At 41.8% G+C, this 70,063-nt stretch overlaps 5 protein-coding genes and 1 long non-coding RNA gene across 18 annotated transcripts; 2 read left to right on the forward strand and 4 right to left on the reverse strand.

Moving 5' to 3' along the window:
* The first annotated feature begins 2,505 nt into the window (after positions 1-2,505).
* Positions 2,506-7,521, forward strand: LOC137125304 (B- and T-lymphocyte attenuator-like). Its single transcript, XM_067500565.1, has 7 exons — positions 2,506-2,830; positions 3,089-3,133; positions 3,299-5,045; positions 5,676-6,002; positions 6,259-6,303; positions 6,525-6,635; positions 6,749-7,521. Exons 3-7 carry the CDS (start codon positions 4,982-4,984, stop codon positions 6,841-6,843), a joined length of 642 nt encoding a protein of 213 aa, XP_067356666.1. The 5' UTR covers positions 2,506-2,830; positions 3,089-3,133; positions 3,299-4,981; the 3' UTR covers positions 6,844-7,521.
* Positions 7,522-7,624: 103 nt separating this feature from the next.
* Positions 7,625-11,449, forward strand: LOC137125307 (uncharacterized). The gene is made up of 3 exons (XR_010914124.1): positions 7,625-9,280; positions 10,647-10,847; positions 11,009-11,449. It is a non-coding gene; the product is annotated as an uncharacterized lncRNA (long non-coding RNA).
* Positions 11,450-16,011: 4,562 nt separating this feature from the next.
* On the reverse strand, positions 16,012-28,531 carry LOC137125305 (OX-2 membrane glycoprotein-like). 5 transcript variants are annotated; one of them, XM_067500569.1, is made up of 9 exons: positions 28,373-28,530; positions 26,780-26,863; positions 26,525-26,640; positions 26,047-26,370; positions 25,734-25,802; positions 25,231-25,560; positions 23,402-23,680; positions 22,864-22,965; positions 16,012-17,467 (listed from the first exon to the last, which is right to left on the reverse strand). In XM_067500569.1, exons 3-9 carry the CDS (start codon positions 26,583-26,585, stop codon positions 17,463-17,465), a joined length of 1,170 nt encoding a protein of 389 aa, XP_067356670.1. In that variant the 5' UTR covers positions 26,586-26,640; positions 26,780-26,863; positions 28,373-28,530; the 3' UTR covers positions 16,012-17,462. The 5 variants fall into 5 exon arrangements, with proteins under 5 accessions (XP_067356670.1, XP_067356672.1, XP_067356667.1 ...); XM_067500566.1 differs by lacking the exon at positions 16,012-17,467 and adding an exon at positions 21,545-21,734 and having other exon boundaries at positions 28,373-28,531; XM_067500567.1 differs by lacking the exon at positions 16,012-17,467 and adding an exon at positions 21,545-21,734 and having other exon boundaries at positions 26,780-26,857; positions 28,373-28,487.
* Positions 28,532-36,688: 8,157 nt separating this feature from the next.
* Positions 36,689-47,312, reverse strand: LOC137125306 (OX-2 membrane glycoprotein-like). 5 transcript variants are annotated; one of them, XR_010914123.1, is made up of 7 exons: positions 47,177-47,312; positions 44,997-45,332; positions 44,561-44,869; positions 44,440-44,478; positions 44,267-44,344; positions 42,852-43,054; positions 36,689-37,892 (listed from the first exon to the last, which is right to left on the reverse strand). XR_010914123.1 is itself a non-coding variant. In XM_067500572.1 (6 exons), exons 1-6 carry the CDS (start codon positions 47,229-47,231, stop codon positions 42,948-42,950), a joined length of 924 nt encoding a protein of 307 aa, XP_067356673.1. In that variant the 5' UTR covers positions 47,232-47,312; the 3' UTR covers positions 36,696-42,947. The 5 variants fall into 5 exon arrangements, 1 of the variants encoding a protein (XP_067356673.1); XR_010914122.1 differs by having other exon boundaries at positions 36,695-37,892; positions 38,632-43,054; XR_010914120.1 differs by having other exon boundaries at positions 36,696-38,093; positions 38,632-43,054.
* Positions 47,313-51,361: 4,049 nt separating this feature from the next.
* LOC137126041 (OX-2 membrane glycoprotein-like) lies at positions 51,362-61,980 on the reverse strand. Of its 5 annotated transcripts, none has more exons than XR_010914260.1 (7): positions 61,844-61,980; positions 59,664-59,999; positions 59,228-59,536; positions 59,107-59,145; positions 58,934-59,011; positions 57,519-57,721; positions 51,362-52,559 (listed from the first exon to the last, which is right to left on the reverse strand). XR_010914260.1 is itself a non-coding variant. In XM_067502441.1 (6 exons), the coding sequence occupies exons 1-6, from the start codon at positions 61,896-61,898 to the stop codon at positions 57,615-57,617; spliced, it is 924 nt and encodes a 307-aa protein (XP_067358542.1). In that variant the 5' UTR covers positions 61,899-61,980; the 3' UTR covers positions 51,366-57,614. The 5 variants fall into 5 exon arrangements, 1 of the variants encoding a protein (XP_067358542.1); XR_010914259.1 differs by having other exon boundaries at positions 51,365-52,559; positions 53,299-57,721; XR_010914257.1 differs by having other exon boundaries at positions 51,366-52,760; positions 53,299-57,721.
* Positions 61,981-66,249: 4,269 nt separating this feature from the next.
* Positions 66,250-69,910, reverse strand: LOC137126125 (OX-2 membrane glycoprotein-like). Its single transcript, XM_067502586.1, has 6 exons — positions 69,810-69,910; positions 69,452-69,541; positions 68,980-69,231; positions 68,460-68,783; positions 67,399-67,492; positions 66,250-67,312 (listed from the first exon to the last, which is right to left on the reverse strand). The coding sequence occupies exons 1-6, from the start codon at positions 69,847-69,849 to the stop codon at positions 67,279-67,281; spliced, it is 834 nt and encodes a 277-aa protein (XP_067358687.1). The 5' UTR covers positions 69,850-69,910; the 3' UTR covers positions 66,250-67,278.
* Positions 69,911-70,063: the final 153 nt, after the last annotated feature.

Below are 70,063 nucleotides of genomic sequence, written 5' to 3' on the forward strand. Positions count from 1 at the left end.
GTGAGGAATGTTCTAGAGGTGAAAAGAGTATCAGACAGGTTGATGAGTCTGAAGCTGGAAGTTGAGGAGGTGATGTTCAATGTTCAGTGGTTATGCCCCACAGGTAGGATGTGAGTTAGAAGAGAAGGAGAAATTCTGGAGTGAGTTAGATGAAGTGATGCAGAGCATCCCCAGAGGTGAGAGAGTTGTCATTGGTGCAGATTTCAATGGGCATGTAGGTGAAGGGAACAGAGGTGATGAGACTGTTATGGGCAGGTTTGGTGTTCAGGACAGGAACGCAGAAGGTCAGATGGTGGTTGACTTTGCAAAGAGGATGGAAATGGCTGTAGTAAGCACTTTCTTTCAGAAGAGGGAGGAACATAGGGTGACGTACAAGAGCGGAGGTAGAAGCACTCAGGTAGACTACATCTTGTGTAGACGCTGTAATCTGAAAGAGATCAGTGACTGTAAAGTGTTGGTAGGGGAGAGTGTAGCCAGACAACACAGGATGGTGGTGTGTAAAATGATGCTGGTGGTGAGGAAGATGAAGAGGACTAAGGCAGAGCAGAGGACGAAGTGGTGGAAGTTGAAAAAGGAAGAATGTTGTGTAGCTTTCAGGGAGGAGCTGAGACAGAATCTGGGTGGTTTGGAGGTGCTTCCAGATGACTGGACTACTAAAGCTAATTTGATCAGGGAGACAGGTAGGAGGGTACTCGGTGTGTCATCTGGAAAGAGGAAAGTGGACAAGGAGACTTGGTGGTGGAACGAGGAAGTTCAGGAGTGTATACAGAGAAAGAGGTTAGCTAAGAAGAAGTGGGACACAGAGAGACTGAAGAGAGTAGACAAGAGTACAGGGAGATACAGCGTAAGGTGAAGATAGAGGTGGCAAAGGCCAAACAAAGAGCATATGAGGACTTGTATGTTAGGTTGGACACTAAAGAGGGAGAGGTGGATTTGTACAGGTTGGCCAGACAAAGAGATAGAGATGGAAAGGATATGCAGCAGGTTAGGGTGATTAAAGATAAGGATGGAAATGTATTGACAGGTGCCAGGAGTGTGATGGGAAGATGGAAGGAGAACTTTGAAGAGTTGATGAACGAGGAAAATGAAAGGGAACAAAGAGTAGATGAGGTGACTGGTGTGGAGCAGGAAGTAGCAAAGATTAGTAAGACTGAAGTGAGGAGGACGTTGAAGAGGATGAAGAGTGGAAAGGCAGTTTGTCCTGATGAGATACCTGTGGAGGTATGGAAGTGTCTAGGAGAGGTGGCAGTAGAGTTTCTGACTAGTTTGTTTAACAAGATCTTGGAGAGTGAGAGGATGCTGAGGACTGGAGGAGAAGTGTACTGGTACCAATTTTTAGGAACAAGGGAGATGTGCAGAGCTGTGGCAACTACAGAGGAATAAAGCTGATGAGCCAAACAATGAAGTTGTGGGAAAGAGTAGTGGAAGCTCAGCTAAGGGCAGAGGTGAACATTTGTGAGCAGCAATATGGTTTCATGACAGATGAGGTTAGACAAGAATCTCCATGGACTATGATGTTTGCAGATGACATTGTGATTTGTAGTGAGGGCAGGGAGCAGATACTCAAAAATTCCCAACGTGTAGGCTTGACCAAGGTTAAAAAGTGTGTGAGAGTGTGTGCTTGTGTATGTGTTTGTGAGGTCTGAATGTGATATGTTGAGTGTGTTTGCCTTTACAGGAAAATATGTTGCACAGACCACCTAAACAAAAGCAGGAAGTAACAATGACTGAGTGTCTTTTACATCTTCGATACCAATAGTTATACGGAAGTAGCTGCTTCCACCCTGAGATCTAACATGTGTCTGACCATCCTTCATGTGTCCATCCTGGTGGTACACATCCTAACTTTGGCTGCTGACAGTAAGTTACTGTTTATTCTTTCTAAACTTTTCAAACTGTCTCAGTCTGAGCAGGGCTCGGTTATTGTCTGTCTTTTACTTCCGCTGAATGCATTCACAAGAATTAATAAGATCAATAATATTTTACTGTCATACAAAGTATAAATACTAAAGTCTCAGAATTATGCATCACAGCCATGTTTAGATTAGATCCAAAGCAGGTTTAGAGGACACATATTGTCCTCGACAAACCCAGACTCAACAGTGTAACATTAAAGCTCATCAGAGACATGAAATACATTTGTGGTCTATTACTTCCTATTGTTCACAATAAAAAATGTCATTATTTCACATTTAAACAGTTTAAATAGGATTTGTCATGGCTAAAAAACTAAAACTCGGAAGTTGTAAATTTAGTCTGATGCAGGATGCAAATGTCATTTTCTCCTGCAGGTGACGATTTCTGAATTTCATATGTCTTTTTCAGCTGTTTTTTAAAAGAAAAATGTTCCATGCGATATAAAATATTGTGATCTAGATTTAAATAAACCTTTGTTCAAAATCGTACATAAACCACTGTACAAAATGAAAATCACCTTCAGATGTTACTATCAACGTGGATGAATCAGTTTCTTATTTGGGTTTTTTGTCATTATCTCCTGCAGGTCAAGAATATGACGAGTGTTTCCCAGAAATTAAAGTACGGCGCAACACATTGTATAATGTCTCACTCGGAGAAGACCTCAGGATTAGCTGCCCACTTACTCTCTGTAACAATTCACAACCAACAGTCACCTGGTATAAACTTGATAAAAGGGACGTACTAGTCAACGTCAGCAGTGGGAGTCACGTTAGACAAGAGTGGGAACCGTTACAACATTTAGAAGGGACATCATTTCTGTTCTTCAAAAACATCCTCATCAGTGACTCAGGACTGTATCGATGTCAAAGTGGAAACAGTGTGGGTTACATTATCACCATTTCTGTTAATGGTGAGTGTGATTTTTCAGTAATTTAATACATCAAAATTGGACAGAAACTTGTGTTTCAGCTGATTCACAGTAATAGACATTTGCTACTAAATATAACACGAACAGAGTCAGTGCTGCATTTTTGTTTCATTAGTAAATATATAACACTTCTAACATTATTTTCCCCTTTTCACCCCTTTTATGTGCATCTCATTGAGATGATAGTAATAAACAAAATAAATTTTCTGGAACAAAAACACTCTACACTGTATAATTCAGGTAGAACTGAGCCCACAACAGTCACATGGACGACTTTGGAATCAGGTAAGAAGTTAATTCACTCTCTCAGACTGGTGTTGCTGAGATACTGTTTTTTGTGTTAGACAGTTATCACATGTCTCCTTTAACATGCTTTGTAATTTGTATGTAGTTTGCACACAGTACATAACTGATTCATTGATGCATCAAATGTCCTCTGTTATCTTGCAGAGATAATGACTGCGGACACTTTTGGTCCCTATGTCCCTTGCATTGTTGGAATCATGGTGTTTGTCATCGTAGTTACAGCTATATATGTTACACCAAAGCGAGTGTGTGAAGGTGAGACTTTTATATTTGCATTCACAGTAGCTGAATGATTCCTCAGGGCCAGTTGGCACTGATGTGCGTGTGCGGTATATTATAAAACTGATGTAATGTGATGTCATTCCAAGCTGATCTCTGTGCGAGACAATCCAGGACCACAGCAGATTCAGAGTACAAGGTTGGCAGCTCAATCCCCGGGTCCACTGTTCCCATCTAAGGACCTTTGGCCAAGATGCTGAACCCCAAGTTCGTGCCTTGCATTGCAACTACAGCATCTGTGCTATTCATAACTGAATCTGTGCTTCAAAGTGCATTTTGCAAGATCAAAGCTATGATTACAAAACTTTTTGTATTCATTTCAGGACTGTAACCTATATCTGATTTATTACATTTTTATGGTTGTGTTTTGTGTCAGGATGCAATGATACTGATAATTTTTTTTTATTCCTGTACCATAGAGCTCTATTGGTCAAAGACGAATAAAAATACTCAAATGAGACAGAGTGTCACACTGTCTTCATTTTCTTAAACCTGGACACTGTAGTTTGAGTCAGTCAAACACACAAAGTCCACCTGCTGTAAATACTCACTTCATCCGCTACTGAAAATAATCCCACAACAAATTTACTCTTTGCAGCTTTTTGAGTAACTTTTGCTAAAATCCTAAAATTCACACTTGTTATGGTTAATTACATTTTATAGAAATGAGACAAAATTTTGTACATTTGTGCTTCACTGGATTCAATTTTGTCTTAGATGACTTTTCAAAAAAAGGGGAAAAATGGGACAATGTTTGAATGATTGCACTCTGTTTTAAAGACTAACATCTTCTGTAGGGTTAGGGCTTCATGGCCTTATTGGGTTTCATACAGTAGGAAAACTATTGAATTACTATGACCTTATCCTCGTGGATAGAAGTGCAGAAAAAGGGTTTTAACTAAAGGCTACTAACTAAAATTTGTATCTACAACTAATATGGGATTGTTTGTGGTCTTGGTTTGAATGTTTTGTGTAATGGACTCATCGTAATGGACCCACCACACATTAAAAGTTTAGCTTGAATTTGCTCTTCTGAGTAATATCACATGTGAAGACAGAAATGCTTTCATGAGTTTATATCTTATGTCATTTTTCATTGTCTGACTATATGAATGATCACAAGGCTTTGTTGTGATTGTGTGGGAAAGACAGAATGTAATAATGTAAATATAACCTGATTATTTTGTGCAATCTAATAACAATTTGTTTATGTAATGAATTGTTTGTATGTTTGATTTTCATTAAGATTATGATGTCATCACTGCTCACTGGCTTCTGTAGTGTTTTACTCTAAACTAGTGTACCACCATACTCAAACGTGTAGGCTTGACCAAGGTTAAAAAGTGTGTGAGAGTGTGTGCTTGTGTATGTGTTTGTGAGGTCTGAATGTGATATGTTGAGTGTGTTTGCCTTTACAGGAAAATATGTTGTACAGACCACCTAAACAAAAGCAGGAAGTAACAATGACTGAGTGTCTTTTACATCTTCGATACCAGTAGTTATACGGAAGTAGCTGGTTCTTCAAGTGTGTCCACCCTGAGATCTAACATGTGTCTGACCATCCTTCATGTGTCCATCCTGGTGGTACACATCCTAACTTTGGCTGCTGGCAGTAAGTTACTGTTTATTCTTTCTAAACTTTTCAAACTGTCTCAGTCTGAGCAGGGCTCGGTTATTGTCTGTCTTTTACTTCCGCTGAATGCATTCACAAGAATTAATAAGATCAATAATATTTTACTGTCATACAAAGTATAAATACTAAAAAGGTTTCAGATTTATGCATCATAGCCATGTTTAGATTAGATCCAACGCAGGTTTACAGGACACATATTGTCCTCGACAAACCCAGACTCAACAGTGTAACATTAAAGCTCATCAGAGACATGAAATACATTTGTGGTCTATTACTTCCTAGTGTTCACAATAAACAATCTCATTATTTCACATTTACACAGCTTAAATAGGATTTTTCATGGCTAAAATTTAGTCTGATGCAAGATGCAAATGTAATTTTCTCCTGCAGGTGACGATTTCTGAATTTCATATGTATTTAGTGTTTTTTAGCTGTTTTTTGAAAGAAAAATGTTCCATGCGATATAAAATATTTTGATCCAGGTTTAAATAAACCTTTGTTCAAAATCTTACATAAAATACTGTAAGTAATGAGAATCACCTTCAGATGTTACTATCAACCTGGATGAATCAGTTTCTTATTTGGGTTTTTTGTCATTATCTCCTGCAGGTCAAGATTCTGACCAGTGCAGCCCAGAAATAACCGTACGGCGCAACACATTGTATAATGTCTCACTCGGAGAAGACCTCAGGATTAGCTGCCCAATTACTCTCTGTAACAATTCACAACCAACAGTCACCTGGTATAAACTTGGTAAAAAGGACGTACTAGTCAACGTCAGCAGTGCCAGTCACATTAGACAAGAGTGGGAACTGTTACAACATTTAGAAGGGACATCATTTCTGTTCTTCGAAAACATCCTCAGCAATGACTCAGGACAGTATCGATGTCAAAGTGGAAACAGCGTGGGTCACTTTATCACCATTTCTGTTAATGGTGAGTGTGATTTTTCAGTAATTTAATACATCAAAACTGGACAGAAACTTGTGTTTCAGCTGATTCACTGTAATTGACATTTGCTGCTAAATATTACACGAACAGATTCAGTTTTGCATTCTTGTTTCATTAACTATAAAACAGTTCTAAAGAATGTTTCCCCCTTTTGCCCCTTTTTTTGTGCATCTCATTGAGATGATAGCAATAAAAAAATCTAATTTTGTGGTACAAAAACACTCTACACTGTATAATTCAGGTAGAACTGAGCCCACAACAGTCACATGGACGACTTTGGAATCAGGTAAGAAGTTAATTCACTCTGTCAGACTGGTGTTGCTGAGATACTGTTTTTTGTACATGAATAAACATTTCATTCTGTACAGCACACAAGCAAGCGAGAGTTTAATTCTTACGGCTTCTGTTAGACAGTTATCATATAACATGCTTTGTAATTTGTATGTAGTTTGCACACAGTACATAACTGATTCATTGATGCATCAAATGTCCTCTGTTATCTTGCAGAGATAATGACTGCGGACACTTTTGGTCCCTATGTCCACTGCATTGTTGGAATCATGGTGTTTGTCATCGTAGTTACAGCCATATATGTTACACCAAAGAGAGTGTGTGAAGGTGAGACTTTTATATTTGTATTCACAGTAGCTGAATGATTCCTCAGGGCCAGTTGGCACTGATGTGCGTGTGTGGTATATTATAAAACTGATGTAATGTGATGTCATTCCAAGCTGTCCTCTGTGCGAGACAATCCAGGACCACAGCAGATCCAGATTCAGAGAACAAGGTTGGCGGCTCAATCACCGGGTCCACTGTTCCCGTATAAGGACCTTTGGCCAAGATGCTGAACCCCAAGTTCGTGCCTTGCATTGCAACTACAGCATCTGTGCTATTCATAACTGAATCTGTGCTTCAAAATACATTTTTACTATGATTACAAAGCTTTTTGTGTTCATTTCAGGACTGTAACCTATATCTGAATAATTACATTTTTATGGTTGTACTTTGTGTCATGATGCAATGATACTGATAATTTTTTATTATTCCTGTACCATAGAGCTCTATTGGTCAAAAACGAATAAAAATACTCAAATGAGACAGAGTGTTGCACTGGGGGACATATGTCTTCATTTTAATAAACCTGGACACTGTAGTTTAGTTTGAGTCAGTCAAACACACACAGTCCATCTGCTGTAAATACTCACTTGCAAATGCGTATTCATCCGCTACTGAAAATAATCCCACAAAAAATTTACTCTTTGCAGCTGTTTGAGTAACTTTTGCTAAAATCCTAAAATTCACACTTGTTATGGTTAATTACATTTTATAGAAATTAGATTAAATTTTGTACATCTGTGCTGCACTGGATTCAATTTGCTAATAGCAGAAGTATTGACTCACATTGACATTATCCACTTAGGTACTAAGTCACCACCCCCTCTTGTAGTGCTGTGGTGTAGGATGAGTGTGTTTCCTTTTGCAGCATAACCTGTAATAGTGATATGCACACACACCAGAGACCACCATGATCGAAAACAGGAAGTGACAAGACATTTAGCGTGATAAAGAGCACACCAACAGTCTGAGTTGTTTTATAGAAGTGGTTTGCTGGTTCTTCAAGTGTCACCACCAGGAGATTTAACTGCCTGACCATCTTTCATGTGTCCATCTTGGTGGTACTTGTTATCACTTGAGACACTGATGGCAAATTGTGTCTCTGCTGCTTGACATAATGCATTCACAAATATCCGATAAGTTATGTTTTCCAGTGCAGAAGTTTATGAATAGCAAACTACACACGACTGATTCAATTTAAATTGTGTTAGGAAAAAGTGTGAAACGTGATTTACAATTGAAAACCTGTAATAAAATATGTGTTTGATGCTATAAAGCTGATTTAAGGTGAGCTCTTGCTCCTATAGATCAACTTTTGAAGATTGATGGAAATGTTTAGGTTCACGTCTTGTAAACCAACAGATTGAGGAAGTTACATGACATATTTCTATAAAATGATGAAACGTTTGTGCTGGTAAATCCCAGCCTACATACTGTCCTGCATAGCAGTACATGCAGTATATTGGAAAGGGGGATGTATTTGATCTGACTCAGGTCAAATGCAGGTCTACGAAGCTTTTGTTTAAAAATCTTATGTAAGAGAATCAAAGAGGATCATTTTCTCATTTCTTCTTTTCGTGTGTTTGTTGTCTCCTGCAGACTCTGCAGACGCTTAAAGCCACAGCATGGTTTACAAGGCCTTACTTGAACAAGAGCTCATGATTCACTGCACAGCTATTTTCTGCAACATTTCACCGCAAACGGTGTCCTGGTTTAAAACGGAGAAAAGTCCTGTCCCTCTTGCTGATGACAGCAGTAGCAGTCACATTAAAACGAAATAGGATTGTTTAAAAAAAATTTAGAAGAGGGAATTTTTCTGGTGACTCAGATCAGAATCAGTTTGATCAATGTCTTTGTCCAAGCTGAGTGCAGCCAGACTGTATCTACTATGAAGTGGGCTGATGCAAGAAAATACAAGAATTATTATACAGCGTATATTACATATTATATTTCACATTATTCTTCAAGCACTTACATTCAAGAAACGTCACTTAAATACTCAGTTACTATTACGCCAACCACAGTGACATGGACGACAGGTAAGACAGGTAAGACCCCAACTTCAGTGGCTTTCATTTTCTAAGACAGGTGTCAAATGCAAACTAAAAACATTTTTATATGAATTTATATGAATGAATGTATAATTCAATGAAAGACTAAATGTGTAATATGGAACATATACAATTTACAAATCTGACTGGCCACCCCTGGTGCCCGCACTGGGTGGGAAAATGGAAACTGTTGGCAGCTGGTTTTTGGGCTTTGTTGCATTTGCTATTAAGACTATAAGAAAACATCTGAACCACTTTAACCTTATCTTCTTAGACCGAAGTGGAAAAAAAGAGCTGAAATGATTGGAAAACAGTTTAGGTTTCAGATCTACTCTAAAAGATTTTCTGTGTTTGCTCGACATTTCTTAATGGTAAATTCTGTATTTCGGGTATTTGGACTCACCACATTATCAAGTGCAGGAAGTAAAGTCAGCCACAAGTCATGTACTGTGATAAAGAGCACACCTGCAGCATTAGTGCTTTCACTGAAGAGCTTCACTGGTTCTACGACTGTTGCCAACATGAGATCTAACTACAGTCTGACCATTGTTTGTGTGTCCATCCTGGTGGCTCACATCTACACTTTGGATGATGATAGTAAGTTTCTATTTGTTCTTTCTAAATCGCTCCAGCGGAGCAGTGTTTGGTTAATGTCTACTGATAGCCAACGTGTTTATGAATATGACTTAGATAAATGAAAAAAAAAAACACTGACAAGGTTTTAAACATTATACCTCAATCATAAATTAAGAGTATACATATAGTGCACATAGTTTAGTTGATCCATGAGTGCAGCAAGGAATTGAACTAAATTGGGTCAAATTGATTCATATGAGGTAAAAAAGTAAAAGACATGGTCAACAAAAGGAAACTAAAGTAGGTTTAAGGTGACTGGCTGGTAAACTGACAACATGTAAACTATAAAGCACATTTTAGTTGAGTGCTTATTTCTTTATTATAATATAATTTCAATGAAATTGATGATTACTTCACGTTGACTGTCCCAGTAAAAACTAAACTGTATAGTGCACGTTAGAACAGTGGTTTAATGACTCAGTGTTGTGTGTGTTCAAACAGAGTCACTATCAGAGTGAGTGGAGCATTTTTATACCCTAAACTCTCTCCTACATCTCACTGTTTTTTTTTTTTTTTTTTAGTTTTTTGTTTAATAAACCTTTGATTGATTTGATTTGTTTGATTTGAAGTACTGTGCTTCGAATTGCACACAACCAAATGGCAGCAAGGTACTTTGACAACAAGGACACACAGATGACACACTGACCTGAATCTTTGGTTTGAAAGTTACAGCTGCCGTTTGCCCCGTGACCCCAAACAGGATTAGTGGTTACAGGTTATAGATGGACTTTAGGATAATGTGCACAGTTGCTTCCTGCAGCAACATACCACCCACGTTATAAACTTTAGAAAACTTCTCGGTTTCTAAAAAGTGTCGGCTGTAGTAGTCACATATTAGCAGAGCAGACAAATATTTGGAAGGATTTTCATGTTTGACCTTTAAAGAATCCTTACAAGGGTATGTTTGTTTGTCATTTTCCTCTGGCAGAATTTTACATAGAAATTACAGTACACTGCAACACACAACACAAGGAATTACTTAGACAAGGCTGTGGAGTTATTGTCTGCAACAATGCGCTGCCAACAGTGTCCTGGCACAAACTTGGGAAAGCCCATGTCCCTAAAATCCAATGGATAACATTAAAGGACACAGAAGGGACATCAGTTTTGATCTTCACAAAATCGCGTGAAGCAGATTCAGGTCAGTGTTGGTGTCATCATCAGTCATGTCATCAACATCTCTGTTTATAGTGAGCGATTCCTCCTCCTTAGTAGGAATGTACCTGTACTTTACCTTAATGAAAAAAACTGCTATTGAATGATTCATTTATAAAGCTTCATAATTTCCAAAATAACCTGACTCACCAGTGATTTTCTGTTTTCTTAGATAACGTTGAACCTACCACAGTAACTCCAGAGACAGGCAAAAATGAATCTTCACATACATCAATGGAGCTTTGTTGCAGAGTCAAATGTCCACTTCATCTTGCAGACTGCCCCAAAATATTCTGGTTTTACGTCTTACGCGTTTTTGGAGTCATGGTGTTTATCATCATAGTGATAGCGATATGTGTGACATCGAAGCAAGGTGAGATCTTTTGATTATTACTTACAGTCATCACTGCACTTTGCTGAGCTCCTGCTGAAATTATCAGGCCCCACCTGACAAACAAAACATTTCATATAAAATAAGTACGTATAGAGACATGTATGAGAGCAGCAGCTGATCACAGTTTATGTCTCTCCAAGGACATTGTACCCGCTGTGCAAGAATATCCAGGAATACAACACATCAGAAACGTGAATTCTTGGACTGTGAATCACCTACCGCTCACATCTACGAGAACAATCACCGTTGACTCAATCAATGCCTAAAAGTCAATCCGGCACATTATATATAATAAGGTTATGATTAATAGCAAAACATGTCATATAACTAATTTAAAGACTTTAACCTATTTCTGATATATCACATTTTACTTATTTGTGTGTCAGGTGAGTTAGACTTCATTTATTGTAGTGTTTCTCATTGTTGTGCTTTTTATTTTATAAAATGCTTTGGAAACTCTTGACTTTTAAATTATTCATAATTACTTTTTGACTTCATTTTTTGCTTTTAAATTCCTGTAAATCATGCTGCAACAACAGAGAAGTGAAAATTCTTACATTAAAAACCACCACAAAAGCTGAGTGTGTGTTTTGTTTTCTGTGTGTGTGTGTGTGTGTGTGTGTGTGTTTGTGAGAGAGAACAATGTGACACATTCATAGGTAAATAGTTTTGTTTCCTGTACAGGTATCGATCTTGGTGCATACATCCGGCGCAAATGCTTCTTTTAAATGTGATTGTCTATATTGGTGTGTGTGTTTGCAGCTCTGCACTTCATGCTCTCTGTTGACGTTAGGTGAAGTTGCTTCTCCTTTTAGGTTTAGCATCCGAGGTGTGTTTGGGAGTCTTGAGTGATGAACAGGAAGCAGAATTAAACCACACGTCACGTAATATGTAAAAACAAAGGGGATGGAAGCTGTTTTAAGGTGGAAGATGTAATCACGAGCTCAAGCTCAGATGACTTATTTAAAAAAATGACAGGTCGACCTCTTAAAAAAAGTAGAAGTTCTACTGTGATTTAAGAAATATTAGCTATCTAATATTTCACAGTACCAAGTAAAACTTTGAGCTGCTAGTAGGTATAAATGAGGTGTCAGGGAATCCCCACTTTGGATTCACCGTTTGGGAACTATGGATGTGTCGCTACAAAAAAACTATACTTTATTTTTTAACGTAACAAAATGGGAGAATTCAAAAATTAAATGAATTATATTTAATGTTTGCTGGAGAATTTGGTGGTTATCTGTGCTGCAAAAATTAGGCTGCAAAAACAAGGTAAACGACTAAGTATATTGTAGTTTGCAACAGAGAATCAAGTAAATTCAGCAAAGCCAAATTTTGTTTAGCCTAAAACAAGAGTCAACAGTAGCTTGGTTAACATCATTAGCAAACCAAGAAGAGGGCTACAAGTCTCAACAAATATAAAAGTGGCACATTAAACATGTACTGGATTCTGTGTGTGTCCATAAAAATGCAAAACCTGGAAGTCAGGTGCAAAATATGGAAAACCCCAGTGTCACTGAACTGGAATACTTCTTCTTCTTTTCCTTTCGGCTGCTCCCTTTCAGGAGTCGCCACAGCGAATCATGTGCCTCCATCTAACTCTGTCCTCTGCATCCTCTTCACTCACACCAACTAACTTCATGTCCTCCCTCACTACATCCATAAATCTCCTCTTTGGTCTTCCTCTAGACCTCCTGCCTGGCAGCTCCAACCTCAGCATCTTTCTACCGATATATTCACAGTTTCTCCTCTGAACATGTCCAAACCACCTCAATCTGGCCTCTCTGACTTTATCTCCAAAACATCTAACATGAGCTGTCCCTCTGATGTACTCTTTCCTGATCCTGTCCATCCTCGTCACTCCCAAAGAGAACCTCAACATCTTAAGCTCTGCTACCTCCAGCTCTGCCTCCTGTCTTTTCTTCAGTGCAACAGTCTCTAAGCCGAACAACATTGCTGGTCTCACCACCGTCTTGAACACCTTTCCTTTCATTCTCGCTGATACTCTTTTATCACACAACACACCTGACACTTTTCTCCACCCGTTCCAACCTGCCTGCACTCGCCTCTTCACCTCTTTTCCACACTCACCGTTGCTCTGAACCGTTGACCCTAAATACTTAAAGTCCTGCACCTTCTTCACCTCTGCTCCCTGTAACCTCACCGTTCCACCTGGGTCCCTCTCATTCACACACATGTATTCTGTCTTGCTGCGGCTAAGCTTCATTCCTCTGTTTTCCAGAGCAGACCTCCACCTCTCTAGATTTTCCTCCACCTGCTCCCTGCTCTCACTACAAATAACAATGTCATCTGCAAACATCATAGTCCAGGGAGATTCTTGTCTAACCTCATCTGTCAGTCTGTCCATCACCAGAGCAAACAAGAAGGGGCTCAAAGCCGATCCTTGATGCAGACCCACCTCCACCTTGAACTCCTCTGTCACACCTACAGCACACCTCACCACTGTCTTACAGCTCTCATACATGTCCTGCACCACTCTAACATACTTCTCTGCCACTCCAGACGTCCTCATACAATACCACAGCTCCTCTCTCGGCACCCTGTCATACGCTTTTTCTAAATCTACGAAGACACAATGCAACTCCCTATGACCCTCTCTGTACTTCTCCATCAGCGTCCTCAAAGCAAATACTGCATCTGTTGTACTCTTTCTAGGCATGAAACCATATTGCTGCTCACAAATGTTCACCTCTTCCCTTAGCCGAGCTTCCACTACTCTTTCCCACAACTTCATTGTGTGACTCATCAGCTTTATTCCTCTGTAGTTGCCACAGCTCTGCGCATCTCCCTTGATCTTAAAAATTGGTACCAGTACACTTTTCCTCCAGTCCTCTGGCATCCTCTCACTCTCCAAGATCTTGTTAAACAAACTAGTCAAAAACTCTACTGCCACCTCTCCTAGACACTTCCATACCTCCACAGGTATGTCATCAGGACCAACTGCCTTTCCACTCTTCATCCTCTTCAATGTCCTCCTCACTTCACTCTTACTAATCTTTGCTACTTCCTGCTTCACAACAGTCACCTCTTCTACTCTTCGTTCCCTTTCATTTTCCTCGTTCCACTGAACTGGAATACAAACTTCACATTTACACTTTGCATTTTAATATTGGCAAATGCGGATTATTGTAATTTAGGTTATGTCTAGCTATGTGAAACCACAGTCCAAGCTGCTAACAAAGTGCTGTGAATCAAAAAATGATGTCATCCACATTTCAGTATGAGTCACCAACAACTCACAGGTGTGAAAGCACTTTGAAGTTTCGTTTGGGGAAAACCTTCACATTGATACATTTTGTCCTATAATAACATTTGCTCTCTTCCACCCCGAATTCAGGAAATGACACCTTTCTGTTCAGACTGAAACGTTAATTGTAAATGTCACATAGGTCTGCAAAAAGAAACCACTTCAAAAATCACTTCAGGAAAGCATTACTTGTCAGATATTAAATGTAATGGAATGGAAAGTTCAAAATAAAAACACGATGCAAAGAGTAGAGTTGGAAAGGAGCTAAATAAGCAGCTGTTTAGCACCTTGATTTTAGGACTTCAAACCTGCTGTGCTGGCAGCAGACCGGCAACCACGTCGATGGTACAATCAGCCGCAAACAAGCTGCAAAGTGCAGATTCTTTATAAAATTGAATTCGAATGGGTAAGACAGTCAGGGGGGCATCAGGATGTGGACATACGGTGCATGGCTGCATGACACACGGGGAGCAATGTGACCTATGGGATGCACAACGTCTGTGGTTTTGAAAGTGCTAAAAGCTACATACATCACTGCAGTGCGTGCACAATCTGGCACAGGCATTCACACACACACACACACACACACACTCTCTCTCTCTCTCACACCCACCCACCCCTCCTCCACACCCACACCCTCTCTCTCTCACACACACATAAAAACACTACTTCTAACTTTTGACTAACACCCCACCCCACAGGGCGTACGAACCAGACGCCCCGAAAAAAGGAAGTTGAAGACCTTAAAATGTCAGCATGTTTAAAGGTTCGACTATTATGCTTTGCGAGCACATTTAAAGTGGATAATTTTCCTTTTTTTTGTCCCGACAACAGCCAACAGCTGATCATTGTACGCATGTTGATTTGGCAGAGTTTTATTTATTTTATTTTTACGCCGGACGCCCTTCCTGACGCAACCCTCCCCAAAGTGGAAAATGTGGGCACAAAATTGGGATTAGGGCTGGACAGGACACAGGCAAAAGCTGAGAACTGGCCCTTTGAGGGAAGTCAAACAAGGCTGCCATCTAGTGTTGTCGAAGTAAAACTCTGCAGGTTCCTGTACCAACAGAGCAACTGGCCAGATAATGTATTATCTTGCTGCCACACGGCTGTAGACAGAGTTGAGTGGTTTTTAAAAAAAAAATACATTGTTATTTCCTGCTAGCATTACTCCCTAAATGTTGAAAAGCCACAGAGAATAAAACCATGAATCATACGGGATTTCATTGCAGTTTCTGCAATATAAAGTTTCCTGCGTATAAACCCCCGTTTCTTCCCAACATGACATCAGTGTAGCTGATAACAATGCAGACAAATCTGCTAATCTGAGCAACAAACATACTTTTCTTTTCCTTTCTTTGTGACGTGTGTAGAAAAAACACAGGTGTTTATGATCTTTACAGACTTTTAAAGGAAGATTGAACACCCCGTGCCCTTAGGGTTTAACCCTGCGTGGGCTCAAAGTTTGCCAGGAACTACTTTCCATAATAACTTGATTTACAACTGACTAATACCTGAAGTTATACTTGTGAAACTGGATGCAATTTAATTTGGGACTATTTGAAGCGGCAAATATTTGCATCGGTTAGTCATGGATATCAGTGTTTAGATACAAAGACGCGGTTATGCCACTCACATGAGAGTGAAATAGTAAAATCAACAGAGTGGGCTGTGGAGGAAATGAGTTTGTGTTAACTTGAGGTGAAGTTACTGTACCACCCACGGTCTCCAGGCATCATCACCCAACAATGTGGAAAGCATTCAGTTCAGAGAGCTCAGCTATCGATTAGAGGAATTATATCCAACAAAGCATGTGATAATTTTACTCGGCACGTCTAAAATACAGATTACAAAAAAATGAGCAGTGAAACGACAGCAGATGAATGTTTGTATTTGTTGCAGATAATCCACTCAGCAACAGTAACAGACACTATGGATGAAGTCTCATACACACACACACACACACACACACACAAACACTGTTTACTCTGAGGACAGGTATATTAAACAGAAAGGAAAAAGTGTGTTTGCTTAGTTTTGTAAGCTAAACAAAGCCATTTGTGTAGGATTAAAAAATTATTATTAACTCAATATACAGATAACTGAGTGCAGTGTGAAAGTAGCCTGTTGGCACAATTTAATACATATTAGAAAATATAAACCAAAACTAACTTATTCAGATTTCCACAAATCTACAAATAAAAGCCATAACAACACTGTACATCAAGTCACAACACACGCATGTAGACAAACTCCAAATTTCCTTCACTTTCAACACACACACACACGCGCACCCACAAACACACCCACACACACTGCCGGGCGACAGGTCGACCACCTTTCTGCCCTGCACATCACAGCAGCCATAAATAACTAACCTTTCACTCTTTCCCACTCTAACCATACTTTCAGTCTGAGTCACATTGGCCGCTTCACTAAAAAGTCTTATTTTAGCTTCAGTCAAACTGTTTTTTTGTTTTTTGTTTTTTGCTTTATTATAACTGGTTAAAAAGCGCCACAGCATCCATCTACTCTATTTGACAACCAAAAATAAAGGGTTTTAGGTAAAAAGGTGGCCGTGTGGCAGCAGCTAAGCGCAGCTGTTTTGTCTTTCAATGTGTGGCCATCTTACAGGCCCAGAAAACTGATATCTGGGGATCAGAGCAGTCTACGTTGTTTCTGGTTTGCGATTTTCATACTTTGTGTATTTGTCTCAGTAGTTCTTCTCAGGTTATTTTAGACTGTGTACTAAAAAAGAAAATTAATGAATTATACCTAAGGATACCTAAACAACTTTCATTTATTTTAGCATTAGAAACTAATCTCACCTCAAAAGATGTAAACATTGTTTTTGTGCTTTCAAATGGGACTTAACATCTCACAAGAGTTGATCATTTCTGTATATTTAGACTAAAGTTGTAAAGTTGTTATTTTTTTAAGTTCATTTTCTTCATAAGCTGCCCAACGTGAGCAAAGCCTTGTCAAGCTCCATACTGTGCTGTATATCAACCTAAAATTAAAACTTAAGCCTTCACATTAATATTTTAAAACTCCCTTCAACAACCAAAGTAACTTTCCTACTATAAGTGTGTTACCTAGCATTAAATAGTGTGGTTTTAGTTCTGTTTACGTTGTAGTACATGTGTGCCTGCACTTGATTTTCCAGGCTCATGGAAGCAAAACCAGCAGTGCTGGCTCGGTTCTGTGGAAGCTCTGTTCCCTTTTCTCTGCACACTGGGCTGGTGGGGTTACGGTGCTGAGCAGCTAGGTCAGGCTCTGAGCTCCACTGGACCCTCATCAAAGCAGCGATGACGCCAGGCTTCAAATCAGTCTGGACACAATGAAAGAAAACAACAGACCGTTAATTGTTCAGCCGGCCATTTTTGTTCACAGATATCCAGAAACTTTCCACAATATTGTTGCATTAATCACACAGATCCTTGTCAGCTGTCTGCATGTTGTCCCGACAAGCTGTGGCACCATTTTCCTGAAAGATGATTATTTGATAACTATAATTGTACCATGGCCCAATTACAGTATACACATCTTTATATCACAAATACATCTATCTGATAGAGGCTTAGAGTAAAAGGTACAATATATATGAGCAGTAACATACGTGTTTTTTGCAGCATCTTCTGTTTAAATGTGTTATAAAAGTATGTATTAGTTTTTCAATATACACAATGCAAATCACAGCTTGTTTCATGGTCTAATACTGTATCAATACTCAGCTATGACAAATGCAAGTATTAGACAATTTAAAGGGTTGATCAGCTTTGTGTCACATCTACATCCAGCGGCATTTTGTCAGCTGAACAAAAAAAACACACCTAATACTGTAGTGATAGACGCCACAAACCAAACACAAAAAAAGAAAAGGAAATGACAAGTCATGCTCACAATGCTGACAGTTAACACGTTTACAGTGGTTATCATCTGAATATGGTGGGGGCCAATCAGCTTTCAACACGAGAATGTCAGGCATTTGGTCATAAACCACAGGACAAATTCAAAAATAAAAGCACCGCTGGCACCAGATGAACGCAGAAATCTTCCGTTCAATACATCTTCAGTCTGCACCAAAGTGGGTGGACCAAACAATAAGAGTAGGATTGTTGGTCAGTGTTCAGAGGGAAAAATCAGTGTATTGTTGTTACAATATGTGGTTAAAGGCATGAGGGATGTAGTGCAACTGGATTTATCACCGCATAGAAAAAAAAAATGCTCCAAATTCTTTTCCTCGCATATGAAATGGGAAAAAAATACACACATAAATAAACCAACCTTCTCTCTCTGCAGGGGGTAACCAGTGAAGTTGGCACCAATGTCATGATGTCATGTGCTGAGCTTCACTGCAAATCCCACACGCCAAAATACACACGGCGAGCACGTACACGTCTATGCACACACTATACGAAGAGTCCCCAAAACGCCCACTCGGATCCAAAGAAACCACACGAACAAAATCCTGAAAACACTGCAGGGAATCGACAGCTATGATTAAGTGCCTGCTCCTCCTCCATGTGCATTTGGCAGCAACATGAGGGACTTAAAGGTGAATCTACACATGGCCTAAAAGCTAATGAAAACAGAAAAGTAACAATAATTTTCGGCTTAACGGTGGGGCTTTCGTACCACCAGCAGGTGTCACTTTTATCAAATTAACAGGCTGGTGTGCTTCTTCTTCCTCCTCGCTCTAATCTCAGTTCTGCCATCATGATTAACAGGCCGACTGTGTTTGTGTGCGGGACCGGATGTGGTCGCTCCCCATGTACTTCCTGTGGTGCAACAGATGTAAAGGCTCCATTGAAAAGATTTACTTTCATGAACGAATGGCTCTTATCTGCAGACTGCTTCCTGCCCCTGTAGACATGCCACCCCTGGCATGTCTACAGGGGCCAATGTAGTTTGTAGATCTCCTCCCCGGCCACGCCATACAATCACAGAAGCACAGACACAAATAAATCAGCAGCATTTTCCTGGAAGAACCACAGTACATGGCCCTGCTTCCCACAGGCCAAATTACACCCACTGATTCAGGTGGAACCATAAAAACCAGTTTGTGGCCTTGTGGCATTTTGGACTTCAGCCACAGACATGACACGGTTTCAAGCCATTCACAGTGGGCTTCTTTGCAGATGGACATCACAGACGCACTCCACTGTACAAATGCTGCTGGATAAAACGATTCAGCAAGAAATATAACGATAACTTCAACACCTGAATCCAGTAAACGAGTATTAAGCATGAGGAATCGTGAATGTCTGCAATTAGTGCAATCAGTCCAACTATGGTTTAAAGAATCAGCTCACCCAAAATCTTCAAACCACTAGTGTATATTACCATTCAGATTGTTGTGGTTTTACACTTTTTGCCTTGGTTTCGAGATGTTTGGCTGCAAAATACATCACACTGTATTGAGGCGGCGGCAGAAAACTCTCAAAAACGATGCAAATCAAACCAAAACTACATTTACAGACAAGGTTTTAGTTAGAAAAAGATGTTTTGTCATTTGTACTTAGGCCGAAACAATTCCGTAACTGGAACCAACCCTATTAATGTTGATGTTGATCTTTCTGGGCTGTGATATCTGTGGTGTGTAAAACCCTGTCCAGGCCCAAACATCCACTCTGATGCTATGCATAAAACTGTGTCAAAAACCAGGTCAGCTCCAAATAAGGACAGAAGTCTTCCTAGACGTACAATCTAGATCATGTCACAATAAAAGCCCTGTTTTCTTGGCACATCTCAGCTGGGCCATGACTGGGAAGTTCAGCATGTGGGGGTGTTGTTATCAACTGGGCAGGCTTTCAACTTTGGGCTCCACTTCCTCAGACTCCATTTTGTCTGTCTTCCCCCACAGTGCAAAGGATTAGGCTGAGAAAGAGGGTCTTTTCTTCTGGCTGCTAACTCAAGACAATCAGCACAACCACTTGTTATTCTGCTCAGGATCTGTGGAGTTGGAAAACAAGCAGACCAGCAAAGGGGAAAGTCTCGCGCAAACAGTAGCTTCGTTTACTGAGACACATCTATTTCTGCCCCGACTGCAAGTTCTGCTCCTAGACAACGCTATCAATCACATGCAAAGACAGTATTTGTGACTGTCAAGGCTGTCCCTGACCGTCTCATTGGTCAGGCATTAGAGACAGAGACAATCTCTCACAAATCAACAGTATGACTGAGGCTTTTGTTGTGTGCGATTCATGTGGGCAAACATTGGTTTTGGAACTTGATGTGATGAGGTGACAAGGAAAGAAGGAATGAAAACAATGTGTCATTGGCTCAATGTGTCATTGACTTTCCGTCTTCAAGTCATAAATTAAATATGATTGTGTTTCTTACTGTGAAGGATAACAAAGATAAGGAGGAGCTGGTGTAAAAAAACAAACTCCTCAATCTTTGCTCAACCTTCTGATTAGATAGCGATGGTTTTTGAGAAAAGGATGATGTGTGGACTTCTTTTACTTTTGTGGGTTTTTAAAACACTGTACTGTAAAAGTCAGACATAGACAAGGTCTGTGCCGATAGAACAAAAATATCCAATGTATTCCTCGGGATTTCTCCTGGCTCATGTAGCAAAACAACCTATTACGGCTAAATTTCGTGTTGCCAAATCAAGAATGGCCGTGGGACCATCCTGACCTTGACGACAACATGTCCCGATTTAGTTTTTCTTTGTTTGGCCAGCAGAACATCCACGCCAAGGCTCCTGTTGTTGCACTGATAAGTTTGGCCTTGCCTGCCTATCCTCTGTGGGCAGAGTATTTATGATAAAGGGGAAGTGGGCAACAGTCCACAAGTTGCATTACGTCCCAGTCACCAGTGTTTCCATGACGCCCACAGAGGATTAAAGAAAAGGTGTTAACAGGAGTTAAGGGAAAGGCGTATCCATCTGGACACATCTGTGTGGAAAATGTGAGTTGACCTTTTGAGTTTTGTGTTTTCCAAATATTTCAGGTTGACTTATACGCTGTACTTCCTATTTTAAATGTGTATATTTAATAAAGTAGTCAATAATCCTTTTTTTGACATGATCAAGGGAGTTTTGATTTTAGCTTTGATATTATTAATATTAAAGCCACACTGAGCTCACATTTGGCAGCTGTGCACCACTGGGTTTCCATTGAAAATCTTTTTCCAATTGCCTTCTAGTTTTTGTATGTTACCCATCCCTGGCTGCTGACAATGCCACGACAGATGAAGCAGCTTTATTAATAAATGTGATGGTTCATCCATAAAATGCAGTTGGCTGACAACTCCAGTGGAAAACGAAGAAAGGCAACACTGCAATAGTATTATGAGTATATATATAAAAAAAAAAGATTTATTATTCCACTTACAAATAAGACATGTAACTGAACCTGACACACCAAAAATATATAACAATACAAATTTATGCAAAATGCATAAAATAATCTGGGGGGGCTTGTGGCTCAGTGGTAAAGCATTTGGTTGGGATGCAGAAGGCTCTGGGTTTGAATCCAAGATAAAAGAGGAGGTTTGAGGCAGGAGGGGCATCTGGCATAATGCCAAATCAACGCGGGAACACATTCCACTGTAGAGACCCCTGAAGGTTCGAGCCGAAAGTCATCGACCTTTAAATATAAAGAAAATCTTTTTATTTTGTACAGACTATTTGCTGTATTTCTTCTTCTGCAGTGGCATTACGTGTTCATTCTTTGGCACTAGAAACAAGCTGTAAACACAATGTTGACATGACTTTAATAGGATCCCAATTTTTATTATAATTCATTTCCCTTTATCTAGTGCTAATATTGTTATCGCTCTCTCTGTTTATATGGTTTTAGCTAAAGTTTACTTATTTTACATATCTAGCAGATGCAAATCCGCATTGACTTAAAGCTGTGTTCATCTGATGAATGTCCAGCCTGATATTCATGCTCCTTTTATATGGGCATAAGTGTCTTGCTCAAGTACACTTCAACATGTGACTTTAGGAGCCAGTCACAACTGTGGGGTTGGTGGGTGACCACACTACCTCCTGTGCCACAGTCCCCATCAACACATGAGAGATATATATGATTGTTTGGGATCTTTGGCAATTGGCTTTGTTGTTACACAACATGAGAAAGGTGAGATTGAACCAAAACAATGAGCCAAAAGACACAAAAAAGCTGAGAGGTAGAGCAGAATCATGTGAGAGTTCTTTGTGAGTTTCTCACTTTGTGCAATGCCTTCCTACACACAGACACACACTTTGGTCACTTATTAATTTTGGCGGTGCTACTGTATTGGTTTTATTTGTCTGGGCCCATAAAAATCCCAGGATCTTTCATGTTTACATAACCAGAAGAAATGTGAACACTTCAAATACACTTCATCATAATCACTACAATAACAAAAGGGACTCAATACTTGGCCAGCACAACGGGCCACAAGCCACAAACAAGGGACTGAATGTCAGCGGAATGCTTTAGTCCCACGATAGAGATTCTGCAGTAAAGAAATACCCATGGAAAACTGTATCTTAAAATGCTCCGGCTTTTTTTCTGATGTTGCAAGTTGGCTCTTAAAACTGGCACATTCATATACTATTATAACAGGAGTTACAGCATTTTATAAGACATGCTATATTTTCTATGTTGCAAAAACTGCCCACACCGTCTACATGTTTTTAGAAAACCTCAGAGAACAGAAATTGCACGGGGACAGTGAATCTGTTGTTTCAAGAGAACGTGAAGCTGCGGAGATGATGTAACTCACCCTCGATGCAGACGAAGCACTTGCAGAGACACACACACAGGCACAGGAGAAGGACTGCAGCCACGCCACAAACAGAGAGCAGGATAACCATGGCTGGAGCCACTACAGCACACAAACAGACACACTTACATTTACATACGACATCTGGACTAAGCATGTTAGGTAATGTGCTACAGGAATAACTTTTCTTCTGTGTTCCCGTAAGCTGAGACCCCATCAAAGCAGCCACAATTGCATATGACTAAAATAGACATATGTGGCTTTGTTTGTCAGCACAACAGTATGGACAGTATAACTTTTCCTCCCTCACATTATACGGTGAGGACGGGTAGTTTGACAGGGTATAGTCACACTGCATTTTAAATTGGAATGATTTCCATGCATTGTTCATCCACAACACAGTCTTCTATATACGCATAAATTAACCTGATCTACTAATTACAGCTGATTGTAACATCTTTAGGATCCACTGATTAATCACGAAAGCCAAACACTATCCATGCTTATATGAATGAGATGTAATTATTGAGCTCCTCACTGTTTGGGTTGACGGACACTGACAGAGGCTTCTCCAAACCACTGTGGTTGACGATGCACTTGACTTGATTGAGCAGCACTGTCTGGAAGGACAGTGTGCTCGTCACGATTGTGGTGCCGTCGCCCTGATCGTATTCGGATACAATGGGCGGTCCAGAGGTACGGTTGTCGCCGTCAACGTTCCACGTGATCTCCGCTGCAGGGCGGGACTGGGCCGTGCAGTTGGCTTCCGTGATGCCTGTTGACATGGTCACGTGGGTCACCTCTGGATTCGGTAAAACTGCAGAAAAGATTTTGAGTTTAGTTTAGATTCTGAGTCTTAAACCAAAGATAAAAGGTTAGTTTGAAATTTTGAGCCATCTTAATCCTGTGTTTGCCCGCAAACCCCAAACAACAGAATGCAGAAAGCTGTTCCTCTGTTTTCCAAATGGAGATGCAGAGACAGAGCCTGTCAATCTCTCTGGCCCGAGGACACAATGACACAAGTCCTCCTTTAAACAAAACCCAGACAGAGAGCAGAGGCAGAGCAGCTTTTACTAACTCTGTGTTTGTGTGTCTGGTTCAGCTTAGACAAAAGCAAAGCTTGTTTAGCAGAGCAAGAAAGACATGAACACATCTACACACACCGACACACACACCGGGGGAACAGAGAGTCCCTCATCCCCCGGCTTTCTCTCAAATTAATCACCCTTTTTCCCTCCGTGACAACCCTCCTTCTGTCCACGTTATCACTCTGAAAACACTGACTGTCCTGGAAGGTTTGCGCCTGGCGATACAATCACGTCTGACATTTTTATTTCCACCTCTTTGGCACAGTTTTAAGAAAAACATGAGGAAAAAAAGGGACAGGGTTAAGTGTTGGCGAGGGCCATTAAGCTACTGTTCTGGCCAAGTGTCTGTCACTGGACAGAACAGTAGCTTAATGACCCTTTTCAGCAACTCTCACCTCAGGACTGTCTGTGGTTTGTTTATACACAGCATTTTCCTTTCCTGACCTACTCTGGGTCACACACACAATAGCACATATTTCCTCTCAGCCTACAGTATGGAAGCTGCTATAAATATGTGGGAGACTTCCAGAACTACCAGGAGAGGTTGGATGGGAAGGTTACTGCCAAAAACCATGCAAGGCAATTCCAGATGTTCTGCATGTAATAATGGTGATGACAGACAAGACAGTTTACTGTGACAGAGGCTCCTGTACAGTGCTCAAAATTAAATTAGCATGGTTAGGAGTAATGTAATAGTGTAGTACAAACCACACTGGAAAAAGTTTTTTTTTTAACATAGTGATAGATCATGGATGTTAACGCGTCCATCATCGGTTTATCAAAAACAACGGACGAACCAAACCTTTATGGTCCCATTTCATTTACATTTTTTGCCACCTATTTGTTTCCTTGGAAATGGCATCAACAATGGGCAAAAAGTGGCAGAACGGGTTGAAACACTGTGTAAACATTGCTCTTAGGAAGTCCCTTAATTATCTCACTGAACAATGATGCCTGGAAATGGTCGAACAGCTAAAATAATCCAGTAGCTTAGTCAAACAGGATTTGTAATTAATAATGAGGATTAAAGAGGCGCACAAATGATTTTGTCAACTGATGCCACTGGTGTGAATTTGTTCTACTCAGGCCAAACTGTGAGAACCGTTGTATGATGATTTCTTTAGCTCTCTATGAAAATGACTTTACAGAGTCTGTGTCAAGGTTCACTATCATGGCTTAAAACTGTGTAATTGGAAATAATTCATAAACCTACAAATAAAAGAACATAAAATATGAGATGACTACAGACTTCTAAAAATCCAGCTGCTACCAGACTCACCGTAGACCGAGAGGCAAGCGGTCCCACTTTTACTGCCATCTGGGTAGGTGTGGAACTCACAGGTGTAGCAGGCCTCGTCCTCCGTCTTGACCGACTGGATGGTCAGTTCCGAGTTGTCCAGAGTTCGGCTCAGGTTAACCCGATCCACAAACTGCTTTTCTAAGTTGTAGTGGCCGTTCATGGCGTAGGACACCACACGGGTGGTGTCCCCCTGCTCGGCCGTCTTCTTCCACAGCACCTGGACCACCTGTTTAGAAATACTGTACCAGCAGGACAGGGTGGCCGGTTTCCCACTTATGGCCGTCTTGTTGCCGTGCAGGTGCACTCGCCCTGGATAAAGAAAATGCCGCTGTTATTAATACTGTGTGGTGGATTCAGCTGACATTACTGTGACATTTCAAAACACTGGAGTTTAGAATAATAAAAGTGTGTGTGTTTCCCATTTGGTAACAACAGGAAACTCCAAGGCTGCTTCTCTGGGAATTGGAACCTTAACCTAATACCCTTTGTCTCAAGGACTTCTGGGATTTCGCGAGGAAAAATAAACCTTCTATGACCCCAATCAGGACATGCTGCTGGAGAGAGGAGCATAAATAAAACACTTGCGCAAGCCTTTGTCAAAGAATAATTCAGATGCATTAACACAAGCTAGGAACTAAAATGCCAAACAAAACATGAAAAGGGATTCATCATAACAAAACATATTATAGAGTGACAATGAACTATCTATAGAATGGATAGTTGTATGGCAAATAGTGGCTGGGAGTTGGAAATAGCTTTAGTTGAGACCCGAAGGCTCTGACAAGCCGGACTCACCAGAGACTTTGATGCACGTTTTGGCTTCTTGTGAGCCACTGGGAAAAACATCAAAATAACAAGTGTAGCAGCCCTCATCTTGAGGCTGCACATTCTTTATGGTGATGTAGCTGGCATCGTTGTGGTGCCTGGTGAGCTGTATGTTGGCTTGCTGATGGCTGATGCGCACCGGCACACTTTGTTCATACGCCAGGATGAGTTTGTTAAGGTTATTGGTCCAGCGCACTTGTCGGATAGTGTCGCCTGCTACTGTGGTGATGTTGCAGCCGAGAATGAAGGGGCGTCCTGCCTCTGCGGTCACACTGGCAAGAGCTGTAACTTTACCTGATGTAAGACACAACCAGCCATATGTGTCAGCAGGAAGCTTTTTTCATATTTGTTTATATTCACATTCAGTTGCTATACACATCCACAGGAAACAGTTAACCCCTCCTGCATTTGGGCCACTGTGCATTGTGAAGATAATCAGAAAACACACCTTCTGTCGTGGAGATGGCTGTCCAGAGGAGCAGACTCAGGGGGAGGGCAGATCCACACATTGCACACTGAGGCAGGCTTACGAGGTCACTCACTGACTCAGGATCAACATCCAGGCTGCAGAGAGTTTAAACAGCTTCAGCCACAACCTAACACTCACTCCTCATTAAGCGCTGCTGACAGCTTGTGGCTCCATAAAGAGGTGGAACAAGTAAAACAATAAAGCATGAATCAAGAGGTTGTGATACAGACGTACCTCTGCCAGCTGGTTGTGACTTGTTGAGCGGCTGTTGGTCAGCACAGCCGTAGCTGCATCTTACTGCTGAACACTCTGCTGTAACTGGAAACATGGCATCAAAATATTACACTTGGAATGACAGCGTTGCCTGAGCATCATAAAACTACACTGTTTTCTTAATATTTAAATACAAAAATGTATGTGAATGTACTTTTTAAAGAGCTAACATGGAGGTTAGTTCACTTTAAAAGTTGTTTCCATGGTACTGCAATTTATAAGCATCATCAACAGCAGCTGCTGATTCAAGAAACATCACCTGGGGTTTAATGGAGGATTTTAATGTGAATCCACAGCAGGCACCCTGCTCCTGTAATCCTGTAATCTTCCGGTGGCAAAGCAAGGTGCCACTTTGATGTCTAGACAGCGCCAAACCCTGACATTTCCCAATTGATAGCTGAAGTCTGACCTCAAGGGAATTACAGTGTCCAACATGGTGGTGTAGGGCAGGATGAGAAGGTATTTAGGTGATCACAACATGCAGGCGTTTATATGGAAGTCAGCAGAGTGTGTGTGTGTGTGTGTGTGTGTTGAGGCATTCACCAGCTCAGCACAGAAGTTGCTTGGTTGGGTGTAAACACCCTATTATGCTAAAGCTCCCCGCTTGTTGGTTATTGGAAACAGTAGAAAGATGCCACTGTAAAGCTACTCAACAGCTGTACTGGGAACAGATCACTGGCCTATTTTCAGGACCAAATGGTGGAAACAGCAGGGATCAGGCAATAAAAGGCATTTGATCAGGCTCTACAAGTGACCTGCCTGGGAAAGAAAAACCCACACAAACCACAGGTTGGACCTGGTCCAGACACCAGAGTTTTATGGCTCTTTTACACTCTCAAACATCTGGCTTCAAACATGCAGCCTGCTCCTGTTGGGCAACACTTGAGCCGCTTTTCCATCACAAACACGCTTCTTATGTCAAATCTGATTCAGTCAATCAACTGTAGCCTTTTAATGTGAACCTCCAACAGATGCACAATAACATGCAACTTTCTAAATATATTCATGGAAGGTTGGTGGTTGGACAAGCGCGTGATTGTTCTATTGAGGTCAATGCAATTCCTTCAAAAGTGAATTTAACTTAACCGGGACAGGGGGACTAAAAGTAGGCTGGCAACAAAAATCTTCAAGTCACCTCTGCATGCAGATGTGCAATAAACATTGGAGAGCCAGGAGACACATGTTAGGTTATTTAAGGTTTCTCAAACTGAATGCTGAAAATCCTTAAATCTGAAATTTCCACATTTTGAGTCACAAATGTTAACTGTGTTCCCATGTAAGTGATGTTACACCAATACTTTCACAAAAAAAGATGCATCTGAAAATGTCGCCACCAAATAACATGTCTCCAACTCTCTTCAGAAAAGCTGAAGCAACAGGTGAAACAAGTTAAATGGAAGAAGGATTAAAAGGAGAAAAACAGATACACTGACTGTAGGGTTTGAATGTAGGTGATGTAGGTTGATGTTTCTGGACTCAAAACTACAAACATTATTTCAAACTGACTCTGGCTGGAACTAAATTTGTTAAGGAAAAAAACAACATCAAACTTACACTCTGACAGATCACAGTCCTCTGCTCTCAGTAGTGGAGATGCTCCCTGTGATACAGTTCTTGAAAACAGAGCAGAATAACTTGTGGCTTATCAAACTCCGACTGAGCAGTGCTGAGCTCCTGCTGCCTCCTTTCACTCCCTGCTCTCTCAAACACACTCCACTCCTCCTGAAAGGTGAAGTGTGAATGAACAGAGACCTCTGGTGGCCGTGTTGCGCAATTCTTGCTGCATTTTTATGCACAATATTCACAAGTATATCATCAAAAGGCCATCAAGATTTCATAACTTGATAAACTAACAAATGCACAGACAAACACAAGGTACATTAACAAATATTATACATTTCAGTTGTCCTACGTTAATCACTGAAAATTTTGCTGCATCAGATTTGACATCATGACTAAAAAAGAATAACTTCAACATAAATCATTACCCTGGTTCAAGACCCCTGCTGCTTGCTCAGGCTTGCAAGTTAACACATATAAAAATAAAACCCAGACGAGGAAGATACAGTAATGTCTTACTTTTGTGGCGTGTGCAGAACATTTAGCAGCCATGAATTATTCCCCCACAGATCCCAACACAGTCTGCTGTGTTTGTGTAACAGATTTTACACCTGCATAGAGGAAATGATATGTAAAGGACTTAAATTTGTATGTATCTGTCAGCAGTGATCTGACAATCTACACCGATAAACTATTACAGACTGAGCACAAATAAGTTTAAAACCAACCAAAAAAGTGATCAATCATAGCTTCTGGAAGGAGAACTGAATTGTTGTTTTGTATCTGATAAATAATTGAATCTTTACCCACTAAAATAAGGAGGTTTTCTTTGGAGTCACTTGGTGTCAAATTCAACAAAACATCACACATTTTATTCCTCCCAGTTTATTTTTCTTTTAAAAAACATCATGTATCAAAAGGTATAAAAAATATATATAAAATGGTTCAGTAAAAAAATAAATAAATAGGAGAAACATGAAAATAAATAAAAACATGAAAATAAATGTTACTCATGAATTCCCTGATCTGATTGTTCTCCTGGTTGATTACGAGAGTTTCAGTCTTTCCTTGAATCCGGGGGAAATAAGAGAAAAACAAAACATAGCATTTTTTTAAATTAAGGTTTATACTGATTCATTTCAAAGTTAAAGACTGAAGGATTTAAAAAGTTAAAGCTGAACAAACATCGTCACACAGCAACAAAGAGAAGAGGGTTAAAGACATAACTGTACCTGCATTTAGCGATGACTGCAGCAACACAAGCACAGGTCAATGCCAATACAAAAAGAGTACATCCTTTGAAAAAACAAAACAAAAAAACCCCCAACTGTTAATCTGATACACTCAACATTAATATGAATACTGACTTTAGGTCACCAGAAGATTAACTTACTGAAATCTCTCTTTTTAGAACCAGATTCTTTATCAAATCCTGCAAAAACAAACGTCACGTGATCAGATTTATGAAGTAATTATTGATCTATAAATCTGTATCTCTGGATGTTTTTCCTCACCATCAGTAAATGTCTGATTGAGCTCAGGAATCACCATAAACACTTCTTTCTGAGGACCTGAGAGGACTCTCGCTACACATCCAACCTGGATGCTGCTGTCATGGAACCCAGACAGCAGAGCTGTGGTGCAGACAGAGACCGTAGCGTTGGTGTTATTGACACTGACAGTGCTGTAGTGGGAGAAGTTGAGGCCTTGTTGTGTGACGCTCAGCATCACAGTGGGAGCAGGTCGACCTGTAGCTGAGCAGGACACAACTGACTCTTCAGTACCGTTTGACTGTGTGACATGAAGGACGGGCTGATGCAGCTCTGCAAAGACAGATATCACATGAAGGACATTGTTATAGACATTTGCTTCTGACATGACACATTTGGTCCTGAATTTACTTTGCATGGAGGATTAGAACAATCTGTTGTTCTACCATCAGATTCTTACCATAAACTTGGAGGCACGTTTTGCCAATGAAAGCACCAAAATTGTAAGTGTTAAACAAACACAGATAGCAGCCTTCGTCCTGGTCCACAACGTTTCTAATAATTATGGAGCTGTTCTTCAGTTCAGCAACTTTAAATCGCACTTTATCTCCAAAGCCAGAATTCACTAGTTGTCCAAAGTCAGTGTGGTAGGTGGCCATGTTCTGGTCCTGATCAGGTAAAACCTTCTGCCATGTGACTTGAACCACATCTTCAGGTTCCATGAACTTACAACCTAAAAGAGCCTCTTCTCCCACAGCTGCCAGTTCAGTCTCCCGTGTTTCAATCAGAGCTGCACCTGTAATTATACATCATTATATTAATACACATACAATATACAGTATTGAAAGAACTTGAGGTCATTATACAAAGGATGGGACCCTCAACGTGCACCTTGGACCCTCTCCGCACTCCCTTGGTAAAAGCTAATGTCTCAGACATAAGCTCCCTCATCACCAGCATCATTATTACTCCCTCCAGAGCTGCAAAGTCCCATCATAATTGAAAACTGCAAGAATTACACCACATCTAAAAAAAAAAAAAAACCCTCCCTGGATCCTGATGTTATGGTAAACTATCGTCCAATCTCCAACCTTCCATTCCTGTCAAAGGTCCTGGAAAAAGCTCTTAGCCCAGCTTCAGGATCACCTCAAAAGATACATCCCCCCCTCCCACAGCACAGAGACAGCCCTGGTCAGGGTCACCAATGACCTCCTAAAGGTTGGTGACCAGCGCTTCCCATCACTTGTCATTCTTCTGGATCTCACTGCCGCAGTTGATACAGTTGACCACAAAATTCTCCTTCATCATCTACAGTATATCGCTGGAATTTCTGGCACTGCTCGGGGGGTGGTTTGGGTCCTATCTCACAAATAGAGCTGAGTATGTGGCCCTGGGGGATGCAAAATCTCTGCCACATTCGGTCATTAATGGGGTACAAAGGGGTCGGTTCTTGGGCCAACCCTTTTCAACATCTATATGCTCCCACTGGGCCACGTCATTAGCAAGCATGGAGTCTCCTTCCACTGCAATGCTGATGATACTCAGCTCTGTGTGAGGTTGAGCCCGACCTCCCCGACACTTCCGTCGACTCTCACCTGCTGCCTGGAAGAGACTGAGGCGTGGATTTCAGAGAACTTCCTTCAGCTGAACAGCACTAAAACTGAAGCCCTTCTAATTGGTACCACCCAGCAGCTTCATTCCTCCCCCATTAACTGCATTTCCTTTTCTGGCCACAGCATTACACTCTCCTACTCTGTTAACAACTTGGGGGTCAAGTTCGACCCCCACCTGTCATCCAAAACACATGTCCAACACCTCTTTAAAATTGCATTTTTTCCATCTCAGAAACATAGCCAAACTCCATCCCTCCCTCCCGCTCGCTCGCCCAAGCTGAAAGGCTGATCCAAGCCTTTGTCTGCTCCAGGCTGGACTACTGCAATGCCCTCCTCCTTGGGATCTTTGGCAGATGCCTTGAAAAGCTCCAATACATTCAAAACAGTACAGCCAGGATCCTTGAGGGTGCGGAAATATGAGCACTAGTGATGGGCGATACCAGGGATTTCAGATTCGATCCGATACCAAGTAATACCTTGGTTAGTATCGCGATATCGATCTGATCCGATATCCAGAGTGTTATGTTAATTCTGTCATCTGATCACGATGAAACACAATCACGTGAGCTCTTACAGGGAATAATTAAAAACATTAAAATGACAGCAAAATCATTGTTCAACCTATTGGCATTTTTAACATTTTCATTATTTCTAGTTCTGACTAGTTCTAGTCCATGACACTTTCTTTATCAGGTGAACAGTTTATGTCACTTGATATCCATGACTCACCCTCAACTACATGTATGTCTTATATACCAATCTGTATTTCCTTCCCTTTGTTTAAAACCAATTATGAATTAGACACACTTTGCCTATTTCTACAATTCTCTTGAAACAAAACATTCGTAGCGAAATAGTACGTGAATAAAAATGATACATTTCGGTCCGAAATGCTGCCTGTGCTTAGGAGGCGGAGCCGCCAGCCGGCCGAGCACGTGTTGAAGTTTAGTTGAAGCTTAAGCTTAAAATATTGCGTTATACCGCAACGAAACATGCAACGTAAGTATTTGTAATTTCTGTCTCACCTTTCAGAAAGAGTGCCAAAAAAACTAGGGAAAATAAAACCACACAATCTGCCATCTCAGCTACAGGCTTCACTTTCCCGCTTGATTTTAAAATTTACTTCCGCCTTCTTCTTCTTCTTCTCTTTTCTTCTTCTTCTTCGCGGCTTCAGGGCAGCCTGCATGCCATCAGTTGCATTGCTGCCATCTTCTGGCTTTAACATCTCCCTACATATACTATACTCTTACATTCTTGACATCAGGCCTTTGAACACTGCACCTCTACACTGATTATTTGGCTCCAGTTTGTCCTCTAACCCCACATTTAACACTCATGTTTTCTCCACTCACCCATCATGTGCTCTCTCTCAACTATGTGCTTCCTACAGTTTAACATGACATGTTCCACCCTTAATAACTCCTGACATTCTTCACACAGCCCAGTCTGATGTTTCCCTATGAAGTGAAGAGTACAATTTAAATGACCATGTCCTATTTGTAGCCTGGTCATTAACCACCTCCTCATTTCTATTCCCTCCCCTGCTCCTTGTGACCTAACACTAGCCTTCTTTTCCTGATCCAAGTACTGCTGCTTAATTTCTCCCCATACTATGTTCAATCGAAGGGAAATGTGAAATCGAAGGAAAGGTGTTCAAGACGGTGGTGAGACCAGCGATGTTGTTCGGCTTAGAGACAGTGGCACTGAAGAAAAGAGAGGAGGCAGAGCTGGAGGTAGCAGTGCTTAAGATGTTGAGGTTCTCTTTGGGAGTGATGAGGATGGACAGGATCAGGAATGAGGACATCAGAGGGACAGCTCATGTTAGATGTTTTGGAGATAAAGTCAGAGAGGCCAGATTGAGGTTGTTTGGACATGTTCAGAGAAGACATTGTTAATATATCGGCTGATTTACAATGCGCAATACTGTGTTTACAATTTGCATCTGGTGTCGTGTTTTTTTTTTTTTATAATTTATTAACTGTACTTCCCAGCTTCCTGCAACAATATCTAAAACTGTGTAGTGACGTCACCTATCTCACACTGGTTCCTACTTCCTGGTTGAGTAAACAATGGACCACTCGCATATCGGGGATTTAGGCATCAATGACTAGGCAGCTCTCAGTTATAATGTCTGTGGAGTGTGGTTCCTTATAAAGTGGAAATAAAGAAATGTCATCCGTGTTCAGCGTTAGTGAGCTATGCGTTGCGTCAAAATCCGGGATGCTCATTATGCACTTGTTTATGCGGAATGGATGTGACGGATGTATGACTTGAATTGACTTCCAGTCAACGAGCGTAAATAACAGAGCTATACATCGACGGGAAAGTTCTACCGAGTGGATTTCGCAATAGTCAGGAACAAGTCTGACACCAGGAATTCCTAAGAAGCACTTGATATCCATGACTCGCCCTCATCTACATGGATGTCTTATATACCCATCTGTATTTCCCTCCCTTTGTTTAAAACCAATTATGGATTAGACACACTTTGCCTATTTCTACAATTCTCTTGAAACAGAACGTTCGTAGCGAAATAGTCAGTGAATAAAAATGATACATTTCGGTCCGAAATGCTGCCTGTGCTTGGAGGCGGAGCCGCCAGCCGGCCGAGCACGTGTCGAAGAAGTTTGGTTGAAGATTGTGGATCATGGGGCTGATCGGCGGAAGGAAAAGTAGTTCCTATGCGGTGCATCACAAATAATATACAAATTGATGTAGAAGGAGCAGAAAACATTCGGATATGACTGCAGAGAAAATATGAATAAATAAACAGAAAATATCGATATTTTAACTTGAGAATCGATACTTAAAAATTGGCCGTCAAAATCGAAATATAGATTTTCTGGTATCGATCCGCCCATCATTAATGAGCACATCACTTCTGTTCTCCGGACACTTCACTGGGTCCCCATCCACTTTTGCATTTAATACGAAGTCTGTCTAATTACCCACCAGTGCATCCTTGGAAATGCCCCACAATAGCTTAAAGAACCCCTCACATCGCAAACTACAACAAGACATCTTCGTTCCACCAACACTTATCGCCTCTACCCCTCCAGAACCAAACTCCACACAACGGGGGATCGAGCCCTCTTAACAGCTGCTCCACGGCTCTGGACACTCTGCCTGAGAACGTGAGGGCACCACAGCCTGTGGACTATTTCAAAAAACGGTTAAAGACGTTTCTGTTCGGTAAAGCAGTGATTATTACTTTTTAATGTTATATTATGTTTTATACGAACTTTCCATTGTAAACTGACACCGCGTAAAATATTGCGTAATAACGCAACGAAACATGCAACGTAAGTATTTGTAATTTCTGTCTCATCTTTCAGAAAGAGTGACAAAAAAACTAGGGAAAATAAAACCACACAATCTGCCATCTCAGGTACAGGGTTCACTTTCCCGCTTGATCTTCGCGGCTTCAGGGCAGCCTCCATCCCATCAGTTGCATTGCTGCCATCTTCTGGTTTTAACATCTCCCTACATATACTATACTCTTACATTCTTGACATCAGGCCTTTGAACACTGCACCTCTACACTGATTATTTGGCTCCAGTTTGTCCCAGATTTAACACTCATGTTTTCTCCACTCACCCATCATGTGCTCTCTCTCGACTATGTGCTTCCTACAGTTTAACATGACATGTTCCACCGTTAATAACCCCTGACATTCTTCACACAGCCCAGTCTGATGTTTCCCTATGAAGTGAAGAGTACAATTTAAATGACCATGTCCTATTCGTAGCCTGGTCATTAACCACCTCCTCATTTCTATTCCCTCCCCTGCTCCTTGTGACCTAACACTAGCCTTCTTTTCCTGATCCAAGTACTGCTGCTTAATTTCTCCCCATACTATGTTCTTTCCTTCCACCTTTGAAAGTTTAATATCAACATCTATATTTAACTGTTTAATAGCTTGCTTTGCCAACCTGTCCACTCTCTCATTCCCTACAATGCAGTAACGGGCAGGGACCCAGATTAATTGTACATCTGTTCCCTGTCTTACTACTGCAGAGGGAATCATCAGTGCTTCCATCAACAAGTCTTGCTGACACCTTGATGTACGTGGTCTATTACTGCACAGAGCAGAGTCACTGCATGTCATAACCAAGTTGGGTCTGGTTTGCTGCACCCAGTCAAGGGCTACCACAGTGTAATAAAGCTCAACTGCACACACACTCAGAGAGTTTGATATTCTTGTGGCGATACCTGCTCCTTGGGATGGGACTGTAACTGCAGCACTAGTTACTGTAAAGCTACTCAACAGCTGTACTGGGAACAGATCACTGGCCTATTTTCAGGACCAAATGGTGGAAACAGCAGGGATCAGGCAATAAAAGGCATTTGATCAGGCTCTACAAGTGACCTGCCTGGGAAAGAAAAACCCACACAAACCACAGGTTGGACCTGGTCCAGACACCAGAGTTTTATGGCTCTTTTACACCCTCAAACATCTGGCTTCAAACATGCAGCCTGCTCCTGTTGGGCAACACTTGAGCCGCTTTTCCATCACAAACACGCTTCTTATGTCAAATCTGATTCAGTCAATCAACTGTAGCCTTTTAATGTGAACCTCCAACAGATGCACAATAACATGCAACTTTCTAAATATATTCATGGAAGGTTGGTGGTTGGACAAGCGTGTGATTGTTCCATTGAGGTCAATTCAATTCTTTTAAAAGTGAATTTAACTTAACCGGGACAGGGGGAATAAAAGTAGGCTGGCAACCAAAATCTTCAAGTCACCTCTGCATGCAGATGTGCAATAAACATTGTTGTCACAGCTGGTTCATTGCCAGGAGACAAGTTAAATGGAAGACAGATTAAAAGGAGAAAAACAGATACACTGACTGTAGGGTTTGAATGTAGGTGATGTAGGTTGATGTTTCTGGACTCAAAACTACAAACATTATTTCAAACTGACTCTGGCTGGAACTAAATTTGTTAAGGAAAAAAACAACATCAAACTTACACTCTGACAGATCACAGTCCTCTGCTCTCAGTAGTGGAGATGCTCCCTGTGATACAGTTCTTGAAAACAGAGCAGAATAACTTGTGGCTTATCAAACTCCGACTGAGCAGTGCTGAGCTCCTGCTGCCTCCTTTCACTCCCTGCTCTCTCAAACACACTCCACTCCTCCTGAAAGGTGAAGTGTGAATGAACAGAGACCTCTGGTGGCCGTGTTCTTGCTGCATTTTTATGCACAATATTCACAAGTATATCATCAAAAGGCCATCAAGATTTCATAACTTGATAAACTAACAAATGCACAGACAAACACAAGGTACATTAACAAATATTATACATTTCAGTTGTCCTACGTTAATCACTGAAAATTTTGCTGCATCAGATTTGACATCATGACTAAAAAAGAATAACTTCAACATAAATCATTAGCCTGGTTCAAGACCCCTGCTGCTTGCTCAGGCTTGCAAGTTAACACATATAAAAATAAAACCCAGACGAGGAAGATACAGTAATGTCTTACTATTGTGGCGTGTGCAGAACATTTAGCAGCCATGAATTATTCCCCCACAGATGCCAACACAGTCTGCTGTGTTTGTGTAACAGATTTTACACGTGCATAGAGGAAATGATATGTAAAGGACTTAAATTTGTATTTATCTGTCAGCAGTGATCTGCCAATCTACACCGATAAACTATTACAGACTGAGCACAAATAAGTTTAAAACCAACCAAAAAAGTGATCAATCATAGCTTCTGGAAGGAGAACTGAATTGTTGTTTTGTATCTGATAAATAACTGAATCTTTACCCACTAAAATAAGGAGGTTTTCTTTGGAGTCACTTAGTGTTAAATTCGACAAAACATCACATTTTTTTCCTCCCAGTTTATTTTTCTTAAAAAAAGTGTTTATCAAAAAGCATAAAACAATATGTTAAACAAAACATAACTTTTTTAAATGAAGGTTTAATTGCTAAATTAACGAATCAATTAAATTATCCTAAAAATAAAATTACCTTTATAAAAGCACAAAGGAATGACTCAATGCAACTGATTTTCAAAACGTTTCATCATCATAAACAACAACAAAGGACTGAATACTGATGTCATCATTCTCATGAAATGGAAGTTCCCAGTTAGAGATGTAAAAGGATGAAGGCTTTCCATCTGCCAAACACAATTTCAAATCAGCCCCAGGTGTTTGTGTCATCATAGCCAGAACGTCTTTTCAGGTCATGTCACAGTGACCTCAGTCCCTCCTTCAACCGGGATGGGTGTAGTTCTAGGTGTAGTTCCCCCTCCGGATCCAGTGTGGCGATCCTCCTGTAATGGCTGGCGCAGACCCACGTGATGAGTCCCTCTGCCTTCAATGCTGGTTTGAGATCATGCAGGTTAGTGGCTGCAGGGGTAGACAGGGCTCCTTTCACCTGGGGACAAACAGCTGAGAGAGCATTGCACAAAACGGAGTGAGTGGGGTGAGTGGAAAGTGTAGAAAAAAAAGAAAAGAGCAACAAAAAGCAACAACAAAACATCGGGCAGGTTGGTAGGACCAGTAGCTGCAGGCCGGAAGACACGCAGCTTCAAAGCCGGGGACACCTGCAGAAAGGGACAGAGAGAGGGAGACAGAGAAGGACAAAGACAACTACGGGAGAGAACAGAGTTAATGACATACAGTGGTGACAATTGTGGGGTGAGAGGTGAGGAGAGAGGGTCAAAAGGAGGAAAGGAGCTCAGTTCATCGGCGGATGGGTCCCCAAGCAGTCTAACTATAGTAGCATAACTATAACTAACTATATGCTTTATTAAAGAGGAAGGTTTTAAGCCTAGACTTACAAGTAGAGAGGGTGTCTGCTTCCCGACTAAGAACTGGGAGCTGGTTCCACAGGAGAGGAGCTTGATAGCTAAAGGCTCTACCTCCCATTCTACCTTTGGAAATTCAGGGAACCACAAGTAGGCCTGCATTCTGAGATCGAAGTGGTCTACTGGGATGATATGGTGCTATGAGCTCTTCTATATATGGTGGAGTCTGACCGTTAAGAGCTTTATATGTAAGAAGCAGGGTTTTAAATTCTATTCTAGATCTATTCTTATGGCTACCTGGTGCTCAATATTTTACAGTGAGTTCTATTTACAATTTTTACAGAAAATTCCAAATTACAAAAACAAAGTGCGGAGCTCACTGTAAGTCCAGTAGTCGCGTACAGAATGCTGGGTTGGTTGGGAGTGGCAGAGGTCGGGCCGCTGGGCTGCTGTCATCTTTTATAAATGGAGAAGGACGCTCCATCCTGTCCAATCAGGTGGCGACATTGAGTTTGAATGGACCAATGGACCACCTGTGGCCCCACCCCCTCAGACACACCCACATAAAAACACACCCACACAAAAACACAGGAGGAGGAGGAAAAAGACAACATAACAATAACACACGTAAGGACTTGGGTCATAACACGGGTGTGTCGCTGAGTAGGTAAAATTGATTAGAAATGTGAACAACTGGTGGTGAACCTCGGGCGTCTGTTTAGATAGCAGGCTAATATAGGTGAAATGTCGGATTTGTAAACATTAGCTGGTTATGTTTTACAAGAGCAGGTGCTTGTGTAATACAAGCATATGTTACAACTCAAGTATTAATTCTTGTGTGAAGAAATTAATTTATTTAATTATTTGTTTTTTAATTATTTATTTAAGTAAAATAAGAGGTGAAATTAATCAGTAAACAGTTTTGACATGGTCTGTACTCTGATTTTGGATGGACTATCAGAGGCCCTGTATCTTTCATAAGACCCATGTCATATTTATGAGCTGCCCAAAGATTTTGGAATTTGCTCGAGCTTTGGTGGTAAACTGCTCTCTATGATGGTAAAGGCTGAAGCATGTGCGGTGTCATGGCCATCAATGAGCTGATCTGATGCTGGTGGTACATGCGCCCAGTTCTTGCCAGCTCCAGTCAGAAGGTTTAGCCAATGGGAAATGTTGAGTGTCGTCTTTAAATAGTAATTCCTGTTTAGAGGAGAGTGAGACAGAGGCAACTGCAGCAGTCATGGTCCAATACACATTTGTCAAGCATATCACTTCAGATTCCCCATTTTCAACATACCACTGACTTTCATATTCACCTTCTGGTCCTACATTTATGTGTGCTGTGCAGTGTAGTGACTTATGATGTTGGAATATTTCTGTTTTTGTGTGTGTGAATGTGTGGGTGACCTGATCTGATTTCTGCTACTGTATGGATGTTACCTGATCCAATGAAACCGCAAGGGGGCACAAGCCAGTGTCTTCTTGTGCCAGTCCCAAGTCTGGATAAATGCAGAGGGTTGTGGCAGGAAGGGCATCCGACGTAAAACACATGCCAAATCAAACATGCGAATCGTGACAAAGACTTCCATACCGGATCGGTCGGGGCCCGGGTTAACAACGACCGCCACCTGTGCTGTTGACCTACAGGGTACCGGTGGAAATTGGACTACTGTTGGTCGAAGACGAAGAAGAAGAGGAGGAAGGTGTGTTCGTAGGCAGAGAGAGAAGAGGAAAGCTAAGAATGTAGGACTGACAGTAGGGACTTTGAATGTTGGTACTATGACAGGGAAGGCTAGGGAGTTGATCGACATGATGCAGAGAAGGAAGGTGGACATACTGTGTGTCCAGGAGACCAGGTGGAAAGGTAGCAAGGCTAAAAGCTTAGGAGCAGGGTTCAAGTTGTTTTACCATGGGTCAGATAGGAAGAGAAATGGAGTAGGAGTTATATTGAAAGAGGATTTTGTGAGGAATGTTCTAGAGGTGAAAAGAGTGTCAGACAGGTTGATGAGTCTGAAGCTGGAAGTTGAAGGGGTGATGTTCAATGTTGTGAGTGGTTATGCCCCACAGGTAGGATGTGAGTTAGAAGAGAAGGAGAAATTCTGGAGTGAGTTAGATGAAGTGATGCAGATCATCCCCAGAGGGGAGAGAGTTGTCATTGGTGCAGATTTCAATGGGCATGTAGGTGAAGGGAACAGAGCTGATGAGACTGTTATGGGCAGGTTTGGTCTTCAGGACAGGAACGCAGAAGGTCAGATGGTGGTTGACTTTGCAAAGAGGATGGAAATGGCTGTAGTAAACACTTTCTTTCAGAAGAGGCAGGAACATAGGGTGACGTACAAGAGCGGAGGGAGAAGCACTCAGGTAGACTACATCTTGTGTAGACGTTGTAATCTGAAAGAGATCAGTGACTGTAAAGCATTGGTAGGGGAGAGTGTAGCCAGACAACACAGGATGGTGGTGTGTAAAATGATGCTGGTGGTGAGGAAGATGAAGAGGACTAAGGCAGAGCAGAGGAGGAAGTGGTGGAAGTTGAAAAAGGAAGAATGTCGTTTAGTTTTCAGGGAGGAGCTGAGACAGAATCTGGGTGGTTTGGAGGTGCTTCCAGATGACTGGACTACTACAGCTAATTTGATCAGGGAGACAGGTAGGAGGGTACTCGGTGTGTCATCTGGAAAGAGGAAAGCGGACAAGGAGACTTGGTGGTGGAACGAGGAAGTTCAGGAGTGTATACAGAGAAAGAGGTTAGCTAAGAAGAAGTGGGACACTGAGAGGACTGAAGAGAGTGGACAGGAGTACAGGGAGATACAGCGTAAGGTGAAGATAGAGGTGGCAAAGGCCAAACAAAGAGCATATGAGGACTTGTATGCTAGGTTGGACACTAAAGAGGGAGAGGTGGATTTGTACAGGTTGGCCAGACAAAGAGATAGAGATGGAAAGGATATGCAGCAGGTTAGTGTGATTAAAGATAAGGATGGAAATGTATTGACAGGTGCCAGGAGTGTGATGGGAAGATGGAAGGAGTACTTTGAAGAGTTGATGAACGAGGAAAATGAAAGGGAACGAAGAGTAGAAGAGGTGACTGGTGTGGAGCAGGTAGTAGCAAAGATTAGTAAGAGTGAAGTGAGGAGGACGTTGAAGAGGATGAAGAGTGGAAAGGCAGTTGGTCCTGATGACAAACCTGTGGAGGTATGGAAGTGTCTAGGAGAGGTGGCAGTAGAGTTTTTGACTAGTTTGTTTAACAAGATCTTGGAGAGTGAGAGGATGCCAGAGGACTGGAGGAGAAGTGTACTGGTACCAATTATTAAGAACAAGGGAGATGTGCAGAGCTGTGGCAACTACAGAGGAATAAAGCTGATGAGTCACACAATGAAGTTGTGGGAAAGTGTAGTGGAAGCTCGGCTAAGGGCAGAGGTGAGTATTTGTGAACAGCAATATGGTTTCATGCCTAGAAAGAGTACAACAGATGCAGTATTTGCTTTGAGGACGTTGATGGAGAAGTACAGAGAAGGTCATAGGGAGTTGCATTGTGTCTTCGTAGATTTAGAAAAAGCGTATGACAGGGTGCCGAGAGAGGAGCTGTGGTATTGTATGAGGACGTCTGGAGTGGCAGAGAAGTATGTTAGAGTGGTGCAGGACATGTATGAGAGCTGTAAGACAGTGGTGAGGTGTGCTGTAGGTGTGACAGAGGAGTTCAAGGTGGAGGTGGGTCTGCATCAAGGATCGGCTTTGAGCCCCTTCTTGTTTGCTCTGGTGATGGACAGACTGACAGATGAGGTTAGACAAGAATCTCCCTGGACTATGATGTTTGCAGATGACATTGTTATTTGTAGTGAGAGCAGGGAGCAGGTGGAGGAAAATCTAGAGAGGTGGAGGTCTGCTCTGGAAAACAGAGGAATGAAGCTTAGCCGCAGCAAGACAGAATACATGTGTGTCAATGAGAGGGACCCAGGTGGAACGGTGAGGTTACAGGGAGCAGAGGTGAAGAAGGTGCAGGACTTTAAGTACTTAGGGTCAACGGTTCAGAGCAACGGTGAGTGTGGAAAAGAGGTGAAGAGGCGAGTGCAGGCAGGTTGGAACGGGTGGAGAAAAGTGTCAGGTGTGTTGTGTGATAAAAGAGTATCAGCGAGAATGAAAGGAAAGGTGTTCAAGATGGTGGTGAGACCAGCAATGTTGTTCGGCTTAGAGACAATGGCACTGAAGAAAAGACAGGAGGCAGAGCTGGAGGTAGCAGAGCTTAAGATGTTGAGGTTCTCTTTGGGAGTGACGAGGATGGACAGGATCAGGAATGAGGACATCAGAGGGACAGCTCATGTTAGATGTTTTGGAGATAAAGTCAGAGAGGCCAGATTGAGGTGGTTTGGACATGTTCAGAGGAGAAACTGTGAATATATCGGTAGAAGGATGCTGAGGTTGGAGCTGCCAGGCAGGAGGTCTAGAGGAAGACCAAAGAGGAGATTTATGGATGTAGTGAGGGAGGACATGAAGTTAGTTGGTGTGAGTGAAGAGGATGCAGAGGATAGAGTTAGATGGAGGCACATGATTCGCTGTGGCGACTCCTGAAAGGGAGCAGCCGAAAGGAAAAGAAGAAGATGGATGTCACCTGATCCAGCGTCTGCACCCCCTGCTCTCCCACTCAGTCAGCCTGTTGCTTATTCACAGAGCAGTCCCTCATGACCCTGGACATGGTGTTGTGTAGTTAAGCTTCTGTTGATGGAGGAGTGCTGGCTCCATTCACTGTTGGCCCGGGCATGGTAGAGGAGGCAGTGGAGGAGCAGTGTCCAGAGCTGGACCCACCTTGTGAAACTTAGACGATACAGGATACAGAGGTTCAGTGTTCATTTTTTGATCTATATACTGTATGTTCTGGTTCTATCTGTGTTCTATCTGCGTTTCATGTTCGTTTGTGTTCTGTCTTCTAAACATTCTACTCTCCCTCACATGACATTCATCGTTCCACATCCTGAATGCCTTCCAGTCAGCTTGGAACACCTTGTGTTTTGTTTTATTTTTATGCTCTGCACTCTCCCTTTCTTTCTTTTCCAGTTCGTCTTTTAATTAGGTTAGCTGTAAAACCGCCAATTTCATTTATTTAGGAAACCACAATTAACACTATTCAGTCAATTGATTAAAACTGTTTAAACATTTTTCCACACAATGGTAACAATTCAGTTGGTAAACTGTGCCCAGGCCAGGCACTCACTTCTTAGTACCCAGTACCATTTCTCTTGTAGCCTGTTCTTTAGCGCCATCAGTCCTCGTGCGGTTCAGATATCACTGTGCTGTATACAACAGTCAATAATCAATAACACAACGGTTAAACTACAATGACAACGTCTTGTCACCTTGTCAGCTCACAGTCTTGGTTATGGTGAGTTTAATCAGCAAAACAGGGAAACATGGAGAGCAGACCAGAACTACACTCATGAGTGGGTCAATCACATTGACAAGGTTTTACAGGTTATGGTTTCTTTTAACCACTCAGCTCAGCAGCTGAATTTATATAAAAAGCACAAAGGAATGACTCAATGCAAATCAACCTTGCAGAACATACACACAGTGGTCTAATTCAAATCTAATTAGCAAGTATCTGAAACCCATCATCTCCTATGTGTTACTCACTGGGACAGCTTCCTGATGAAGCTCTGGTCTAAAGACAGTGCCGACAGAAGGTCTGCTGAGGTGCGAATGTAGCATTTGGTCACCATAAACAGGCATTTTGCATTTGAAGGAAATGTTTTTCTCTCACAAATAGCAAACTAACCAGGAGAGTAGAGGAATATTAGGTAAGAATTTAGCCAAGTTGAAAGATATAAAATATGTCAATGATATGCAGTACAACAGAGCAAAGACAGATAATTTTGCAAATGTTCAAGTGAAGAAGGACAGTATAAAAAGGGTCTGACTGTCTGTGGCATCTGATTCATTTCAAAGTTACAGACTGAAGGATTTAAAAAGTTAAACCTGAACAAACAACACACAGCAACAAAGAGACAAGGGTTAAAGACATAACTGTACCTGTGTTTTTTTGGTTGCCGATGACTGCAGCAACACAACCAAAGGTCAATGCCAAGGCTAATACAACAAAAGTACATCCTTTGAAAAAATGAACAAACAAAAAACAACTGTTAATCTGATACACTCAACATTAATATGAATACTGACTTTAGGTCACCGGAAGATTAACTTACTGAAATCTCTATTTTTACAACCAGATTCTTTATCAAATCCTGCAAAAACAAACGTCACGTGATCAGATTTATGAAGTAATTATTGATCTATAAATCTGTATCTCTGGATGTTTTTCCTCACCATCAGTAAATGTCTGATTGAGCTCAGGAATCACCATAAACACTTCTTTCTGAGGACCTGAGAGGACTCTCGCTACACATCCAACCTGGATGCTGCTGTCATGGAACCCAGACAGCAGAGCTGTGGTGCAGACAGAGACCGTAGCGTTGGTGTTATTGACACTGACAGTGCTGTAGTGGGAGAAGTTGAGGCCTTGTTGTGTGACGCTCAGCATCACAGTGGGAGCAGGTCGACCTGTAGCTGAGCAGGACACAACTGACTCTTCAGTACCGTTTGACTGTGTGACATGAAGGACGGGCTGATGCAGCTCTGCAAAGACAGATATCACATGAAGGACATTGTTATAGACATTTGCTTCTGACATGACACATTTGGTCCTGAATTTACTTTGCATGGAGGATTAGAACAATCTGTTGTTCTACCATCAGATTCTTACCATAAACTTGGAGGCACGTTTTGCCAATGAAAGCACCAAAATTGTAAGTGTTAAACAAACACAGATAGCAGCCTTCGTCCTGGTCCACAACGTTTCTAATAATTATGGAGCTGTTCTTCAGTTCAGCAACTTTAAATCGCACTTTATCTCCAAAGCCAGAATTCACTAGTTGTCCAAAGTCAGTGTGGTAGGTGGCCATGTTCTGGTCCTGATCAGGTAAAACATTCTGCCATGTGACTTGAACCACATCTTCAGGTTCCATGAACTTACAACCTAAAAGAGCCTCTTCTCCCACAGCTGCCAGTTCAGTCTCCCGTGTTTCAATCAGAGCTGCACCTGTAATTATACATCATTATATTAATACACATACAATATACAGTATTGAAAGAACTTGAGGTCATTATACAAAGGATGGGACCCTCAACGTGCACCTTGGACCCTCTCCGCACTCCCTTGGTAAAAGCTAATGTCTCAGACATAAGCTCCCTCATCACCAGCATCATTATTACTCCCTCCAGAGCTGCTAAGTCCCATCATAATTGAAAACTGCAAGAATTACACCACATCTAAAAAAAAAAAAAAAAACCCTCCCTGGATCCTGATGTTATGGTAAACTATCGTCCAATCTCCAACCTTCCATTCCTGTCAAAGGTCCTGGAAAAAGCTCTTAGCCCAGCTTCAGGATCACCTCAAAAGATACATCCCCCCCTCCCACAGCACAGAGACAGCCCTGGTCAGGGTCACCAATGACCTCCTAAAGGTTGGTGACCAGCGCTTCCCATCACTTGTCATTCTTCTGGATCTCACTGCCGCAGTTGATACAGTTGACCACAAAATTCTCCTTCATCATCTACAGTATATCGCTGGAATTTCTGGCACTGCTCGGGGGGTGGTTTGGGTCCTATCTCACAAATAGAGCTGAGTATGTGGCCCTGGGGGATGCAAAATCTCTGCCACATTCGGTCATTAATGGGGTACAAAGGGGTCGGTTCTTGGGCCAACCCTTTTCAACATCTATATGCTCCCACTGGGCCACGTCATTAGCAAGCATGGAGTCTCCTTCCACTGCAATGCTGATGATACTCAGCTCTGTGTGAGGTTGAGCCCGACCTCCCCGACACTTCCGTCGACTCTCACCTGCTGCCCTGAAGACACTGAGGTGTGGATTTCAGAGAACTTCCTTCAGCTGAACAGCACTAAAACTGAAGCCCTTCTAATTGGTACCACCCAGCAGCTTCATTCCTCCCCCATTAACTGCATGTCCTTTTCTGGCCACAGCATTACACTCTCCTACTCTGTTAACAACTTGGGGGTCAAGTTCGACCCCCACCTGTCATCCAAAACACATGTCCAACACCTCTTTAAAATTGCATTTTTTCCATCTCAGAAACATAGCCAAACTCCATCCCTCCCTCCCGCTCGCTCGCCCAAGCTGAAAGGCTGATCCAAGCCTTTGTCTGCTCCAGGCTGGACTACTGCAATGCCCTCCTCCTTGGGATCTTTGGCAGATGCCTTGAAAAGCTCCAATACATTCAAAACAGTACAGCCAGGATCCTTGAGGGTGCGGAAATATGAGCACTAGTGATGGGCGATACCAGGGATTTCAGATTCGATCCGATACCAAGTAATACCTTGGTTAGTATCGCGATATCGATCTGATCCGATATCCAGAGTGTTATGTTAATTCTGTCATCTGATCACGATGAAACACAATCACGTGAGCTCTTACAGGGAATAATTAAAAACATTAAAATGACAGCAAAATCATTGTTCAACCTATTGGCATTTTTAACATTTTCATTATTTCTAGTTCTGACTAGTTCTAGTCCATGACACTTTCTTTATCAGGTGAACAGTTTATGTCACTTGATATCCATGACTCACCCTCAACTACATGTATGTCTTATATACCAATCTGTATTTCCTTCCCTTTGTTTAAAACCAATTATGAATTAGACACACTTTGCCTATTTCTACAATTCTCTTGAAACAAAACATTCGTAGCGAAATAGTACGTGAATAAAAATGATACATTTCGGTCCGAAATGCTGCCTGTGCTTAGGAGGCGGAGCCGCCAGCCGGCCGAGCACGTGTTGAAGTTTAGTTGAAGCTTAAGCTTAAAATATTGCGTTATACCGCAACGAAACATGCAACGTAAGTATTTGTAATTTCTGTCTCACCTTTCAGAAAGAGTGACAAAAAAACTAGGGAAAATAAAACCACACAATCTGCCATCTCAGCTACAGGCTTCACTTTCCCGCTTGATTTTAAAATTTACTTCCGCCTTCTTCTTCTTCTCTTTTCTTCTTCTTCTTCGCGGCTTCAGGGCAGCCTGCATGCCATCAGTTGCATTGCTGCCATCTTCTGGCTTTAACATCTCCCTACATATACTATACTCTTACATTCTTGACATCAGGCCTTTGAACACTGCACCTCTACACTGATTATTTGGCTCCAGTTTGTCCTCTAACCCCACATTTAACACTCATGTTTTCTCCACTCACCCATCATGTGCTCTCTCTCAACTATGTGCTTCCTACAGTTTAACATGACATGTTCCACCCTTAATAACTCCTGACATTCTTCACACAGCCCAGTCTGATGTTTCCCTATGAAGTGAAGAGTACAATTTAAATGACCATGTCCTATTTGTAGCCTGGTCATTAACCACCTCCTCATTTCTATTCCCTCCCCTGCTCCTTGTGACCTAACACTAGCCTTCTTTTCCTGATCCAAGTACTGCTGCTTAATTTCTCCCCATACTATGTTCAATCGAAGGGAAATGTGAAATCGAAGGAAAGGTGTTCAAGACGGTGGTGAGACCAGCGATGTTGTTCGGCTTAGAGACAGTGGCACTGAAGAAAAGAGAGGAGGCAGAGCTGGAGGTAGCAGTGCTTAAGATGTTGAGGTTCTCTTTGGGAGTGATGAGGATGGACAAGATCAGGAATGAGGACATCAGAGGGACAGCTCATGTTAGATGTTTTGGAGATAAAGTCAGAGAGGCCAGATTGAGGTTGTTTGGACATGTTCAGAGAAGACATTGTTAATATATCGGCTGATTTACAATGCGCAATACTGTGTTTACAATTTGCATCTGGTGTCGTGTTTTTTTTTTTTTATAATTTATTAACTGTACTTCCCAGCTTCCTGCAACAATATCTAAAACTATGTAGTGACGTCACCTATCTCACACTGGTTCCTACTTCCTGGTTGAGTAAACAATGGACCACTCGCATATCGGGGATTTAGGCATCAATGACTAGGCAGCTCTCAGTTATAATGTCTGTGGAGTGTGGTTCCTTATAAAGTGGAAATAAAGAAATGTCATCCGTGTTCAGCGTTAGTGAGCTATGCGTTGCGTCAAAATCCGGGATGCTCATTATGCACTTGTTTATGCGGAATGGATGTGACGGATGTATGACTTGAATTGACTTCCAGTCAACGAGCGTAAATAACAGAGCTATACATCGACGGGAAAGTTCTACCGAGTGGATTTCGCAATAGTCAGGAACAAGTCTGACACCAGGAATTCCTAAGAAGCACTTGATATCCATGACTCGCCCTCATCTACATGGATGTCTTATATACCCATCTGTATTTCCCTCCCTTTGTTTAAAACCAATTATGGATTAGACACACTTTGCCTATTTCTACAATTCTCTTGAAACAGAACGTTCGTAGCGAAATAGTCAGTGAATAAAAATGATACATTTCGGTCCGAAATGCTGCCTGTGCTTGGAGGCGGAGCCGCCAGCCGGCCGAGCACGTGTCGAAGAAGTTTGGTTGAAGATTGTGGATCATGGGGCTGATCGGCGGAAGGAAAAGTAGTTCCTATGCGGTGCATCACAAATAATATACAAATTGATGTAGAAGGAGCAGAAAACATTCGGATATGACTGCAGAGAAAATATGAATAAATAAACAGAAAATATCGATATTTTAACTTGAGAATCGATACTTAAAAATTGGCCGTCAAAATCGAAATATAGATTTTCTGGTATCGATCCGCCCATCATTAATGAGCACATCACTTCTGTTCTCCGGACACTTCACTGGGTCCCCATCCACTTTTGCATTTAATACGAAGTCTGTCTAATTACCCACCAGTGCATCCTTGGAAATGCCCCACAATAGCTTAAAGAACCCCTCACATCGCAAACTACAACAAGACATCTTCGTTCCACCAACACTTATCGCCTCTACCCCTCCAGAACCAAACTCCACACAACGGGGGATCGAGCCCTCTTAACAGCTGCTCCACGGCTCTGGACACTCTGCCTGAGAACGTGAGGGCACCACAGCCTGTGGACTATTTCAAAAAACGGTTAAAGACGTTTCTGTTCGGTAAAGCAGTGATTATTACTTTTTAATGTTATATTATGTTTTATACGAACTTTCCATTGTAAACTGACACCGCGTAAAATATTGCGTAATAACGCAACGAAACATGCAACGTAAGTATTTGTAATTTCTGTCTCATCTTTCAGAAAGAGTGACAAAAAAACTAGGGAAAATAAAACCACACAATCTGCCATCTCAGGTACAGGGTTCACTTTCCCGCTTGATCTTCGCGGCTTCAGGGCAGCCTCCATCCCATCAGTTGCATTGCTGCCATCTTCTGGTTTTAACATCTCCCTACATATACTATACTCTTACATTCTTGACATCAGGCCTTTGAACACTGCACCTCTACACTGATTATTTGGCTCCAGTTTGTCCCAGATTTAACACTCATGTTTTCTCCACTCACCCATCATGTGCTCTCTCTCGACTATGTGCTTCCTACAGTTTAACATGACATGTTCCACCGTTAATAACCCCTGACATTCTTCACACAGCCCAGTCTGATGTTTCCCTATGAAGTGAAGAGTACAATTTAAATGACCATGTCCTATTCGTAGCCTGGTCATTAACCACCTCCTCATTTCTATTCCCTCCCCTGCTCCTTGTGACCTAACACTAGCCTTCTTTTCCTGATCCAAGTACTGCTGCTTAATTTCTCCCCATACTATGTTCTTTCCTTCCACCTTTGAAAGTTTAATATCAACATCTATATTTAACTGTTTAATAGCTTGCTTTGCCAACCTGTCCACTCTCTCATTCCCTACAATGCAGTAACGGGCAGGGACCCAGATTAATTGTACATCTGTTCCCTGTCTTACTACTGCAGAGGGAATCATCAGTGCTTCCATCAACAAGTCTTGCTGACACCTTGATGTACGTGGTCTATTACTGCACAGAGCAGAGTCACTGCATGTCATAACCAAGTTGGGTCTGGTTTGCTGCACCCAGTCAAGGGCTACCACAGTGTAATAAAGCTCAACTGCACACACACTCAGAGAGTTTGATATTCTTGTGGCGATACCTGCTCCTTGGGATGGGACTGTAACTGCAGCACTAGTTACTGTAAAGCTACTCAACAGCTGTACTGGGAACAGATCACTGGCCTATTTTCAGGACCAAATGGTGGAAACAGCAGGGATCAGGCAATAAAAGGCATTTGATCAGGCTCTACAAGTGACCTGCCTGGGAAAGAAAAACCCACACAAACCACAGGTTGGACCTGGTCCAGACACCAGAGTTTTATGGCTCTTTTACACCCTCAAACATCTGGCTTCAAACATGCAGCCTGCTCCTGTTGGGCAACACTTGAGCCGCTTTTCCATCACAAACACGCTTCTTATGTCAAATCTGATTCAGTCAATCAACTGTAGCCTTTTAATGTGAACCTCCAACAGATGCACAATAACATGCAACTTTCTAAATATATTCATGGAAGGTTGGTGGTTGGACAAGCGTGTGATTGTTCCATTGAGGTCAATTCAATTCTTTTAAAAGTGAATTTAACTTAACCGGGACAGGGGGAATAAAAGTAGGCTGGCAACCAAAATCTTCAAGTCACCTCTGCATGCAGATGTGCAATAAACATTGTTGTCACAGCTGGTTCATTGCCAGGAGACAAGTTAAATGGAAGACAGATTAAAAGGAGAAAAACAGATACACTGACTGTAGGGTTTGAATGTAGGTGATGTAGGTTGATGTTTCTGGACTCAAAACTACAAACATTATTTCAAACTGACTCTGGCTGGAACTAAATTTGTTAAGGAAAAAAACAACATCAAACTTACACTCTGACAGATCACAGTCCTCTGCTCTCAGTAGTGGAGATGCTCCCTGTGATACAGTTCTTGAAAACAGAGCAGAATAACTTGTGGCTTATCAAACTCCGACTGAGCAGTGCTGAGCTCCTGCTGCCTCCTTTCACTCCCTGCTCTCTCAAACACACTCCACTCCTCCTGAAAGGTGAAGTGTGAATGAACAGAGACCTCTGGTGGCCGTGTTCTTGCTGCATTTTTATGCACAATATTCACAAGTATATCATCAAAAGGCCATCAAGATTTCATAACTTGATAAACTAACAAATGCACAGACAAACACAAGGTACATTAACAAATATTATACATTTCAGTTGTCCTACGTTAATCACTGAAAATTTTGCTGCATCAGATTTGACATCATGACTAAAAAAGAATAACTTCAACATAAATCATTAGCCTGGTTCAAGACCCCTGCTGCTTGCTCAGGCTTGCAAGTTAACACATATAAAAATAAAACCCAGACGAGGAAGATACAGTAATGTCTTACTATTGTGGCGTGTGCAGAACATTTAGCAGCCATGAATTATTCCCCCACAGATGCCAACACAGTCTGCTGTGTTTGTGTAACAGATTTTACACGTGCATAGAGGAAATGATATGTAAAGGACTTAAATTTGTATTTATCTGTCAGCAGTGATCTGCCAATCTACACCGATAAACTATTACAGACTGAGCACAAATAAGTTTAAAACCAACCAAAAAAGTGATCAATCATAGCTTCTGGAAGGAGAACTGAATTGTTGTTTTGTATCTGATAAATAACTGAATCTTTACCCACTAAAATAAGGAGGTTTTCTTTGGAGTCACTTAGTGTTAAATTCGACAAAACATCACATTTTTTTCCTCCCAGTTTATTTTTCTTAAAAAAAGTGTTTATCAAAAAGCATAAAACAATATGTTAAACAAAACATAACTTTTTTAAATGAAGGTTTAATTGCTAAATTAACGAATCAATTAAATTATCCTAAAAATAAAATTACCTTTATAAAAGCACAAAGGAATGACTCAATGCAACTGATTTTCAAAACGTTTCATCATCATAAACAACAACAAAGGACTGAATACTGATGTCATCATTCTCATGAAATGGAAGTTCCCAGTTAGAGATGTAAAAGGATGAAGGCTTTCCATCTGCCAAACACAATTTCAAATCAGCCCCAGGTGTTTGTGTCATCATAGCCAGAACGTCTTTTCAGGTCATGTCACAGTGACCTCAGTCCCTCCTTCAACCGGGATGGGTGTAGTTCTAGGTGTAGTTCCCCCTCCGGATCCAGTGTGGCGATCCTCCTGTAATGGCTGGCGCAGACCCACGTGATGAGTCCCTCTGCCTTCAATGCTGGTTTGAGATCATGCAGGTTAGTGGCTGCAGGGGTAGACAGGGCTCCTTTCACCTGGGGACAAACAGCTGAGAGAGCATTGCACAAAACGGAGTGAGTGGGGTGAGTGGAAAGTGTAGAAAAAAAAGAAAAGAGCAACAAAAAGCAACAACAAAACATCGGGCAGGTTGGTAGGACCAGTAGCTGCAGGCCGGAAGACACGCAGCTTCAAAGCCGGGGACACCTGCAGAAAGGGACAGAGAGAGGGAGACAGAGAAGGACAAAGACAACTACGGGAGAGAACAGAGTTAATGACATACAGTGGTGACAATTGTGGGGTGAGAGGTGAGGAGAGAGGGTCAAAAGGAGGAAAGGAGCTCAGTTCATCGGCGGATGGGTCCCCAAGCAGTCTAACTATAGTAGCATAACTATAACTAACTATATGCTTTATTAAAGAGGAAGGTTTTAAGCCTAGACTTACAAGTAGAGAGGGTGTCTGCTTCCCGACTAAGAACTGGGAGCTGGTTCCACAGGAGAGGAGCTTGATAGCTAAAGGCTCTACCTCCCATTCTACCTTTGGAAATTCAGGGAACCACAAGTAGGCCTGCATTCTGAGATCGAAGTGGTCTACTGGGATGATATGGTGCTATGAGCTCTTCTATATATGGTGGAGTCTGACCGTTAAGAGCTTTATATGTAAGAAGCAGGGTTTTAAATTCTATTCTAGATCTATTCTTATGGCTACCTGGTGCTCAATATTTTACAGTGAGTTCTATTTACAATTTTTACAGAAAATTCCAAATTACAAAAACAAAGTGCGGAGCTCACTGTAAGTCCAGTAGTCGCGTACAGAATGCTGGGTTGGTTGGGAGTGGCAGAGGTCGGGCCGCTGGGCTGCTGTCATCTTTTATAAATGGAGAAGGACGCTCCATCCTGTCCAATCAGGTGGCGACATTGAGTTTGAATGGACCAATGGACCACCTGTGGCCCCACCCCCTCAGACACACCCACATAAAAACACACCCACACAAAAACACAGGAGGAGGAGGAAAAAGACAACATAACAATAACACACGTAAGGACTTGGGTCATAACACGGGTGTGTCGCTGAGTAGGTAAAATTGATTAGAAATGTGAACAACTGGTGGTGAACCTCGGGCGTCTGTTTAGATAGCAGGCTAATATAGGTGAAATGTCGGATTTGTAAACATTAGCTGGTTATGTTTTACAAGAGCAGGTGCTTGTGTAATACAAGCATATGTTACAACTCAAGTATTAATTCTTGTGTGAAGAAATTAATTTATTTAATTATTTGTTTTTTAATTATTTATTTAAGTAAAATAAGAGGTGAAATTAATCAGTAAACAGTTTTGACATGGTCTGTACTCTGATTTTGGATGGACTATCAGAGGCCCTGTATCTTTCATAAGACCCATGTCATATTTATGAGCTGCCCAAAGATTTTGGAATTTGCTCGAGCTTTGGTGGTAAACTGCTCTCTATGATGGTAAAGGCTGAAGCATGTGCGGTGTCATGGCCATCAATGAGCTGATCTGATGCTGGTGGTACATGCGCCCAGTTCTTGCCAGCTCCAGTCAGAAGGTTTAGCCAATGGGAAATGTTGAGTGTCGTCTTTAAATAGTAATTCCTGTTTAGAGGAGAGTGAGACAGAGGCAACTGCAGCAGTCATGGTCCAATACACATTTGTCAAGCATATCACTTCAGATTCCCCATTTTCAACATACCACTGACTTTCATATTCACCTTCTGGTCCTACATTTATGTGTGCTGTGCAGTGTAGTGACTTATGATGTTGGAATATTTCTGTTTTTGTGTGTGTGAATGTGTGGGTGACCTGATCTGATTTCTGCTACTGTATGGATGTTACCTGATCCAATGAAACCGCAAGGGGGCACAAGCCAGTGTCTTCTTGTGCCAGTCCCAAGTCTGGATAAATGCAGAGGGTTGTGGCAGGAAGGGCATCCGACGTAAAACACATGCCAAATCAAACATGCGAATCGTGACAAAGACTTCCATACCGGATCGGTCGGGGCCCGGGTTAACAACGACCGCCACCTGTGCTGTTGACCTACAGGGTACCGGTGGAAATTGGACTACTGTTGGTCGAAGACGAAGAAGAAGAGGAGGAAGGTGTGTTCGTAGGCAGAGAGAGAAGAGGAAAGCTAAGAATGTAGGACTGACAGTAGGGACTTTGAATGTTGGTACTATGACAGGGAAGGCTAGGGAGTTGATCGACATGATGCAGAGAAGGAAGGTGGACATACTGTGTGTCCAGGAGACCAGGTGGAAAGGTAGCAAGGCTAAAAGCTTAGGAGCAGGGTTCAAGTTGTTTTACCATGGGTCAGATAGGAAGAGAAATGGAGTAGGAGTTATATTGAAAGAGGATTTTGTGAGGAATGTTCTAGAGGTGAAAAGAGTGTCAGACAGGTTGATGAGTCTGAAGCTGGAAGTTGAAGGGGTGATGTTCAATGTTGTGAGTGGTTATGCCCCACAGGTAGGATGTGAGTTAGAAGAGAAGGAGAAATTCTGGAGTGAGTTAGATGAAGTGATGCAGATCATCCCCAGAGGGGAGAGAGTTGTCATTGGTGCAGATTTCAATGGGCATGTAGGTGAAGGGAACAGAGCTGATGAGACTGTTATGGGCAGGTTTGGTCTTCAGGACAGGAACGCAGAAGGTCAGATGGTGGTTGACTTTGCAAAGAGGATGGAAATGGCTGTAGTAAACACTTTCTTTCAGAAGAGGCAGGAACATAGGGTGACGTACAAGAGCGGAGGGAGAAGCACTCAGGTAGACTACATCTTGTGTAGACGTTGTAATCTGAAAGAGATCAGTGACTGTAAAGCATTGGTAGGGGAGAGTGTAGCCAGACAACACAGGATGGTGGTGTGTAAAATGATGCTGGTGGTGAGGAAGATGAAGAGGACTAAGGCAGAGCAGAGGAGGAAGTGGTGGAAGTTGAAAAAGGAAGAATGTCGTTTAGTTTTCAGGGAGGAGCTGAGACAGAATCTGGGTGGTTTGGAGGTGCTTCCAGATGACTGGACTACTACAGCTAATTTGATCAGGGAGACAGGTAGGAGGGTACTCGGTGTGTCATCTGGAAAGAGGAAAGCGGACAAGGAGACTTGGTGGTGGAACGAGGAAGTTCAGGAGTGTATACAGAGAAAGAGGTTAGCTAAGAAGAAGTGGGACACTGAGAGGACTGAAGAGAGTGGACAGGAGTACAGGGAGATACAGCGTAAGGTGAAGATAGAGGTGGCAAAGGCCAAACAAAGAGCATATGAGGACTTGTATGCTAGGTTGGACACTAAAGAGGGAGAGGTGGATTTGTACAGGTTGGCCAGACAAAGAGATAGAGATGGAAAGGATATGCAGCAGGTTAGTGTGATTAAAGATAAGGATGGAAATGTATTGACAGGTGCCAGGAGTGTGATGGGAAGATGGAAGGAGTACTTTGAAGAGTTGATGAACGAGGAAAATGAAAGGGAACGAAGAGTAGAAGAGGTGACTGGTGTGGAGCAGGTAGTAGCAAAGATTAGTAAGAGTGAAGTGAGGAGGACGTTGAAGAGGATGAAGAGTGGAAAGGCAGTTGGTCCTGATGACAAACCTGTGGAGGTATGGAAGTGTCTAGGAGAGGTGGCAGTAGAGTTTTTGACTAGTTTGTTTAACAAGATCTTGGAGAGTGAGAGGATGCCAGAGGACTGGAGGAGAAGTGTACTGGTACCAATTATTAAGAACAAGGGAGATGTGCAGAGCTGTGGCAACTACAGAGGAATAAAGCTGATGAGTCACACAATGAAGTTGTGGGAAAGTGTAGTGGAAGCTCGGCTAAGGGCAGAGGTGAGTATTTGTGAACAGCAATATGGTTTCATGCCTAGAAAGAGTACAACAGATGCAGTATTTGCTTTGAGGACGTTGATGGAGAAGTACAGAGAAGGTCATAGGGAGTTGCATTGTGTCTTCGTAGATTTAGAAAAAGCGTATGACAGGGTGCCGAGAGAGGAGCTGTGGTATTGTATGAGGACGTCTGGAGTGGCAGAGAAGTATGTTAGAGTGGTGCAGGACATGTATGAGAGCTGTAAGACAGTGGTGAGGTGTGCTGTAGGTGTGACAGAGGAGTTCAAGGTGGAGGTGGGTCTGCATCAAGGATCGGCTTTGAGCCCCTTCTTGTTTGCTCTGGTGATGGACAGACTGACAGATGAGGTTAGACAAGAATCTCCCTGGACTATGATGTTTGCAGATGACATTGTTATTTGTAGTGAGAGCAGGGAGCAGGTGGAGGAAAATCTAGAGAGGTGGAGGTCTGCTCTGGAAAACAGAGGAATGAAGCTTAGCCGCAGCAAGACAGAATACATGTGTGTCAATGAGAGGGACCCAGGTGGAACGGTGAGGTTACAGGGAGCAGAGGTGAAGAAGGTGCAGGACTTTAAGTACTTAGGGTCAACGGTTCAGAGCAACGGTGAGTGTGGAAAAGAGGTGAAGAGGCGAGTGCAGGCAGGTTGGAACGGGTGGAGAAAAGTGTCAGGTGTGTTGTGTGATAAAAGAGTATCAGCGAGAATGAAAGGAAAGGTGTTCAAGATGGTGGTGAGACCAGCAATGTTGTTCGGCTTAGAGACAATGGCACTGAAGAAAAGACAGGAGGCAGAGCTGGAGGTAGCAGAGCTTAAGATGTTGAGGTTCTCTTTGGGAGTGACGAGGATGGACAGGATCAGGAATGAGGACATCAGAGGGACAGCTCATGTTAGATGTTTTGGAGATAAAGTCAGAGAGGCCAGATTGAGGTGGTTTGGACATGTTCAGAGGAGAAACTGTGAATATATCGGTAGAAGGATGCTGAGGTTGGAGCTGCCAGGCAGGAGGTCTAGAGGAAGACCAAAGAGGAGATTTATGGATGTAGTGAGGGAGGACATGAAGTTAGTTGGTGTGAGTGAAGAGGATGCAGAGGATAGAGTTAGATGGAGGCACATGATTCGCTGTGGCGACTCCTGAAAGGGAGCAGCCGAAAGGAAAAGAAGAAGATGGATGTCACCTGATCCAGCGTCTGCACCCCCTGCTCTCCCACTCAGTCAGCCTGTTGCTTATTCACAGAGCAGTCCCTCATGACCCTGGACATGGTGTTGTGTAGTTAAGCTTCTGTTGATGGAGGAGTGCTGGCTCCATTCACTGTTGGCCCGGGCATGGTAGAGGAGGCAGTGGAGGAGCAGTGTCCAGAGCTGGACCCACCTTGTGAAACTTAGACGATACAGGATACAGAGGTTCAGTGTTCATTTTTTGATCTATATACTGTATGTTCTGGTTCTATCTGTGTTCTATCTGCGTTTCATGTTCGTTTGTGTTCTGTCTTCTAAACATTCTACTCTCCCTCACATGACATTCATCGTTCCACATCCTGAATGCCTTCCAGTCAGCTTGGAACACCTTGTGTTTTGTTTTATTTTTATGCTCTGCACTCTCCCTTTCTTTCTTTTCCAGTTCGTCTTTTAATTAGGTTAGCTGTAAAACCGCCAATTTCATTTATTTAGGAAACCACAATTAACACTATTCAGTCAATTGATTAAAACTGTTTAAACATTTTTCCACACAATGGTAACAATTCAGTTGGTAAACTGTGCCCAGGCCAGGCACTCACTTCTTAGTACCCAGTACCATTTCTCTTGTAGCCTGTTCTTTAGCGCCATCAGTCCTCGTGCGGTTCAGATATCACTGTGCTGTATACAACAGTCAATAATCAATAACACAACGGTTAAACTACAATGACAACGTCTTGTCACCTTGTCAGCTCACAGTCTTGGTTATGGTGAGTTTAATCAGCAAAACAGGGAAACATGGAGAGCAGACCAGAACTACACTCATGAGTGGGTCAATCACATTGACAAGGTTTTACAGGTTATGGTTTCTTTTAACCACTCAGCTCAGCAGCTGAATTTATATAAAAAGCACAAAGGAATGACTCAATGCAAATCAACCTTGCAGAACATACACACAGTGGTCTAATTCAAATCTAATTAGCAAGTATCTGAAACCCATCATATCCTATGTGTTACTCACTGGGACAGCTTCCTGATGAAGCTCTGGTCTAAAGACAGTGCCGACAGAAGGTCTGCTGAGGTGCGAATGTAGCATTTGGTCACCATAAACAGGCATTTTGCATTTGAAGGAAATGTTTTTCTCTCACAAATAGCAAACTAACCAGGAGAGTAGAGGAATATTAGGTAAGAATTTAGCCAAGTTGAAAGATATAAAATATGTCAATGATATGCAGTACAACAGAGCAAAGACAGATAATTTTGCAAATGTTCAAGTGAAGAAGGACAGTATAAAAAGGGTCTGACTGTCTGTGGCATCTGATTCATTTCAAAGTTACAGACTGAAGGATTTAAAAAGTTAAACCTGAACAAACAACACACAGCAACAAAGAGACAAGGGTTAAAGACATAACTGTACCTGTGTTTTTTTGGTTGCCGATGACTGCAGCAACACAACCAAAGGTCAATGCCAAGGCTAATACAACAAAAGTACATCCTTTGAAAAAATGAACAAACAAAAAACAACTGTTAATCTGATACACTCAACATTAATATGAATACTGACTTTAGGTCACCGGAAGATTAACTTACTGAAATCTCTATTTTTACAACCAGATTCTTTATCAAATCCTGCAAAAACAAACGTCACGTGATCAGATTTATGAAGTAATTATTGATCTATAAATCTGTATCTCTGGATGTTTTTCCTCACCATCAGTAAATGTCTGATTGAGCTCAGGAATCACCATAAACACTTCTTTCTGAGGACCTGAGAGGACTCTCGCTACACATCCAACCTGGATGCTGCTGTCATGGAACCCAGACAGCAGAGCTGTGGTGCAGACAGAGACCGTAGCGTTGGTGTTATTGACACTGACAGTGCTGTAGTGGGAGAAGTTGAGGCCTTGTTGTGTGACGCTCAGCATCACAGTGGGAGCAGGTCGACCTGTAGCTGAGCAGGACACAACTGACTCTTCAGTACCGTTTGACTGTGTGACATGAAGGACGGGCTGATGCAGCTCTGCAAAGACAGATATCACATGAAGGACATTGTTATAGACATTTGCTTCTGACATGACACATTTGGTCCTGAATTTACTTTGCATGGAGGATTAGAACAATCTGTTGTTCTACCATCAGATTCTTACCATAAACTTGGAGGCACGTTTTGCCAATGAAAGCACCAAAATTGTAAGTGTTAAACAAACACAGATAGCAGCCTTCGTCCTGGTCCACAACGTTTCTAATAATTATGGAGCTGTTCTTCAGTTCAGCAACTTTAAATCGCACTTTATCTCCAAAGCCAGAATTCACTAGTTGTCCAAAGTCAGTGTGGTAGGTGGCCATGTTCTGGTCCTGATCAGGTAAAACCTTCTGCCATGTGACTTGAACCACATCTTCAGGTTCCATGAACTTACAACCTAAAAGAGCCTCTTCTCCCACAGCTGCCAGTTCAGTCTCCCGTGTTTCAATCAGAGCTGCACCTGTAATTATACATCATTATATTAATACACATACAATATACAGTATTGAAAGAACTTGAGGTCATTATACAAAGGATGGGACCCTCAACGTGCACCTTGGACCCTCTCCGCACTCCCTTGGTAAAAGCTAATGTCTCAGACATAAGCTCCCTCATCACCAGCATCATTATTACTCCCTCCAGAGCTGCTAAGTCCCATCATAATTGAAAACTGCAAGAATTACACCACATCTAAAAAAAAAAAAAAAAACCCTCCCTGGATCCTGATGTTATGGTAAACTATCGTCCAATCTCCAACCTTCCATTCCTGTCAAAGGTCCTGGAAAAAGCTCTTAGCCCAGCTTCAGGATCACCTCAAAAGATACATCCCCCCCTCCCACAGCACAGAGACAGCCCTGGTCAGGGTCACCAATGACCTCCTAAAGGTTGGTGACCAGCGCTTCCCATCACTTGTCATTCTTCTGGATCTCACTGCCGCAGTTGATACAGTTGACCACAAAATTCTCCTTCATCATCTACAGTATATCGCTGGAATTTCTGGCACTGCTCGGGGGGTGGTTTGGGTCCTATCTCACAAATAGAGCTGAGTATGTGGCCCTGGGGGATGCAAAATCTCTGCCACATTCGGTCATTAATGGGGTACAAAGGGGTCGGTTCTTGGGCCAACCCTTTTCAACATCTATATGCTCCCACTGGGCCACGTCATTAGCAAGCATGGAGTCTCCTTCCACTGCAATGCTGATGATACTCAGCTCTGTGTGAGGTTGAGCCCGACCTCCCCGACACTTCCGTCGACTCTCACCTGCTGCCCTGAAGACACTGAGGTGTGGATTTCAGAGAACTTCCTTCAGCTGAACAGCACTAAAACTGAAGCCCTTCTAATTGGTACCACCCAGCAGCTTCATTCCTCCCCCATTAACTGCATGTCCTTTTCTGGCCACAGCATTACACTCTCCTACTCTGTTAACAACTTGGGGGTCAAGTTCGACCCCCACCTGTCATCCAAAACACATGTCCAACACCTCTTTAAAATTGCATTTTTTCCATCTCAGAAACATAGCCAAACTCCATCCCTCCCTCCCGCTCGCTCGCCCAAGCTGAAAGGCTGATCCAAGCCTTTGTCTGCTCCAGGCTGGACTACTGCAATGCCCTCCTCCTTGGGATCTTTGGCAGATGCCTTGAAAAGCTCCAATACATTCAAAACAGTACAGCCAGGATCCTTGAGGGTGCGGAAATATGAGCACTAGTGATGGGCGATACCAGGGATTTCAGATTCGATCCGATACCAAGTAATACCTTGGTTAGTATCGCGATATCGATCTGATCCGATATCCAGAGTGTTATGTTAATTCTGTCATCTGATCACGATGAAACACAATCACGTGAGCTCTTACAGGGAATAATTAAAAACATTAAAATGACAGCAAAATCATTGTTCAACCTATTGGCATTTTTAACATTTTCATTATTTCTAGTTCTGACTAGTTCTAGTCCATGACACTTTCTTTATCAGGTGAACAGTTTATGTCACTTGATATCCATGACTCACCCTCAACTACATGTATGTCTTATATACCAATCTGTATTTCCTTCCCTTTGTTTAAAACCAATTATGAATTAGACACACTTTGCCTATTTCTACAATTCTCTTGAAACAAAACATTCGTAGCGAAATAGTACGTGAATAAAAATGATACATTTCGGTCCGAAATGCTGCCTGTGCTTAGGAGGCGGAGCCGCCAGCCGGCCGAGCACGTGTTGAAGTTTAGTTGAAGCTTAAGCTTAAAATATTGCGTTATACCGCAACGAAACATGCAACGTAAGTATTTGTAATTTCTGTCTCACCTTTCAGAAAGAGTGACAAAAAAACTAGGGAAAATAAAACCACACAATCTGCCATCTCAGCTACAGGCTTCACTTTCCCGCTTGATTTTAAAATTTACTTCCGCCTTCTTCTTCTTCTCTTTTCTTCTTCTTCTTCGCGGCTTCAGGGCAGCCTGCATGCCATCAGTTGCATTGCTGCCATCTTCTGGCTTTAACATCTCCCTACATATACTATACTCTTACATTCTTGACATCAGGCCTTTGAACACTGCACCTCTACACTGATTATTTGGCTCCAGTTTGTCCTCTAACCCCACATTTAACACTCATGTTTTCTCCACTCACCCATCATGTGCTCTCTCTCAACTATGTGCTTCCTACAGTTTAACATGACATGTTCCACCCTTAATAACTCCTGACATTCTTCACACAGCCCAGTCTGATGTTTCCCTATGAAGTGAAGAGTACAATTTAAATGACCATGTCCTATTTGTAGCCTGGTCATTAACCACCTCCTCATTTCTATTCCCTCCCCTGCTCCTTGTGACCTAACACTAGCCTTCTTTTCCTGATCCAAGTACTGCTGCTTAATTTCTCCCCATACTATGTTCAATCGAAGGGAAATGTGAAATCGAAGGAAAGGTGTTCAAGACGGTGGTGAGACCAGCGATGTTGTTCGGCTTAGAGACAGTGGCACTGAAGAAAAGAGAGGAGGCAGAGCTGGAGGTAGCAGTGCTTAAGATGTTGAGGTTCTCTTTGGGAGTGATGAGGATGGACAAGATCAGGAATGAGGACATCAGAGGGACAGCTCATGTTAGATGTTTTGGAGATAAAGTCAGAGAGGCCAGATTGAGGTTGTTTGGACATGTTCAGAGAAGACATTGTTAATATATCGGCTGATTTACAATGCGCAATACTGTGTTTACAATTTGCATCTGGTGTCGTGTTTTTTTTTTTTTTATAATTTATTAACTGTACTTCCCAGCTTCCTGCAACAATATCTAAAACTGTGTAGTGACGTCACCTATCTCACACTGGTTCCTACTTCCTGGTTGAGTAAACAATGGACCACTCGCATATCGGGGATTTAGGCATCAATGACTAGGCAGCTCTCAGTTATAATGTCTGTGGAGTGTGGTTCCTTATAAAGTGGAAATAAAGAAATGTCATCCGTGTTCAGCGTTAGTGAGCTATGCGTTGCGTCAAAATCCGGGATGCTCATTATGCACTTGTTTATGCGGAATGGATGTGACGGATGTATGACTTGAATTGACTTCCAGTCAACGAGCGTAAATAACAGAGCTATACATCGACGGGAAAGTTCTACCGAGTGGATTTCGCAATAGTCAGGAACAAGTCTGACACCAGGAATTCCTAAGAAGCACTTGATATCCATGACTCGCCCTCATCTACATGGATGTCTTATATACCCATCTGTATTTCCCTCCCTTTGTTTAAAACCAATTATGGATTAGACACACTTTGCCTATTTCTACAATTCTCTTGAAACAGAACGTTCGTAGCGAAATAGTCAGTGAATAAAAATGATACATTTCGGTCCGAAATGCTGCCTGTGCTTGGAGGCGGAGCCGCCAGCCGGCCGAGCACGTGTCGAAGAAGTTTGGTTGAAGATTGTGGATCATGGGGCTGATCGGCGGAAGGAAAAGTAGTTCCTATGCGGTGCATCACAAATAATATACAAATTGATGTAGAAGGAGCAGAAAACATTCGGATATGACTGCAGAGAAAATATGAATAAATAAACAGAAAATATCGATATTTTAACTTGAGAATCGATACTTAAAAATTGGCCGTCAAAATCGAAATATAGATTTTCTGGTATCGATCCGCCCATCATTAATGAGCACATCACTTCTGTTCTCCGGACACTTCACTGGGTCCCCATCCACTTTTGCATTTAATACGAAGTCTGTCTAATTACCCACCAGTGCATCCTTGGAAATGCCCCACAATAGCTTAAAGAACCCCTCACATCGCAAACTACAACAAGACATCTTCGTTCCACCAACACTTATCGCCTCTACCCCTCCAGAACCAAACTCCACACAACGGGGGATCGAGCCCTCTTAACAGCTGCTCCACGGCTCTGGACACTCTGCCTGAGAACGTGAGGGCACCACAGCCTGTGGACTATTTCAAAAAACGGTTAAAGACGTTTCTGTTCGGTAAAGCAGTGATTATTACTTTTTAATGTTATATTATGTTTTATACGAACTTTCCATTGTAAACTGACACCGCGTAAAATATTGCGTAATAACGCAACGAAACATGCAACGTAAGTATTTGTAATTTCTGTCTCATCTTTCAGAAAGAGTGACAAAAAAACTAGGGAAAATAAAACCACACAATCTGCCATCTCAGGTACAGGGTTCACTTTCCCGCTTGATCTTCGCGGCTTCAGGGCAGCCTCCATCCCATCAGTTGCATTGCTGCCATCTTCTGGTTTTAACATCTCCCTACATATACTATACTCTTACATTCTTGACATCAGGCCTTTGAACACTGCACCTCTACACTGATTATTTGGCTCCAGTTTGTCCCAGATTTAACACTCATGTTTTCTCCACTCACCCATCATGTGCTCTCTCTCGACTATGTGCTTCCTACAGTTTAACATGACATGTTCCACCGTTAATAACTCCTGACATTCTTCACACAGCCCAGTCTGATGTTTCCCTATGAAGTGAAGAGTACAATTTAAATGACCATGTCCTATTCGTAGCCTGGTCATTAACCACCTCCTCATTTCTATTCCCTCCCCTGCTCCTTGTGACCTAACACTAGCCTTCTTTTCCTGATCCAAGTACTGCTGCTTAATTTCTCCCCATACTATGTTCTTTCCTTCCACCTTTGAAAGTTTAATATCAACATCTATATTTAACTGTTTAATAGCTTGCTTTGCCAACCTGTCCACTCTCTCATTCCCTACAATGCAGTAACGGGCAGGGACCCAGATTAATTGTACATCTGTTCCCTGTCTTACTACTGCAGAGGGAATCATCAGTGCTTCCATCAACAAGTCTTGCTGACACCTTGATGTACGTGGTCTATTACTGCACAGAGCAGAGTCACTGCATGTCATAACCAAGTTGGGTCTAGTTTGCTGCACCCAGTCAAGGGCTACCACAATGTAATAAAGCTCAACTGCACACACACTCAGAGAGTTTAATATCTTTGTGGCGATATCTACTCCTTGGGATGGGACTGTAACTGCAGCACTTGTTACACCTGTTACTGGATCTTTTGACCCATGCGTAAAATGTATGTTTCCCAGATATGTAGTTTCTGTGTAGCTATAAAAATCACTACCCAAATCTCTTGTGTCCTGTTTTCCTTTCCCGTTGAGTAATTCTAGATGAACCACTGGTGTTTCCAACAGCCAGACAGGAACCATAGAACATGCCACTGTTGGAGAGAATTCCACTTCCAAAACTTTTAAGTCTCTTGCTGCTTCCTCCCCTAATCCTTTCAAAACTGCACTTTGGTATTTTTTCCTTCGCCACACAATGAAGTTGTGGGAAAGATTAGTGGAAGCTCGGCTAAGGGTTTCATGCCTTGAAAGAGTCCAACAGATGCAGTATTTGCTTTGAGGATGCTGATGGAGAAGTACAGAGAGGGTCATAGGGAGTTGCATTGTGTCTTCGTAGATTTAGAGAAAGCATATGACAGGAACGGTGAGGTTACAGGGAGCAGAGGTGAAGAAGGTGCAGGACTTTAAGTACTTAGGGTCAACGGTTCAGAGCAACGGAGAGTGTGGAAAAGAGGTGAAGAGGCGAGTGCAGGCAGGTTGGAACAGGTGGAGAAAAGTGTCAGGTGTGTTGTGTGATAAAAGAGTATCAGCGAGAAAGGAAAGGAAAGGTGTTCAAGACGGTGGTGAGACCAGCGATGTTTTTCGAGTTAGACACAGTGGCACTGAAGAAAAGACAGGAGGCAGAGCTGGAGGTAGCAGAGCTTAAGATGTTGAGGTTCTCTTTGGGAGTGACGAGGATGGACAGGATCAGGAATGAGGACATCAGAGGGACAGCTCATGTTAGATGTTTTGGAGATAAAGTCAGAGAGGCCAGATTGAGGTGGTTTGGACATGTTCAGAGGAGAAACTGTGAATATATCGGTAGAAGGATGCTGAGGTTGGAGCTGCCAGGCAGGAGGTCTAGAGGAAGACCAAAGAGGAGATTTATGGATGTAGTGAGAGAGGACATGAAGGTAGTTGGTGTGACAGAAGAGGATGTTGAGGACAGGGTTAGATGGAGGCACATGATTTGCTGTGGTGACTCCTGAAAGGGAGCAGCCCAAAGGAAGACGATTATTTAATAAACAAAAACGAATTAGCCTGGATCGCTTAAATGCACTGTGTTGCTTGGAAAGTTGCGTGATTCATGCATAATTTGCTTCTTAACACAATTCAATTGCAGTCACAAGCCTTTATTTATAAAACCTAGAGAAACAAATATACAGACAACAGGTGACACCATTAAAACATATTTAACAGAACAAAAATAAATACAGACAAATCTAGAAAACAAAAATTCACAAAGATATAAGTAAATTAAATGAACATAAACCACAGTTGAAAAGATTACCACATTTATGGAAAACAATAGCCTAAAAGCACTTTACAACAATCACAACCATACAGTAAATGAGTATTTTTTATGAGCGTTTCTATGTAAAAATAAATATTTGGATTATACACAAACAATAAATATGTGCAAAAGTGCAAGTAAAGTGCAAGGAAAATTGTATGCTTCTGAAGTACTTCTAGTATATAATATATCATATCAAATTCACACTTTATAAATAGGTTTTACACATAACAGCGAAAAATGATCTTCTGTGATCTTCTTGTGTGCGCCACCGAATATTTTAGCTTTAAATCTTAAAACAAAACAAACAAAAAAAAAAGTCTAATGTCTTTCCACCACTGCTCCTCAAAGCACAGTAGATGGCGCCACAGCACGAGTTCCTCCTTTAGCGGTTTTCCCCGTTTACTACCAAACGCATCAGCTCTTTAAACTGGTCACTTTGTTAGATTTGATGCAAAGCTTTTTTCATTGCACTGTGTTGCTGTCACTATGACTTATAGTCACTGTGTGAAGCTCCTGCTTGTGATTGATTATGTTCAAATAGACTCCATGTGTAAATTACATTCGTTTGGTAATAGTTCATACAGTTCTATATTCAATAGAGCCTAAAACAGAAGCTGAGCTTCTATACAAAAACAATAAAATAAAAATAATAAAGTGCTGAGTTATGCAGTTTCAAAGAAATGTACTTCTTACATGTGGTTTTCCCATTTTTGCATAGCAACCTCTAGCTTAATTCATGGTCACATAGTAATTGTTAGATGCCAAAACACATGTTTGTTTAATGCCTGGATGCTGCAATGTCAACAGTGACGGTCCGGCGGCTGTGAAAACTCCAAATCTTCCTCACGGTTAAACAGGCTCATTTATTCGGTTACATTTTAACCTGCCAGGAAGAGAGAGAAGTAGAGTTATTATAGAACAAGCGGAAATATATTATCAGACATGTATACATTGTGTAAAATATCTCACCCTTTTCGCTTCATTACAACAGCAACAGCGATGGTGGAAATACATATTAGAATAATTATAATGAATGCAACCCCCGACCGTCGCAGACTTGGCTCTGTAGATAAAAAACAGCACGTAATGTTGTTTAGTACAGGAAAATAGGTAAATGTCATTTTCTTAAAAAGAGGAAGATGGAATTTTTTTACAGTAGCAGTCTTACTTTTAAATAGTGAAAACCAATTTCCCTACTCTTATCAAATTACTCATCTGAAAGAATGAAGCTGACCAGCGGCCGTGCGTCAGCACAGCTCCCTGCGGAGCTTTCTATTCTTGAACATGAAAGAGCCAAGTGAAACTGAAACCATGCTAGATGAGTCACCGCTCAGCTGATTTACAATGCGCAATACTGTGTTTACAAGTTGCATCTGGTGTCGAGTTTTTTTTTTTTTTTTTTTAAATAATTTATTAACTGTACTTCCCAGCTTCCTGCAACAATATCTAAAACTGTATAGTGACGTCACCTATCTCACACTGGTTCCTACTTCCTGGTTGAGTAAACAATGGACCACTCGCATATCGGGGATTTAGGCATCAATGACTAGGCAGCTCTCAGTTATAATGTCTGTGGAGTGTGGTTCCTTATAAAGTGGAAATAAAGAAATGTCATCCGTATTCAGCGTTAGTGAGCTATGCGGTGCGTCAAAATCCGGGATGCTCATTATGCACTTGTTTATGCGGAATGGATGTGACGGATGTATGACTTGAATTGACTTCCAGTCAACGAGCGTAAATAATAGAGCTACTCATCGACGGGAAAGTTCTACCGAGTGGATTTCGCAATAGTCAGGAACAAGTATTCCAAAGAAGCGAAGGTGGGGAACAGCACAAAGGATTTGTCATTATTAAACAAGCACTTCCTGCTAGAGAGGACAGCTGCCAAAGATGCTCGTTGCTGGACGTTTTTATTGTACGTGGATCTTACAACGGCGAGTCCCTGGAGACCAGATTGAGTTGCTGGATTGAGTAGTTAGAACAGTAAAGCAAAAAAAAAAAAAAACAAAAAAAACGATGGATATGCGTACCTCCATCTTTTTCCCTCCCTTCCCGGGTGTAATAAATCCTCTCCTGCCTCTGTCCCGCCATCCCACTGTTGAGCAGACAGTCCACGTGTCCACTCCAGTATGGGGGAACCTTCAGGGTGATGTTGCGGCTGCTCGTAAAAGTGTGGCCACCGTTGGTCTCTGTGATGGTCTGCGGTTGCTCCACCTCGGTGACGGCAGATGTGAAGTTCCACTGGATGGTTGGAGCTGGTTTGCCCGTTGCTGAGCAGCTGAACACAGCCTCTACGTGCTCTTGATCAGGGCCAGTGCTGGGAACGTGCACTCTTGTATGTACTTGGGATATACCTTTTATGAGGAATTAAAGGAATTATTATTTATTAGCACTTTACACAGAAGCACAGATGTAAAATTACAAAGTCTGTCTGTCTGAACTGAAAAATATAACATTTTTCAAGAGTCTGACTTTATTTCGAGGATTAACATTTAGTTTTTGTTTGACTGTTTCTGTGTCCTCTGTTTGTATGAATTTGCAGCAGATTACCTTGCACTATGAGGCAAGTCTGTTTCCTTTTGGACCCATCGGGATAAACATTAAATGCACAAATATAACAGCTTTCGTCCTCCCACGTTACATTCTTCACGGTGATGGACGCTGAGCTTAGGGACGCTTCTGTGAAGACCACTTTTCCTATGTACGGGTCATTGACCTGCTGTCCAAATCGCTTGCTGTAAGTTGCCAAGTTCTCTATGGACTCGTCCCTAAAAAGCCTCTGCCACGTCACCTGCAGCACACCTGGAACAAAGATCAAGTCACCCCTTAAAACCACAGCTGCAAACCCACAGAACAGAGATGTTTGATGATTAACAAATTCTCTTTTTTGAACATGAGCCCATTACCGAGATACTGAGCTGTAAAACATTTAAAAACAACAAAGGCTGCAGACACAGATAATGATTAGGAAATGGTGACAAATCTGCACTATTATAAGACAAACGTAGAGAAGAGTCTGCACCTGTTGGATTATCCACTGCACATCTGTAATGCGCATCACCACCATAGACAGCTGTTGTATTTCCATATCCGGTTATATGTGAAGCTGAGGCTATAAATACAGCAGAGTGTCAGTAAGTGTTGACTTAAAATATGTATGTGTTAGACACATAAACTCTGACCAAATAAAATATAAATAAATAAAGTATATTAGTATAATAAGTCTTAAATTTATTCTACCTCAAATATATTTTTTATCACAGCATTGCTTGTAATAGTATATAATATCTCATTACAAAATAGATTACTAATTAAAAATATTGAAAAAACAAAACACTGAATATTGATGGATGATATTATCACCCGTCAGTGTGACTTACCTCTAAAAAGCAAAGAAATAGAAATGAGGATGAGCAACATTGTCTCCTGTCTGCTGTTTGTTCAGAATACTTTCAGTTTTGACGGTGAGCTGGTTTAAATACAGAGAGAGAAACAGGGTGTTTCACGGGTGGTGAGAAGGGGGGGGGGGGGGGGGGGATGGTAACTCATATAAAATATGGCAATTAATAAGTATATATATATATATTTGATTTATTGTAAGGAAGGAAAAGAAGAAGCCCTGGTTGAATTTCTT

This window comes from Channa argus, chromosome 4 (assembly GCF_033026475.1).
Source record: "Channa argus isolate prfri chromosome 4, Channa argus male v1.0, whole genome shotgun sequence".
NCBI classification, from domain to species: domain Eukaryota; kingdom Metazoa; phylum Chordata; class Actinopteri; order Anabantiformes; family Channidae; genus Channa; species Channa argus.

What these genes read in the sequence shown, in the direction of transcription:
- LOC137126125 (XM_067502586.1), bottom strand. Translation starts at nt 69,849, where the DNA reads ATGTTGCTCATCCTCATTTCTATTTCTTTGCTTTTTAGAG. An exon ending in GACTTGCCTCATAGTGCAAG is followed by an intron (nt 68,784 to 68,979) that starts GTAATCTGCTGC and finishes TCCTCATAAAAG; the next exon opens with GTATATCCCAAGTACATACA. An exon ending in GTTGTAATGAAGCGAAAAGG is followed by an intron (nt 67,313 to 67,398) that starts GTGAGATATTTT and finishes TCTTCCTGGCAG; the next exon opens with GTTAAAATGTAACCGAATAA.
- LOC137125305 (XM_067500566.1), bottom strand. Translation starts at nt 26,585, where the DNA reads ATGTGTGGATCTGCCCTCCCCCTGAGTCTGCTCCTCTGGACAGCCATC. An exon ending in AACGTGCATCAAAGTCTCTG is followed by an intron (nt 25,803 to 26,046) that starts GTGAGTCCGGCT and finishes TCTCTCCAGCAG; the next exon opens with CATGTCCTGATTGGGGTCAT. An exon ending in CGCTTGCCTCTCGGTCTACG is followed by an intron (nt 23,681 to 25,230) that starts GTGAGTCTGGTA and finishes TCTTTTCTGCAG; the next exon opens with TTTTACCGAATCCAGAGGTG.
- LOC137126041 (XM_067502441.1), bottom strand. Translation starts at nt 61,898, where the DNA reads ATGGCAGATTGTGTGGTTTTATTTTCCCTAGTTTTTTTGTCACTCTTT. An exon ending in AACGTGCCTCCAAGTTTATG is followed by an intron (nt 59,537 to 59,663) that starts GTAAGAATCTGA and finishes CTGTCTTTGCAG; the next exon opens with AGCTGCATCAGCCCGTCCTT. An exon ending in CAATCAGACATTTACTGATG is followed by an intron (nt 59,146 to 59,227) that starts GTGAGGAAAAAC and finishes TTGTTTTTGCAG; the next exon opens with GATTTGATAAAGAATCTGGT.
- LOC137125306 (XM_067500572.1), bottom strand. Translation starts at nt 47,231, where the DNA reads ATGGCAGATTGTGTGGTTTTATTTTCCCTAGTTTTTTTGTCACTCTTT. An exon ending in TTTGTCACTCTTTCTGAAAG is followed by an intron (nt 45,333 to 47,176) that starts GTGAGACAGAAA and finishes GTATAATTACAG; the next exon opens with GTGCAGCTCTGATTGAAACA. An exon ending in CGGCAACCAAAAAAACACAG is followed by an intron (nt 43,055 to 44,266) that starts GTACAGTTATGT and finishes GTATCGTCTAAG; the next exon opens with TTTCACAAGGTGGGTCCAGC.
- LOC137125304 (XM_067500565.1), top strand. Translation starts at nt 4,982, where the DNA reads ATGTGTCTGACCATCCTTCATGTGTCCATCCTGGTGGTACACATCCTA. An exon ending in ATGGACGACTTTGGAATCAG is followed by an intron (nt 6,304 to 6,524) that starts GTAAGAAGTTAA and finishes GTTATCTTGCAG; the next exon opens with AGATAATGACTGCGGACACT. An exon ending in ACCAAAGAGAGTGTGTGAAG is followed by an intron (nt 6,636 to 6,748) that starts GTGAGACTTTTA and finishes TGTCATTCCAAG; the next exon opens with CTGTCCTCTGTGCGAGACAA.